This window comes from Pelobates fuscus, chromosome 3, assembly GCF_036172605.1.
Source record: "Pelobates fuscus isolate aPelFus1 chromosome 3, aPelFus1.pri, whole genome shotgun sequence".
Taxonomy (NCBI): domain Eukaryota; kingdom Metazoa; phylum Chordata; class Amphibia; order Anura; family Pelobatidae; genus Pelobates; species Pelobates fuscus.
Window position 1 is genome coordinate 100,515,991 of NC_086319.1, and position 72,089 is coordinate 100,588,079.

The 72,089-nt window shown below is 43.1% G+C and overlaps 1 protein-coding gene across 1 annotated transcript; it reads left to right on the forward strand.

Annotated features, from left to right (window-relative positions):
* The first annotated feature begins 42,270 nt into the window (after positions 1-42,270).
* LOC134601645 (protein kinase C delta type-like) lies at positions 42,271-49,338 on the forward strand. Its single transcript, XM_063446163.1, has 8 exons — positions 42,271-42,657; positions 46,269-46,427; positions 46,594-46,685; positions 47,472-47,534; positions 47,761-47,899; positions 48,370-48,552; positions 48,765-48,893; positions 49,110-49,338. Exons 1-8 carry the CDS (start codon positions 42,271-42,273, stop codon positions 49,251-49,253), a joined length of 1,296 nt encoding a protein of 431 aa, XP_063302233.1. The 3' UTR covers positions 49,254-49,338.
* Positions 49,339-72,089: the final 22,751 nt, after the last annotated feature.

The window sequence follows — 72,089 nt, forward strand, 5'->3', positions numbered from 1 at the left end:
CGATTTATAAGTATAAGGCTCTAGATCAGGGAGAACCAATGCAGGAAGATGAGTGTTAAAAGATTCACATCATAACATAAGTCTGGTCTGGTTCAAGGTAACTTGCGGTGTATGCAAACTAAGGTTAAGTGATGCCTCAAGTAATTGTGAAATATCAAGAGGCATCAAAGGGGGGAATGTGGTGGAATCTCGGTAAAAATAAATTTAGTAGGCCGAGATTACCACGTGGCATGTGTACGTGCATATGCTGACGTATCGATCAGTTGGTTGCACGAGGCAAGATACGATCAGTAGTGTACGGAGCATGTGCAAGAATACAGGATGTAGTATTCCCCTCCTCCATTGTGCTGGACAAGCCATGCGGTCAAACAGGAAGTTAATTCTTATTTGTGTTGATTGGTCAAGAGAATGTGCGGGTGGAGCTTAATATGGGAGGAGTTATGTGCCTATATAAGGAGCCTGCACTATTGTCCGGGGCTCAGAACTTGTGGTATTTTGGTGACGCTAGTCCCTCTGAGTCCCGATCGGTGATCCAATAAAGAATCTCTTCCTTCCTGAAGAAACCTGTGTCCATCTCTCTGTGCTTCGCTTCCGTCAGTTTCTCCGGTATCACATACACTGACACACACACTTGTACACTGGCAGACATGCAGAAATAGAGATACATACACTGACACACACACACTTGTACACTGGCAGACATGCAGAAATAGAGATACATAGACTGACACACACACTTGTACACTGGCAGACATGCAGAAATAGAGATACATACACTGACACACACACTTGTACACTGGCAGACATGCAGAAATAGAGATACATACACTGACACACACACTTGTACACTGGCAGACATGCAGAAATAGAGATACATACACTGACACACACACACTTGTACACTGGCAGACATGCAGAAATAGAGATACATACACTGACACACACACTTGTACACTGGCAGACATGCAGAAATAGAGATACATACACTGACACACACACTTGTACACTGGCAGACATGCAGAAATAGAGATACATACACTGACACACACACTTGTACACTGGCAGACATGCAGAAATAGAGATACATACACTGACACACACACTTGTACACTGGCAGACATGCAGAAATAGAGATACATACACTGACACACACACTTGTACACTGGCAGACATGCAGAAATAGAGATACATACACTGACACACACACTTGTACACTGGCAGACATGCAGAAATAGAGATACATACACTGACACACACACTTGTACACTGGCAGACATGCAGAAATAGAGATACATACACTTCCAAAAAGACACAAGTCATAATAAAAATTAAAAATCACTTACTCTAAGTTGAAGTACAAGATTAGTCTTCAGTTCTTGTCTCCAGTCGAAATCGCCGTTCGCCTCTGTATCTTGATCCGCCGCAAAGTAATCCGCATAGAAGTTGATGTAAAACGGCCATAAAGTACGCTGCAAAAAGTGTTCACTTCGTTCGCAATTCGAATGTAAGAAGAAAATGTATTGCTGTTTCTTCATTCGTTAAAAAAAAAACAACCGAATGAAGGAATAGCAATTTAAAACGAACGCGGAACAAATATTGGGTGGGGGGGGGCTTGGGACCCCTAGTCACCTTGATTGGGGGGGTTCATTCAGGGCCCCCACCCACCGCCCAGGGACAGTAGGTCCCCCCCTTATTGTTTCATTTAGGGCCCCCACCCACCGCACAGGGGTGGGGGCTGGGGGGAGGACAGTAGGTCCCCCCCCCTTATTGTTTTCATTTAGGGCCAGGGGGGGAGGACAGTAGGTTCCCCCCCTCCCCCATCTTTATTTAGGGCCCCCACGGGCAGGACACCAGCCGCGCAGGGTGGGGTTATTGTTTTTTTTTTTTTTATAGTGAGCAGCCACAGGCTGCTCACTGCTTACTAGACATGCCCCTACTCGCGGTATAGCGAGTAGGGGCATATAATTTACTAATACTAAGTAATCTTTACTTAGTATTAGTAAATTTGGCTGAAAGACCAATTCAGGTCTTTCAGCCTTTTAGTAGATAGCTCCCTGATACCGTGGGAATTAGGGAGTTATCTACTAAGCGGCTGCAAGATGCAGCCGCGGCAATGAATAGGATCGGAGTTTCATTCATTAGAATGAAATTCCGATACGAACAAAGTGCCGAATTGCGTTCTAAAAGAAACGAACATACTGTTCTCATTCAGTTAGAACGCAATTCGGCAGTTTCGTCAAAAATGACAGGAAGCATCGCGAGATCACAGAGGGAAGCTAGGGATCATGGGAAAATTTCTCTGACCAGCGGAAATGAAGCACACTTTGCTCCTCCGCTGGTCAGAGCTGGTCAAGCGGAGGAATCCACCATAAGACAGAGTCCCTACTTTGTCTTATGATTTAAAAGAAAACTAAAGAAGATAGGAAGAAAAGAAGAACAGATCCCGAGAGAGGGGGAGAAGAGGAAGAGATTGAGGAAAGGTAAGTTCGGCATGACAGTGCCGCTTTAAGCTATTGTAAAAACAGATATGAGGTGTGGCACTGGGCAAGTGGGCACATTATCCACTGTGAACCTCACTCAGAAGCTGGCAGGCAGGCAACTGCTCTTCTATTACAGTGATTTTTTTTTTAATCTAAAGCTTAAGCTATTGTAAAAACAGATATGAGTGGTGGCACTGGGCAAGTGGGCACAGTATCCACTGTGAACCTCACACAGAAGCTGGCAGGCAGGCAACTGCTCTTCTATTACAGTGGAAAAAAAGATTTCTTTTTAAATCTAAAGCTTAAGCTATTGTAAAAACAGATATGAGTGGTGGCACTGGGCAAGTGGGCACAGTATCCACTGTGAACCTCACACAGAAGCTGGCAGGCAGGCACCTGCAATTACATTACACAGAAGAAAAAAAAGCAGCCTGATGTTCTAGCCTTAAAAAGGGCTTTTTGGGGTGCTGTCCTTACAGCAGAGATCAGATGAGTCCTTCAGGATTGTAGTGGACACTGAATACCCTAGCCTAGCTATCAATTTCCCTATCTAATCAGCAGCAGCTAAACTTTCCCTCCTCTCACTAAGCATGCAGCTTCAGAATGAATCTAAAATGGATGCTGGGAGGGAGGTTGGAGGGTGTGGAAGGGAGGGAGTGCTGCTGATTGGCTGGAATGTGCCTGCTGACCGAGAGGCACAGGGTCAAAGTTTGGCCAATGATGACGAATAGGGGGCGGATCGAACCGCCCATGTGTTCGCCCGCGGTGGCGAACACAAACACGCTAAGTTCGCCGGGAACTGTTCGCCGGCGGACAGTTCGTACATCACTACCCATCACACAAGTAATCAAGGAATGGAGTCCTGTAAGGGAAACAGGAAAAGCAAACACTAGTGCAATATTGCCTGAAAATGAAGATGAAGTAAAATAGAAGTGAATTCCGAGTTTGTATAGTGACTGCAGAGTGTGTGCATAGTGGATGTATAGTGTGTGCAGTGTATGTTTTTGTGTAGGCATGTAGTGTGTGTATAGTGACTGCAGAGTGTGTATAGTGACTCTAGTGTGTGTATAGTGACTGCAGAGTGCGTGTAGTGAATGTAGCATGTGTGTATGTGTTGTGTGAGTGTATGTGTTTTACGGCTACATGGAGATAAAAACGTAGTTGAAAATTTTAAATTTTATTACCACCTCCCTGCTTTTTACCTGTCTCATGGTGGGGGGGGGGGGGGGGGAGGGGAGGGAGAGATGGTGGTCCAGTGGCATGGTTGAGGGGACCCAGCAACGCTTTCTTAACCTTCCAGCATCTCCTCTGACACTCGTGAGACAGCCTGCGTGCCGTGTGGAGCTTTGCAGACAGAGGAGCTGCTGGGTAGTGAAGACTGACTGTGCTGGCCCCCCTCTGCCGTAAACAGGTAGTCGGGGGCCCTCAGTGCACAAATATATAGCTAGAATCGCTATATATAAGTGCACTAAAAGGATCAATCCACACCCAAAAGCACTTCAGCTTGTTGAAGAGCTTTATGGGTGAGGAGTAGCATAGTTTATAAATTTTATTTTGGAGTTCTTTTGGAAATCAGCAATTTTATAAATTTGCTAGGAAACACCCCCCTGGCTGTCAATCAAACAGCCAGGGAGGATTCCTTCCTACTTCCATTAGTTCCCGATAGCTAACGGAAGTGGCAGGCATGCTCTGCATGAGAGTGCCTGTCTCCCCACTCACCAGCTCTTCAGCTTCAGACAAGACGTTCGCGCACGCATGCATCTGTGCACTCATGTGCATGAGCTGGCACATGCACATGTAGCTGTGTGCACCAATTCAGAGGCTTCTCAATGAGGCAGTGGAGTGGAGTGCTCCTTTAAGGAATGTGGGGTTGGGGACTCCCAGAGCAGTCTGGGCAACCCAGGACCACCGGGCCCATGACAACCATCATTATGTGTGAAAAGTGTGTCCTCTTTTTTTCATTTAGCAAAAATGCAGATTTCAATAGAAATTTACACTTTTATAAATTAACCTTGTTACACCCCTTGGCTTTCGATCAGACAACAGGTCCTGGTTTGGTTAGCTCAGTGGAGCTAAACTCAAGAAGCAGCAATTGCTCAGAGCACCTGCTTTGCAAAGACCTCTCATTGAGCTGAATTGGAAAGACTGTGATTGGACAGCCACAGAATGTCTGGGTGTGGTTAGAAGGGGTGGGCTTGCAAAGGCTGCAGACAAGAGAACTGAAGGTTTCGTAAACTATTTTTTAGAGAAAAACCCCAAATAAAAAATGCATAATAAAATAAATGCATGTTTTCATTTGGGTATATCTACTAAACGGTGATTAAAAAAAACCAAAAAACTTTTGTATCTGTGCAGTGGAATATCTTTTTTAATGTCTGAAAACATAAATCAGTTTGGATTCACATTCTGATGATTCCTAGTGGACAAAAAATTCCATCATGCCCAATCACTGTCTGGCTAGAGTTTGGGGGGATCTCACATTACATGCATCTGCTGAATGTATTTTTTGGATTACAATTCAGGTCAAGGTCAGTCAGTAGTTGGCTTAACTTGAATGGAGTTTTAGTCTAATATCAAATGCAGAGTATGTGTATATCACAGGGCTCTCTATACTGGTCACATGGACAGTATGTACAGTATTTGTATTTGAAAGGCAAGCATAGAGACTGTGTGTGTGAGGGGGAGAGTGTATGTGTTTATGTGTGTCTGCATATATATATATATATATATATATATATATATGTTTGTATATAGTGTGTAAGAGAGTGTGAGCGCTTGTGCAAGAATGAGTGCAAGTACAAATTAAAAACCCGCACAGACAATCACACTCAGCAAACACACACTCAGCCACCATATACAATTACACTCTGTCTCACCACACACAACCACCACTCAGCCAACCACACACACAGCACAATCAGCACATATCACAATTAATCATACTCACTCAGATGTGCTCTGTGATAAACCCATGCACTATGCACATATGGCTGTGGAGCTCTGAGATACACTTTAAAGGTTTGCATTATTGTTAGTTGTGTTGCTAAGGAGTTTGATGATGTAGTCCTGCACGCTGCACATAACTGTGAACGTTATTGCTTTGGAACTCTGCAAGATACTCAAACATACTGCTCATTGCTGTGAGTTTTATTAAAATTTATCATATTATTAAAAGACGGTAGGCAGGATTTGGGAAGTTACTTTACTTAGTGTTTAGCAGCTTACTTTCACATTATCTTTGTATATACACCTCGCAAATATTGTTTTATATACTAGCGCTGGTACCTGTTCCCCTTTCTTTTGTACTATAACATAAAAGAAAATAAGTGGTTGGAACAATTCTGCATATCAGCAACAGGCCTGCCAAGGTTCTCTCTTCTTGGCTGAAGTAGCGATATAGAGTAGCAGTGGGGTGGTCGTTGCGCTTTGGATAAGTGAACATGTATAACAAAAAACAGAAATCGTCCAATGGTGGAGTATATTTGATTATCTGGACTGGAATAAAAGTAGAAAGGAACTCACATATAATAGAGCTGCATTGATTAAATGATGGCATGGGAGACTGGCCTTGGATGTAGCCTTGAGGGAAAGGTATCACATTTTGATATGAGCTAATCAGCTCCGGAAGGTTTCACAAATTAGCAACTCCCCTGCATGCTGCTATTAATTCATTCACAGCCTGATTTACAGTGAACAGTGATTTCCTGCGCTGCTGACTGGGCATGTTGTGGCTGTGGGTTGAGTAATCTACATGACTGCTGACCAGAGGCGGCTCTCTAATTAGGCGGTTTAGGCGGCCGCCTAAGGCCTCGCGCTGGCGGGGGCCTCGCGGCCGCCTAAACCGCCTGTTGGCAGAGTGTGTCAGGTCCTCGGTCAGTGACCGAGGACCTGACACCAGGAGGGGGCCCGGCGGCTTGCCGGGATGCCGCCGGGTGCGAGGCCCCTCCTGGCTGCCCGGCCAGCCACCGCAGACACTGGTCTGCAGCTCCGCAGTGTGCAGAGCTGCAGACCATGTGACTCGCGAGAATTGGCCAATCAGAGCGTTGCCGCGGGTTACCACGGCAACGCTCTGAAATCTCGCGAGATTACACGGTCTGCAGCTCTGCGGAGCTGCAGACCGGGAGCAGTGACCACCGGACCACCAGGGAGCCCACTGGACCACCAGGGAAAGGTAGGCTCTCCCTCCCCATCACCCCCCACCACACTCAGGCTCACCCCCAGCTTCACCACCCACCACCACCATCACCCCTCACCACCCTCAGCCTCACCCCCGACCACCATCACCCCCCACCACCCTCAGCCTCACCCCCTCCATCACCCTCCACCACCCTCAGCCTCACCTCCCACCACCCTCAGCATCACCCCTCACCACCCTCAGCTTCACCACCCACCACCACCCTCAACATCACCACCCTCAGCATCACTCCCCCCACCACCCTCAGCATCACCCCCCTCACCCCCTCAGCATCACCCCCCTCAGCCTCACCCCCCACCACCCTCAGCCTCACCACCCTCAGCATTACCCCTCACCACCCTCAGCATTACCCCCCACCACCCTCAGCATCACTACCCTCAGCATAACCCTCCGTCACCACCCTCAGCCTCCCCCACTCACCATCACCCCCTCCTTCTCACATCACCCCCCTCTCACTCTTACATTACCCCCTCTCACTCTCACATCACCCCCTCTCACTCTCACATTACTCACTCTCACATTAGCCCCCCCACTCTCACATTAGCCCCCCACTCTCACATTACCCCCCTCTCACTCTCACATTATCCCCCTCTCACTCTCACATTACATTACCCCCTCTCAATCTCACATTACTCACTCTCACATTACCCCCTCTCATTCTCACATTAACCCCCTCTCACTCTCACATTACTCACTCTCACATTAGCCCCCCACTCTCACATTAGCCCCCCCACTCTCACATTAGCCCCCCACTCTCACATTAGCCCCCCACTCTCACATTAGCCCCCCACTCTCACATTAGCCCCTCTCACTCACATTACCCCCTCTCACTCACATTACCCCCCTCTCACTCACATTACCCCCCTCTCAATCTCACATTACTCACTCTCACATTACCCCCTCTCATTCTCACATTAACCCCCCTCACTCTCACATTACCATCACCCCCCACTCCCTCTCACATTACCATCCCCCCCGCTCCCTCTCACATTACCATCAACCCCCCGCTCCCTTTCACCATCACACCCCCCGTTCCCTCTCACCATCACACCCCCCGCTCCCTTTCACCATCACACCCCCCGCTCCCTCTCACCATCACACCCCCCGCTCCTTCTCACCATCAGCTACCCCATACACATAGGGTCTCAGACAAAAACGCAAACATGCTCACAGAGACATACATTCGCACACACAAGGATACTCTCTGTCAGACACACTCTCAGGCACATACACAGGTAGACAGTGAATCAATGTGTATATGTGACACTTTTTTGTTAGTGGGGCCTCATGTTTGCATTTCGCCTAAGGCCTCATAAAGTCTAGAGCCGCCTCTGCTGCTGACCCATGTAAACCTCCCATTCCCCAATAAATACACAACACCGGTATAGTGTATGAGGGCAACGGCCACAGCTTTATTGAACTTTTGAACCAGTATTAACTTCCAACTGTCAGCTGATGGGGGTGAGCCTTCAGCCCAAGCAGGCGGCGACTCCCCAATCCGAATTGGCACTTGCCTTCACATGCGCTGGACAGGTATCCCGCTGTGACAAAAACAAAACAGAGACAACAACACACAGAAGATCACCACAACCACCACCAACAATAAGCAACGCACATTGCAATATCACAGGGAGGGCGGGAAAGAGCTCCTGTCAATTACACTCCTTCCTTTAAAGTGGTAAGCACCCTCCCCCAGACTCTCTTTTATCTGTACCCATTTTTGCTAATTGTTTTCCCTTGATCCAGCTTCCCTTCCTTGGTATACCCTCTTAAACAGGGGAGGGAGGGATATCCATGCAGGTACCATACCCATATGTTGGACACAGGTTGGATGACAAAGAGTGAAGTGAATAATTAATTTCAGTGCAGGGAGTATACTTATTGCTGCTATAGCAACATGATCATTTTATTGGAGTAGGGCACACTCAGAGCCTGCAGTCCTGTCATTTATTTTGTTCTAACTATTCTACAAAAAGATAACTTGGTGGAAGGAAGAGCAAGCAGGAGTAGGGGCTTGTAACAGTGATATTGAAAATGTTAGATGCATATTGAGGTTTGGATGTATGGGTGCCTGAGGGGGGAACATTTGATATGGGAGACCTCAAGGTAAACCCACAGTGGGGGAACATTTTTAACAGAGGTGTTTAATGTAATTAACATGTTTAATGAACTATGCTCTACTTTTACATTTTGAGGAAGTGATTGATATTTATTGCTTATGCTTAGCGGTTGTGTTTGTTTTGGCTTATCACTCACAGACATCGAGAACAGTTTAAGAACAAGTTTAAATTTAGATTCTGTGCATGTGATTAAGAACTAGCTTACATTTTCCAATTTTTATCCAATGAAATGTAAACATGGTGTTTTTTTTTTTTTTTTTTTTTTTTTATTCTTTATTTATTCCGAGACAGGGTAACAAAAATAATGCGTACAAAACAAGATAACAGTGCGTACCATCATAACTTTGTACAATCATGATTTCCATGTTCATTTACATATTGCCAGCAAAATTACAGCCAGTAACATTGTAACAATAGAGATCTTGAAAAGCGTTAGCGACCGTGTATCGTGAAGTAGAGCACGGATTCGTATAGTAGCATATATCCCGTCTCGGGGTTTTGTTTAAATAAAAAGGAAAGAAGTTCCTATACCACCATACACACAGTTGTCAGAGAACATCGAGATGTTATATGGTCCGTAAGTACGTCCCGTTTAGAAATGCCCTACAGTAGTATTGTATCTGCAAGCGTTCACACGTGGTCTCTGCAGTTCGTTAGCGACCATAAGTCGTAGATTTGTAAGTGATAAAAGGGAGAGAGAAGATGAGAGTAAGAAGAGAGATAGAACAGGATGTCCCTCAAATAACAAAGAGGGCATAGAGTGGGGTAAGAGGGGGAGAATATAGGAGGGCACTCGGGGCGGGGGGGGGGGGCATCCATAAATATTGTTTGTGATAGGTGAAAACAGTGTGGTATTATATTTATTCATGCTTTGGGGCATTTCAGGTCTCTAGCATATTCCAGGGGGATCCCCCAGGTCTCTAAGCAGAAGATGACATGCATGCGGCTATGGGTCGTTAACGAAAGTGAGATGGTCGGTGCGCTCGGGGGACCTAGCCCAGCTCGCGCCTCATTTAGTCGCTCGCTGTGCTAGCCAGCCAGGGGTCCCAAATCTTTTCTAACTTTCTGCTTGTCCCGCGGACCTGTGTTGTTAATTTGCCCATTAGGAATGTATCTTTAATTTTTTGTATCACCATAGAGATATTTGGAGTCTCTCTCTGTAGCCAAACCTGTGCTAGTGCTCTTCTAGCAGCTAGGTCCACCCTGTGTAGAAGGCTTTGTTCCGCTTTTGTCCAATCTTCTACAGATCGTGCCAATAGGAACACCCATGGGTCCAATTTGACCTCTCTATCGAAACTATCGCGGAGTAATACCTCAACCCGTTTCCAAAAGGCTTGCGCCCCTGGGCATTCCCACCACATGTGGATAAAGGTACCCTTTTGACCACATCTTCTCCAGCATAAGTCAGTTGAGTTTTTATCCATGTGGTGCAGTTTTACCAGGGTAGTGTACCATCTAAATAGGGTCTTATAAGATTGTTCCTGCAAGGAGACACACACAGAGGACGTTGCGGCGGCCTCCCATATCTCCTGCCACTCCACTCCCTCCAGCACTTCACCCAGGTCTGCCTCCCATTTATCTATGTATGTAATCTCTCCCCATTCTAGTGTGCGAGTGCTCAAGTGGGAGTAAAGACACGAAATGAGGCTGCTCAGAAATCGTTCCCTCATGCACATTTTTTCGAAGAATGTTAGCTGCATTAAGGTGGCCTTTTTAACTTGAGGGTCTTGGGCATAATCCCGAAGCTGAATGTAGCGAAAAAAGTCATAGGTGCTAATGGTGCCCTGGTTTTTAATTTGTCAAATGTCACCAGAGAGCCACCGTCAAATAGATGGCACAATCTCTGTAAGCCTGTGTTCTCTATACCACTGAAATCTCGTGCCTGCATTCCAGGGAGAAACTCTCTATTGCTCAGGAGAGGGGTCAACGGGGAGGGGGATGATGCTAGGCCATATTTAAGTGCAGAGACATCCCATAGTTTTATAGAGTTCAGTATGGCTGTGCACGGTATTTGAACGTTCAGTCTGTGTTCCTTAGAGGTCCACATGAGAAACTGAGGCATATCGAGCCCCAAGAGGGAGGACTCCAGATCCGCCCATCTTCTCTCCTCTGGGGGAGAATGCCATAGCGCTACTTGGGCCAGTTGAGCCGCCAAATAATAAAAGTAAAGGTTTGGGAGGCCCAAGCTCCCTCTATCTTTCGCCCTATAGAGCACATTGCGGGAGACTCTATGCCTCTTATTCTGCCAACTAATTTACCTATGGCCTGTTGAAGCAACCCCAAGTTAGCTTTAGTTATTCGTGTGGGGAGGGCCTGAAAGAGAAACAGTATTCTGGGGAGCACATATATTTTAATTGAGTGTATCTGTCCAATTCAGGAGATTGGTTTATCCGCCCATTTCTCCATGTCACTCATTAAGGTCCGTATCAACAGGCATAATTGTGTTGGTATAGTTGAGAGGGGTCTGCCGTCAGCCGTATTCCTAGGTATTTGATATGTTCCTTCGATATGTTTAGATGGTATGTCGTCCCTATACTTGCCACGTCTGCCTCAGTCATACCTATGGGGAGTGCGCTAGATTTGTTTAAGTTTACTTTGTAACCGGACAAATCGCTATAGTTCGTTAAGATGCCTGTCAGTGCCATCATAGAATCTTTTGGGTCCGTTAGTGTCAACAGAACATCATCCGCAAAGCCCGAAACAACATATTTCTGTCCTCCTACTGTGATCCCTTTAATATCCGGGGCGGCCCTAATTTTTTGCAGCAGTGGTTGCAGCGAAAGAACGAATAGCAAAGGCGAGAGAGGGCAACCTGCCTAGTGCCATTACTCAGTATGAATGAGGTAACCTTCGCTCCCGTGATTCGTATTTGTGCTCTGACATTGGTATACATGGCCCGGACAGCAGTAATAAACCTGGCCGGTATACCAAAGTGATACATGGTGGTTTTCTATCCAACCATGCATTTCTATTACCAAAAGAAAGACTCCCTTTCTGAATTTTGTATTGAATTCTCCCCATTGATCACAGGTTTTCTTTTCCGTCTGAAAATCAATAAACCCATTTCTGAATCTGTTATGTTACAGACCGTTTCAGCATAAAAGGGGAAAAATCCGTTTAGGCGATAATCCCCTTTTCACAAAAAGGCACAGCTACTGTAAAAGCACCAAAACTCACGAATTGGATATAGGTGAATGCACCAAACTCCCGAACTGCATACAAGGGAATAAGGTAGCACTCCAAACTACCGAACTGGAACCTCACGAATTGCTGCTAGCAGACGAACAGGAAAAGCTCCCAAGCGGCTTATACTCCTGGCAGTCAGTCCCTATCAGCATACAGTGAATCCCCCCAAGAACGAGACAAGGCTCCGTGTTGAAGGTCAAGCAGTGGTCTGTTTATTCAGGGCTACCTGCCCCTGTATTTATGCAGGTCTCCCACCTGGTGGACACTCCCCTAGGGGACCAGATGGAAGACTGAAACAGCAGACAGACATGTATCATTTTCGAACACACAGCCACAATACTTTCCCACCATGCATCTTGGTTTCCTCCTCCCTGCCCTGGAGATAATTAATGAAGTAATTCAATTATCTCCTAAGACAAAGGCCAGACTCCATTATGCACATGGTGACACAGAAACAGACTATCACTTTAAAATACATACAGACACATTTTATACATAAAACATAGACATGTTACATATCCCCAGATAGCTCAGGTCTGGGTGCACATTATTAGGTGAGTGGCACCCAGACCACCCGAATACAGTTTAATTGCCATGGAGCTAAAGTCTTTAATTATACGAACAGGCTCCATGGCAGGCTATCTGGGTTACTACAGTTCACATAAAACAAACTACCGAATTTCCCTGCATTCACCAAATTCATACAAATGAGAACCAGGGGCTGGAGGTTCAGCGGAGCCTGCACGGAAAAGTGTCCGATTTTGGTGCATGAAAGCCGGGCAGAAAAGTGCTGGCTGCCCGGGGAGCTCCAGAACAGCGCCACCTAGCGGCCGCTAAGTGTAACAGCGGCCACACAGTTAACAGGCAATTAACCGCAGCTTCAGGGAGGTAAATTGGCAGCACACTCCAGCTTCTGGGTGGCCAATTAACAACGCCGGCCGGCTTCCCACGGCTCTGGGGATGTTGGTGAACGGCTGTTTGTTCGGTAGATGGAATCTACCGAACTGCTGTGCAGAAAGGGAGAAATAAATCCTTCTGCACAGTAAAATTAACCCTTTAGCTGCCGGTCCATAGTCCAGAGGCAGCAGGCGGGCAACCAGGCTCCTCCAATACAATGTGGCGAGATTGGTTTCGTCACATGTTACTCTGACTTTGTGGCTTACTGGAAGTGAAAGAATGCTAACAGCATTTTTACAAAAATGGCTGCAGTCATATGCCAAATTGCGCAGGTAGACAGAGATTCACTTCGACGATGCAAAGTTCCTATGGTATTTAGTGTAACCTTTTAAGACTGTTCTCAACTACAGAACATAGACAGCTTATCTCACCTAAAATACCAGCTGATCTTGCAGGCTGTGTTACTTTTCCCAGAGACAGAAACAAATTGGTTCTGCTGACATGATATGACAATGCAGCTGGAGTTCTTCAAACAGTTGGTTTTAGCAATAATTAGGGAACTGAGCTCTTGAATTGCAGTCAGCAAGACCCGAGATTTCCCCGGTTACCTCAGTTAAGCATCTGTCAGAGTACAGCCGTGTTTTGTGTTGATGTGAGAAAAATGGAATAGGCCCAGAACTATAGTTTCCTGCCTACAAACACTGTGTGTTCTTTGTGTAAAATAAGTAAAAGTCGAATTTCCATGGTAACACAAGGCTGCCATTAAACAATTTGCTGTAAAGAAATATTTTGCCTACAGCTTTGGCAGCAAAATAGTTGATGATTTTTCTGTAAAGAGCAGCTCTATTGACAAGTACCTCAGAGGGGCACCATTAATGGATTTATAATACCCTGAAAACTAGCATTTATATTTAGGACAATTTTAGGAATATTTAACTAAATTTATTGCAGAGAGGAAAGCTTTACTTGTGGTTACACTGTTGCAATATTTATATTATGCAGATATTTTCGCATGTGTGGATATTACTTGTCTTTAAAGCGGCACTGTCATGCCGAACTTACCTTTCCTCAATCTCTTCCTCTTCTCCCCCTCTCTCGGGATCTGTTATTCTTTTCTTATTGTCTTCTTTAGTTTTCTTTAAAATCATAAGACAAAGTAGGGACTCTGTCTTATGGAGGATTCCTCCGCTTGACCAGCTCTGACCAGCGGAGGAGCAAAGTGTGCTTCATTTCCGCTGGTCAGAGCAATTTTCCCATGATCCCTAGCTTTCCTCCCAGTTCCCACAATGCTTCCTGTCAGTATTGCCGAACGTCCTGTCACTTAGACAGAACGCCGGCAAAACTGCCGAATTGCATCCTAACAGAATGAGCACTGTTTCTCCATTGGTGTTAGGATGCAATTCGGTACTTTGTTCGGATCGGAATTTCATTCAAATGAATGAAACTCCGATCCTATTCATTGCTGTGGCTGCATCTTGCAGCCGCTTAGTAGATAACTCCCTAATTCCCACGGTATCAGGGAGCTATCTACTAAAAGGCTGAAAGACCTAAATTGGTCTTTCAGCCAAATTTACTAACACTAAGTAAAAATGACTTGGTATTAGTAAATAATATGCCCCTACTCGCTATACCGCGAGTAGGGGCATGTCTAGTAAGCAGTGAGCAGCCTGTGGCTGCTCACTGTAAAAATAAAAAAAATATTGCCCCCCACCCCTAAACGACGGGTGGGGGCTGTAAAGTAAAATAAGGGAGGGAGACCTATTGTCCCCCCCCCCCGGCCCCCACCCCTGAGCGGTGGGTGGGGGCCATAAAGATAATGAGGGGGGACCTACTGTCCTCCCCCCCGGCCCCCACCCCTGGGCGGCGGGTGGGGGCCATAATGGTAATAAAGGAGGGGGGGGACCTACTGTCCTCCCCCCGGCCCCCACCCCTGGGCGGCGGGTGGGGGCCATGATAGTAGTAGGGAGGGGGGGGGACCTACTGTCCTCCCCCCCGGCCCCCACCCCTGGCCGGCGGGTGGGGGCCATAATGGTAATAAGAGGGGGGGGGACCCACTGTCCTCCCCCCCCGGCCCCCACCCCTGGGCGGCGGGTGGGGGCCATAATGGTAATAAGAGAGGGGGGACCTACTGTCCTCCCCCCCGGCCCCCACCCCTGGGCGGCGGGTGGGGGCCATAATAGTAGTGGGGGGGGAACCTACTGTCCTCCCCCCCGGCCCCCACCCCTGGCCGGCAGGTGGGGGCCATAATGGTAATAAGGGGGGGACCTACTGTCCTCCCCCCCCCCGGCCCCCACCCCTGGGGGGCGGGTGGGGGCCATAATAGTAGTAGGGGGGGGGGACGACCTACTGTCCTCCCCCCCGGCCCCCACCCCTGGCCGGCGGGTGGGGACCATAATGGTAATAAGAGGGGGGGGGGACCTACTGTCCTCCCCCCCCCGGCCCCCACCCCTGGGCGGCGGGTGGGGGCCATCATAGTAATAAGGAGGGGGGGACCTACTGCCCCCCCCACCCCTGGGCGGCGGGTGGGGGCACTAAGTAAATTCCCCCCCCCCCCCATCAAGGTGACTAGGGGTGCCCAAGCCCCTAGTCACCCACCCCCCACCCAAATAAAAAAATCCCCTACCTACCCCCCTCACCCTAAAAAATAGTGAGGGGGGAATAAAATTGCTAACCTGTAAAGTAAAATTAAACTTACCATTCGACGTCTTCTTTTTTCTAAAATCTTCATTTTTCAGCCCCAAAAAAGGCCAAATAAAAAACCATCATAGCCGTCGAACTAAAAATAAAATAAAAAACCCGAGCGCAAAAAAAAAAAACCCGACGAAAAAGAAAAAACCCGATGGCACATAAAAATAATCCATCTTCACCCATGGAGGGCTCCGCGCAGACTGAGCTCCGCAGGGCGGGGCAAGGCTAATAAAGCCTTGCCCCGCCCTGCAATTAGCCTAAGAACACTCTGATTGGTGGGTTTAAGCCAATCAGTGTGCTCTTTGTCATTTTACAAGCGTGGGAAAGTTCTTTGGACTTTTCCCACGCTTGTGAAATGACACAGAGCACTGTGGTTGGATGGCTTGAAATCCATCCAATCACAGTGCTCTGTGTCATTTTACAAGCGTGGGAAAGTTCTTTGGAATTTTCCCACGCTTGTAAAATGACACAGAGCACTGTGATTGGGTGGCTTGAAATCCATCCAATCACAGTGCTCTGTGTCATTTTACAAGCGTGGGAAAGTTCTTTGGAATTTTCCCACGCTTGTAAAATGACACAACGCACTGTGATTGGATGGCTTGAAATCCATCCAATCACAGTGCTCTGTGTCATTTTACAAGCGTGGGAAAGTTCTTTGGAATTTTCCCACGCTTGTAAAATAACACAGAGCACTGTGATTGGATGGCTTGAAATCCATCCAATCACAGTGCTCTGTGTCATTTTACAAGCGTGGGAAAATTCCAAAGAACTTTCCCACGCTTGTAAAATGACACAGAGCACTGTGATTGGGTGGCTTGAAATCCATCCAATCACAGTGCTCTGTGTCATTTTACAAGCGTGGGAAAGTTCTTTGGAATTTTCCCACGCTTGTAAAATGACACAACGCACTGTGATTGGATGGCTTGAAATCCATCCAATCACAGTGCTCTGTGTCATTTTACAAGCGTGGGAAAGTTCTTTGGAATTTTCCCACGCTTGTAAAATAACACAGAGCACTGTGATTGGATGGCTTGAAATCCATCCAATCACAGTGCTCTGTGTCATTTTACAAGCGTGGGAAAATTCCAAAGAACTTTCCCACGCTTGTAAAATGACACAGAGCACTGTGATTGGATGGATTTCAAGCCATCCAATCACAGTGCTCTGTGTCATTTTACAAGCGTGGGAAAATTCCAAAGAACTTTCCCACGCTTGTAAAATGACACAGAGCACTGTGATTGGATGGATTTCAAGCCATCTAATCACAGTGCTCTGTGTCATTTTACAAGCGTGGGAAAATTCCAAAGAACTTTCCCACGCTTGTAAAATGACAAAGAGCACTCTGATTGGCTTAAACCCACCAATCAGTGTTCTTAGGCTAATTGCAGGGCGGGGCAAGGCTTTATTAGCCTTGCCCCGCCCTGCGGAGCTCAGTCTGCGCGGAGCCCTCCATGGGTGAAGATGGATTATTTTTATGTGCGCTCGGGTTTTTTCTTTTTCGTCGGGTTTTTTTTTTGCGCTCGGGTTTTTTATTTTATTTTTAGTTCGACGGCTATGATGGTTTTTTATTTGCCCTTTTTTGGGGCTGAAAATGAAGATTTTAGAAAAAAGAAGACGTCGAATGGTAAGTTTAATTTTACTTTACAGGTTAGCAATTTTATTCCCCCCTCACTATTTTTTAGGGTGAGGGGGGTAGGTAGGGGCATTTTTTATTTGGGTGGGGGGTGGGTGACTAGGGGCTTGGGCACCCCTAGTCACCTTGATGGGGGGGGGGGGATTTACTTAGTGCCCCCACCCGCCGCCCAGGGGTGGGGGCGGGGGGAGGACAGTAGGTCCCCCCCCCATTATCGTTATGGCCCCCACCCGCCGCCCAGGGGTGGGGGCCGGGGGGAGGACAGTAGGTCCCCCCCCCTTTTACCATTAGGGCCCCCACCCGCCGCCCAGGGGTGGGGGTCGGGGACTGGAGGACAGTAGGTCCCCCCCCCTTATTACTATTATGGCCCCCACCCGCCGCCCAGGGGTGGGGACCGGGGGGGAGAACAGTAGGTCCCCCCCCTATTACTATTATGGCCCCCACCCGCCGCCCAGGGGTGGGGGCCGGGGGGTGGAGGACAGTAGGTCCCCCCCCTTATTACTATTATGGCCCCCACCCGCCGCCCAGGGGTGGGGGCGGGGGGGGGGGACAGTAGGTCCCCCCTATTACTATTATGGCCCCCACCCGCCGCCCAGGGGTGGGGGCCGGGGGGTGGAGGACAGTAGGTCCCCCCCCCTTATTACTATTATGGCCCCCACCCGCCGCCCAGGGGTGGGGGCCTGAGTGGAGGACAGTAGGTCCCCCCTCATTCCCATTATGGCCCCCACCCGCCATCCAGGGGTGGGGGCCGGCGGGGGAGGACAGTAGGTCCCCCGTCCCCCCCTTATTACCCTTTTTTTTTTTTTTTACAGTGAGCAGTTTAGTGGACATGCCCCTACTCGCAATATAGCGAGTAGGGGCATTGGGGAGATTTTAATCTCCCTTGTGCTATTATGGGGGTCATATTGACCCCCATAGAGTGAGGAGGGGACCTGGGGGGCTTATGAAGTGGTGGGGAGCACTGCTCCCTGCCGCTTCTGTCTTTACATATTGCAAGGAGGGAGCTGCGTGCCGGTAGCTCCCTCTTTGTAATAAACTGAGCAAACAAACGAACACTGATACACAGTGTTAGTTTGTTCGTCTGATTTTTTCTATTCATTCATTCGTCTGTCTGATGAATGAATGAATAGGTGAAATTCCCGTTCGCATGTCCAGATGTTTCACTGGGCATGTGCGGGAATCTCAGGGCTATCTAGTGTGGGCAGATGACGTGTCCCACAGGGACTTCACCTAACCACACAAAGATGGCGGCGCCCTGAATATAGATCGGGGCAGAAAATAAAGAATAAAAAATAGGTAATGTGGGGGGCATAGGGGCATTTGGGGGTGACTAGGGAGTCGATTGGATGTAGTTGAGGCGGGAGGGGGGTTAAAAAAAAAACGGAATTCGGCATGACAATGCCGCTTTAATGGTCAAATGCAAAAGGCTCCATTATAATGATCATTTATTTATATTGCACCAACAAGGTTCGTATCTCTGGAAACAAAAATAAAAGGGATTAAGTCTTAGGGAAGGGTTGGCCTGAATATAAATTCCCAGTTTTACAGCAAAACTACAACTACCTTAATGCTTTATCAGTCTTATAGCTGATGAAGCAACATAGAAGTCTACGATAGCTAGTGATATGATATGGTGCGAGAAGGATTTGAGTAACACCCCACCTATTATTTTGTCAATTTTTTTTTTTCCAGGCAATTTGAAGGAAAAAAACTCCATTCCGTGTATCCAAAGCTTGGTATGAGTTCTACTTTCTATTTTTTCATCAAAAATATTTGCACATGATATGTACATTCATCTGCACCAGGCTATGGAGTCTGTTTTAGTTTTTTTGTCAATCTAAATTTGTATTGAGGCAGTATGTTTAGAAACACAGTTGTACAGTTGTGACTAAGAATAATTGCAGGTATTCTTACAATAATGATACAGAGAAAAAAACAGTGTATCTAACATCATGAGGGAGAATGATATGTCACTCACAGTTTGCAGGCACCTCATTTTTAAATTAAAGAAAATGATATTGGGGCGGGGCCTGACAGCCAAGATGGCCGGTCACACACTCCAAGAGCTCTCTCAACACAGAGCATAAGAACGCTGATATTGATCGACACAAAAGCCTTGGCGGTCCACGGTGACCGGAAATAGATACAGCACAACCAGACAAACAAAATGATACCTGTCCGACACCGGCAGGACACCGAAAAGCCTACAACGGCCATGCGGCCTAAGCAGGAGCGGAGCCTGAGGCCCGGGGGAAGCGGCCGATCCCCTGGCGCGGGATGCGCTCACAAACAAGACCTCAGCCCTGCTACCCCCCCCCCCTTTGGACCGGCGGGGGACATCCCGGTCCTCGCAGGAGACAGTCATCCCCACACAGCTGTCAGACCAAGCGATACAACCCGCAACTAAGCGAGACCGACTAGGCCTCACTGAGATGGAGGTACGGACGCAACCCAAGGCCAAACATACAATTATTAAGCCACCCAGGGACACCCTGGAGTTCTTCAATCAGCTATGCACACACCTGTGGAGGGGGCACAATACCCAGAGACAGCCCTACAAACGAGTGATAAGAGAGATGGCGGCCTGGATCCGCCCGGCTACCAGGCGCTGCATATGGGAGATCCGCCCACGAGAAGCAAAGGCGGCCTCCAAGTGGAAACGCAGCCAAGAATCAACTGGGACCAAGGGTGCATCCGAGTTCGCCGGACTCCGGCACTCACACCCCCACGCCCCAGAATAACTCCCGCCAGTGTGCCCGGCCTGTTTGCTGCCCGACGGCGCCAGCAACCCTTGACAGAGCGGGAACTAAAACCTCACCGCAACGCCGAACAGGACACAGCGAGATTGCTGGCTAGCGGGATGCACAACATAATCGAGGTACAGTGGGGAACCCTACCAGCGAAAGCCCATACCTGGCGATCCTCAATAATCGGGGGCAGCGGGCAGCGCCCACCTTGGCTTCGGGACTCTACACACCCTCAGACGGGCATAGGATGAAAATGCCTGAACCGCAAGGACTTAATGACCGTCCACCTTACCCACAAAAAAGGGGGATTTGGCATACAGTCCACATACAAACCGGACGCTTTCCTGCTTCTTATTCCCCCTGACTTTCGATGTGAAACATATTTCCAGTATACCCAACAGCCATGAGTACACCTCTCTCAAGTTACCTATTGTGCCTCCTATTGCATGCTCTCTATGTCCCACCCGTGTGATAAGCAATACCTGTATGTATACTGTTATTGCCTTGATAATTACGTAGCTTCAGTTTTATTTTTATTCTAACCACACGAGTATTCTGATGTTCAAGCTTAATTTTATAAACAGTGCAGGGAAGCAGATGTATAATGCACGCTACTAGTTGACAATCCCTGTTACCAAACGCATAACTCTCTACTTGTCGTAAACCACCACTTGGATACACGCCAGCCTGAGCTGACCTTACACACCCAGGGACACCTTGTCTCTGATTATTCAAGGTCCACATACACATAGACTCAGAGCACCCATTGCAGTTACATATTGCTTGTATTTAATCATATAATTTTGCTTAACTTAATTTTTAAGCTTACACTCAACGCTGCAGTCAGCGCACCTGTTGAATGTATTGTTTGACTTTAATCTAACTTGATCTAACTTAAATGTCAGCTATCACAGCACTCTCAAGCTTGTAACCCGAGTTAAATTACACTGCCATAGCGTAACAGCCTTGCTTTTCGTAATAATATTTTAAAAATGTGCCGTTATCTCAAAGCCACATATGTGACCTTCTGTGTTATTGCTATACCTATTAATGCTGTTGTGGCAACATAAGATGTTCTGTTATTCCATGCACGCAGAAAATAAAGAATTAAAAAAAAAAAATTAAAAAAAATGATATTGCAAGAGGAACATATAAAGTGCGTTAGGATTTTTACAAGTTAGTTATATATAAAAGGAAGCATGTCTTATGCACTGGTAGCTCTAAAGATATGGTAGATTGCGTTGGTGATTATTATAAAACATGTTGCAAGTTTAAACCACTGGGGCCTTTTTGCGTGGTGGGTGGCCTCTAGACTAGCATATGTGCCTTAATAGCTGTATCAGGCAGCAAAAAAAGGTTTCCAGGCACTCAAAGTGTGATTTATTGTAACAAAACAGACAGCAACATTTCGACCTACCAAGAGGTCTTTGTTACAATAAATCTGCCTGCGGCTTTCACACTTTGAGTGCCTGGAAATCTTTTTTTGCTGCCTTAATGTGTTGGGATTGCTGGTCCTGCTCCGGAGCACATGTAGCCGCTGGGGGTGAGTGCGGCTCCTGTGACCAATTTTGCTTAATAGCTGTATCAATGAGCTTAGCCATAGTGGTATAGTAGTGTCATATTGTAACAAAAGAAAGTAAGATAAGAGGGCAGCAGGCTGAAAGAAACCATGACATTTATAGTAGATGATATTCGCAGTTGATACTGGATCTCAGCCAGTTGGTGCGACGTCCTTCCGAGGTGGCTTGGCTTTCAGCCTATACCCCGGAGTGGGAGTCCCTTCAGGCCCTAAGATAGTCCATGCCATGGCAGGAATGGTGCCTCTGCTCTCACCCCTCCAGTGTCCAAGTCTGTTAGGCCTATGGACGAGTTCACGCTGCCAGGGTGTGGGTTCGCGGGACCTCTGCAACGTGTGTCTTCGGCCCAAGGCCTTGGTGGGAAACCAATTGATTACTTTAAACCATTGATCCCTTCATCAGGATCGTAGGCCAATGGACGGCGCTGGGGGGATACCTCCAGTTGGGCCCCGGCTTGGAAGAAGAGTGGGCGAAAGTCCAGCCTTACCACCCCTTTGTGCTGCATGGGGTGTGGGAATGTGCGAGCAGTGCTTCCGGCAGACTTTAGGCTGATTTGAGGGAGTGGTTCCCAGCATCTGATTGTTAGGCTTTGAGGTGGTAGGAGGTGATATCACCCGTGGTCAATTAGCCAGACATTGACAAAACCTCTGGCAGACAGCTTCGAATCTGTCATTGAAAGCGTCCAGCCACTCTTTAGCCCCCTAGCTCAGTCGTGAGGCAGTGTTTCATGGTCGGCAGCAATTTTAATTTTGTCTCGTGGTCCTTGATTACGTGCGCAGTGTGCTGCTCGAGGGTCTGCAAGCCCCTGTGGGGCCCGGGATAACCCCCACCGGTCCAGGGGGGAGGGGAAAAACAGGAGTTGTGGCAAGTCCCACCTGGTGCTGCACCGCAGGGTCCGGGCGATCGGCCACCTCACATGACTGTCTGCTATGCTGGGCCGCAGCGGAATCTCCGCCAAGAATTCCCTCAGAAAGGTCGGTCCGGTATCAAGAGCTCCCAGGCCTTCTGTGGGTCAGACGCAGTTGAGTGCTGTGACTTTTGTGGGCTGGCTCCCTCTCACGATGTGTAGCCAGCCGCCATGGCGCCCAGGCCCCGCCAAGCCAGTTTTAGTTTGACAAAATGTTTTAATGTACTAGACTAGACCATAATTTGGGAATAAGTGTGGGGGGGAGGAGAGGGGAATCTAATTCGCACCTACTTCATTTTTATTTCAAGTTTCATTCATTAATTTAGAATGCAAGACATACTTTACATCATAGATCACTATGGGATTTCTTTACTAAGCACAGTAGTAAGAAATCTGAAGTTCAAAGTTATGCAAAACAATAGTCAATTTGTAAAAAAAAAATAACCTTAGCTAAAGTCGCAGTTTTTTTTAGATATAGAGATACCATCAGCAGAGTGATATCTGCTGTGAAAGCCTTGAGAGCTCTTTTTCATATGATAAGGGTTTGAGCATTTTTTTTTAACATTGGTTTTATTTTTAAGAAAACGTGTGAAAATATACAATAATGAGCAAATAAATAATTATTAAAACTATGCAATGAAAATAGTTATTTAAAAATAAAAATTGAGATAACTATGACATACAAATATTTTTAAGTTATGAAAAAAGCTTTTTTTTGTGATAGAATCCACTATTATAAGGTTCTTAATACTTTTTTACTTTTCATTAGTTTTAAATTCAAAGTGTAAAAGTTGTAGAAATTCACTTTCATCAATAAACCTCTCCTTTAAAGGGTTACTCCAACCATCATGACTATTTCAGTAATTTGAAGTGGTCATGGTGATAAGAGTCAGTATGTGCAGTCTTTCACTCCACCTACACTGCACCTACTGAGGTATTTGTAATTATATGCTTGGGGCTAGTTGCACCCCCAGCACACGTAACATTGGCAGAACTCTGTTCCTGAACTGCAAATGTTACGTGTGCTGGGGGTGCAACCATGGGCGTAGGAACCCAAAAAAATCTGGGGGGGATAGCATTTTTACTCGCCGGGTATATTCTAAAACTAGGAGTTGTTTATCCCATTGTACAGCGCTACGGAATTTGCAGTCGCTATATAAATGATTAAATAATAACATTAAAGGGTCACTACAAGGAAGGGGTTTTACTTACCCAGATACAGCGCCGGGATCTTCCTGATTAGAACCACCCCTACCCTTCCCATGAATATTAGAACCACCCCTACCCCTTCCATGCACAAAAGAACCCCACCTACCCCTTCCACGCATATTAACCCCCTACCCCTTCCATGCATATTAGTACCCCCTAACCACTTCCATGCATATTAGTACCCCCTATCCCCTTCCATGCATATTAGAAACCACCCTACCTCTTCCATTCATCTTAGTACTCCCCTAACCCCTTCCAATAATTTTTCTACCTCCCCCCTCCTCCCATCCATATTAGTAGCCCCCCTAAACCCTTCCAATTATTTTTCTACCTACCCCTCTCCCCCTATCCTTATTAGTAGCCCCCCTAACCCTTTCCAATTATTTTTCTGCCATGTTAACTAACGCCAGTGCTGGAGTGCCGCCGTGTTTACATTAAAAGGCCTGCAGGGACAGGCTATAGACACCAGAACCACTACATTAAGCTGCAGTGGTTCTGGGGACTATAGTGTTTCTTTAATGTGAGGTAAATTAGAGATTAGTGCCACAAATAATATACTAGATTGCCTACTTACAACCAGATGAGGATGGTGATGGGCTCTAGCTGCCGTCTGGCTCCACTGGTCTGGTGTAGAACAGGCTCTCTGGAGGCTGTTTGTAACTGGTCCCAAAAATCAATGTTCTGTGAGAACGGGAAGCAGCTCCATTTTTGGGGGGCCCTTTACACAGCTCAAGGTCTGGGTCCCAGGGTCCACCTTCACGTTCCACCAATGAGTTTGTTCACAGGGGGTGGAGTGTGTAGGGGATGTCCTGATATGTGTGTAAGGAATGCATTGTGTGAATCTGTGTTTGTATGTGTAAGGGCTGCAAGGTGTGATTCTGTGTATGTACGGGATGCAGTGTGTGCGTCTGTAAGGGGTGCATTGAGTGTGTGTACGGGGTGCATTGAGTGTGTGTAAGGAATGCATTGTGTGTTTCTGTGTGTGTAAGGATTGCATGATTGTGTGATTGTGTGTGTGTGTACACGGGGTGCATCGAGTGTGTGTAAGGATGAATTGTGTGTTTCTGTGTGTGTAAGGGTGGCATGATTGTGTGTCAATCTCTCTCCCTCGTCACTCTCTTTCTCCCCCTCCCTCCCTCGTCACTCTTTCTCCCCCTCCCTTGTCACTCTTTCTCCCCCCTCCCTGTTTCTTTCCCCCCTCCCTGTTTCTTCCCCCCTCCCTGTTTCTTTCCCCACCCCCTCCCTTTTTCTTCCCCCCCTCCCTCCCTGTTTCTTTATCCCCCCTCCCTCCCTGTTTCTTTACCCCCTCCTCCCTCCCTGTTTCTTTACCCCCTCCTCCCTCCCTGTTTCTTTACCCCCTCCTCCCTCCCTGTTTCTTTACCCCCTCCTCCCTGTTTCTTTATCCCCCCTCCCTGTTTCTTTATCCCCCCTCCTCCCTGTTTCTTTCTTCCCCCCCTCCCTCCCTGTTTCTTTCTTCCCCCCCTCCCTCCCTGTTTCTTTATCCCCCTCCTCCCTCCATGTTTCTTTATCCCCCCTCCCTGTTTCTTTATCCCCCCTCCCTGTTTCTTTATCCCCTCTCCCTGTTTCTTTATCCCCCCTCCCTGTTTCTTTATCCCCCCCTCCCTGTTTCTTTCTTCCCCCCTCCCTCCCTGTTTCTTTATCCCCCACTCCCTCCCTGTTTCTTTATCCCCCCTCCCTCCCTGTTTCTTTATCACCCCCCTCCCTGTTGCTTTCCCCCCCTCTCCCTGTTTCTTTATCCCCCCTCCCTCCCTGTTTCTTTATCCCCCCTCCCTGTTTCTTTACCCCTCCTCCCTGTTTCTTTATCCCCCCTCCATGTTTCTTTATCCCCCTCCCTCCCTGTTTCTTTATCCCCTCTCCCTCCCTGTTTCTTTATCCCTCCTCCCTCCCTCCCTGTTTCTTTATCCTCCCCCTCATTCCCTGTTTCTTTCTCCCCCCTCCCTGTTTCTTTCTTCCCCCCTCCCTCCCTGTTTCTTTCTTTCCCCCTCCCTGTTTCTTTATCCCCCCCTCCCTGTTTCTTTACCCCCCCCTCCCTCCCTGTTTCTTTACCCCCCCTCCCTCCATGTTTCTTTATCCCCCCTCCCTCCCTGTTTCTTTATCCCCCCTCCCTCCCTGTTTCTTTATCCCCCCCTGTTTCTTTACCCCCCTCCCTCCCTGTTTCTTTCTTCCCCCCTCCTTCTTTATCCTCCCCCCCTCCCTGTTTCTTTATCCCCCCTCCCTGTTCTTTATCCCCCCTCCCTCCCTGTTTCTTTATCCCCCCCCTCCCTCCCTGTTTCTTTATCCCCCCCCTCCCTCCCTGTTTCTTTATCCCCCCCCTCCCTCCCTGTTTCTTTATCCCCCCCTCCCTCCCTGTTTCTTTATCCCCCCCCCTCCCTCCCTGTTTCTTTCTTCCCCCCCTCCCTGCTTCTTTATCCTCTCCCCTCCCTCCCTGCTTCTTTATCCTCTCCCCTCCCTCCCTGCTTCTTTATCCTCTCCCCTCCCTCCCTGCTTCTTTATCCTCTCCCCTCCCTCCCTGTTTCTTTATCTCCCCCCCCCCTCCCCTACCTGTGTTGTAGCGTGGCCGAGCTGTGTACTGTCCGCGGGTACAGGGAGCTTTTGTTTCCTGTATCCGGCGGACTAACAGGAAGTGCACACTCAGTTTTCACTTCCTTTTAGTCCGGCCGGGTACAGGAGACAGATGCTCCCTGTACCGGCGGACTATACCGCGCTCGGCCACGCTACATTGAGGGAGTGACAGGAGGGAGCGCTGAGCGCTTCCCTCCTGTCAGCCCCTCTCCTCTGGCTGCGCCCGGGCGGTGAGCCCTCATGGACGCACCAGCCCGGGCAGAGCTGCAGCCGCCTGAGGCTCTCTGCAGAGCGCTCGGGCGGCTGCAGCAAAAGGGGGGCCGGCGGAGCTGGGGGGATTTCCCCATTACCTGTCCCCCCCGCATGATTTGCTGGGGGGGATACGTCCCCCCCATCCCCCCCGGTTCCTACGCCCATGGGTGCAACTAGCCCTAAAGTGCCAATGTCAATTCTGTACATATATTGCCTCTATCACCAGCGCACACTGCACAATGTCATCAGCCAGGGCGTGCACATGAAGCTCTTCAACAAGCTGAAATGATTTAGAACTCTGGAGTGTCTCTTTAAGTCCAGAAATGAGCCCTCATATCTTGAGAAGAATGTAATCGCATATAATTTTGTATGAAAGGGTTACTCTAAGCATCTTAGCCACTACAGCCACTATAGCCATGTTCCTTGGTAATGGAGCACCGGGCACCAAGCCTCCTGTTCTGTCGATTGACATGCATACAGCTTCAGCAGAGCTGTAGAACTGGATGATGATCCTGCCAGCCATTCACTGGCTGCGATTATCCGCTAAGTGCTCTCAGCCAATTAATGACCCTCTGTGCGCAGAACTATGCTCATAAACTGGCCATCCCAAAATTTGGTTCTGTGCTGGCCAATAAGACCCAGTGACGCTGCTGGAGGTGGAGTTAAACCTCTGGCAGCAAAGGAAACGCTGCAGATACAGACTCCAAACACCATGACCACTTCAAAATTGGACGTGATCATGGTGCTTGAAGTAACCCTTTAAAGCAACACTCCATGTACCATAACCACCACACCACTGTATGCCAATTTACACCACTTGGCTACATAGATATGTACATATATGTATTAAACATGTTGGTGGTTAAGGCTGAATAAATAGTGTGGTAAAGTCGGCAGCTGCTTCATGTCTCCTTAGTGTATTCTGAATATATTAGTGGGTAATCAGTCCTTGCAGTGGGGCACAGTGTATATGTAATCATTAAAATCTAATTTCAATAAAACAATGCCAGGTTGTTATTTGAGTCAGTAGATATACAATAAAGAAGCCCCTTGTGAGCCATACTTGACTATAATCCCCTGGGCCTTGCACTTCTCAAAGCCCGTTTGGTTCTATTGGCACAACACACGGGGCTTGACAAAGTACAAAAATCAATGTCTTTTATTTAGCTTACTACATACTAAAATGTTCAGTATTGTTTGTATATAGTTTAACATAACAAAAGAAATAGGGCATAAATATATGCCTGGTGAGCCCTATGATAAATCTTGATGTGATTGAATACATGCTTATGCACATCTTAGAGATTGAGACTGAATGTTGGCAACCACAGTGGCTGGTATACATCTAAAATATACTGAGGCTGCCTACCCACCTTATTCAATCAATGCACAGTCCATAGAAGAAAAGTTGAAAGGCTTTTTAATCTAGATGGGTATTAGTTTGGCTTGCCACTAGTAGGTACATCATTTTTATCTTTAGTCTGTGGAGTTCACTAGGGGCAGAAAACTAATTTAATAACCTATAAAGTGCCATGGAGGCAAGAAACTCATCACTTTACAATAGCTGACTTGCTTCGTTGGTAATTCACAGGCTAATTGCTTCAAAGAGCATTGTTTAAAACATCTTCTGTTTTTTGCCCAACGGTTTTATCATAAATGTGGCATAAATACAGTGTTACTTGGTCTCTGTTGACTATTTCAACATAAATGTGACAGCCCAGGAATTATTAAAGCACTACCTGCGTTCTGCTGATGTCTTGTTTGGTGGTACTTAATTTCCTAATTACTTCCCAGAGACAGAGAAGTAATGATGAACAGGTAAAGGGGGAACTGTTTTGTAACAAGAATAGTGATTAAATAACACAGTATACAGGCAATTTCAGCGACAACTAAAACATTGCTTTATTGCTTCCTAATTGGATACTTGTGGAAAACATTCTCAGAACATTTAGAAACCTCTCTTAAAAATGCTAAAGAAAGTATGTGTGTGTGTGTGTGCATATATACACTGCTCAAAAAAATAAAAGGAACACAAAAATAACACATCCTGAATGAATTAAATATTCTTCTGAAATACTTTGTTCTTTACATAGTTGAATGTGCTGACAACAAAATCACACAAAAATTAAAAAATGGAAATCAAATTGTTCAACCCATGGAGGTCTGGATTTGGAGTCACACTCAAAATTAAAGTGGTAAAACACACTACAGGCTGATCCAACTTTGATGTAATGTCCTTAAAACAAGTCAAAATGAGGCTCAGTAGTGTGTCGGGCCTCCACGTGCATGTGTGACCTCCCTACAATGCCTGTGCATGCTCCTGATGAGGTGGCGGATGGTCTCCTGAGGGATCTCCTCCCAGACCTTGACTAAAGCATCTGCCAACTCCTGGACAGTCTGTGGTGCAACGTGACGTTGGTGGATGGAGTGAGACATGATGTCCCAGATGTGCTCAATTAGATTCAGGTCTGGGGAACGGACGGGCCAGTCCATATCATCAATGCCTTCGTCTTGCAGGAACTGCTGACACACTCCAGCCACATGAGGTCTAGCATTGTCTTGCATTAGGAGGAACCCAGGGCCAACCGTACCAGCATATGGTCTCATAAGGGGTCTGAGGATCTCATCTCGGTACCTAATGGCAGTCAGGCTACCTCTGGCGAGCACATGGAGGGCTGTGCGGCCCCCCAAAGAAATGCCATCCCACACCATTACTGACCCATTGCCAAACCGGTCATGCTGGAGGATGTTGCTGGCAGCAGAACGTTCTCCTCTGCGTCTCCAGACTCTATCACGTCTGTCACATATGCTCAGTGTGAACCTGCTTTTATCTGTGAAGAGCACAGGGCGCCAGTGCCGAATTTGCCAATCTTGGTGTTCTCTGGCAAATGCCAAACGTTCTGCACGGTGTTGGGCTGTAAGCACAACCCCCACCTGTGGATGTCGGGCCCTCATACCACCCTCATGGGGTCTGTTTCTGACTGTTTGAGCAGACACATGCACATTTGTGGCCTACTGGAGATCATTCTGCAGGGCTCTGGCAGTGCTCCTCCTTGCACAAAGGCTGAGGTAGCGGTCCTGCTGCTGGGTTGTTGCCCTCCTACGGCCTCCTCCACGTCTCCTGATGTACTGGCCTGTCTCCTGGTAGCGCCTCCATGCTCTGGACACTACGCTGACAGACACAGTAAACCTTCTTGCCACAGCTCGCATTGATGTGGCATCCTGGATGAGATGCACTACCTGAGCCACTTGTGTGGGTTGTAGACTCCGTCTCATGCTACCACTAGAGTGAAAGCACCGCCAGCATTCAAAAGTGACCAAAACATCAGCCAGGAAGCATAGGAACTGAGAAGTGGTCTGTGGTCACCACCTGCAGAACCACTCCTTTATTGGGGGTGTCTTGCTAATTGCCTATAATTTCCACCTGTTGTCTATCCCATTTGCACAACAGCATGTGAAATTGATTGTCACTCAGTTTTGCTCCCTAAGTGGACAGTTTGATTTCACAGAAGTGTGATTGACTTGGAGTTACATTGTGTTGTTTAAGTGTTCCCTTTATTTTTTTGAGTAGTGTATCTCTCTCTCTCTCTCTCTCTCTCTCTCTCTCATAGAATGTGTTTTTTATATATATATATATTTCCATTTTTTCATTTTTTATTTAGTTACATGCATAGAAATAGTTACGTTACGCGTCATGGCGTGAGTTACAAATGCCTGCAGGTTTTATAATAAGTGTGACATACAAAAACAACTTAGAGGGACAGTTTAGGCTCCTTAACAATTTCATCAAAAGTTGTTATTATGCTGACTTTCCATAAGGGATTAAACCATTCTCGGGGGCGGGGCCTGACCGGGGAGCTGAGCAGACACGCTTTCTGCGAGCTCCCGAGCCTGGGCCCGATTTTCGGCGACAAACTGAGGAAACCTTACCCAAATCAGACCTTCCAACGCAGCAACCGGCACTATGCAAGCTGGGGAACAGACTGACACCTTACAAGCTGGTGAACAAGCTGAGAATCCGGGCCTGGAACTTGGGGCCTACAACGCATGGTGGACGGGAGAGACGGCCGCTCTCCCGACCCGCCAAAACAAGTGCCACCCGCAGCATCGGGCCCTTCAACCCCCCCCCACCAGGGGGTTATCCTGGTCCACACAAGCATGTACCCGAAGCCTAAATTAAGCGCAAGGGGTAAGAACAGCAGAGAGCAGGACTCGAGCACTCATGATTGGGAGCAGCAAGGAGAAGTCGGACGAAGCGTGTCCAAGATGGCCGCCCGCCATGACTCCCAGAGGGGAATCACGAGCAAGGGAGCGCAACCCTCCTCTCTAGAGGCCCTCGACAAGCTCTGCTCGGCCTTCTACAAGATACAGTGCAGCATGGGCATGTCCAGTCTTCAAGCGGCACGGGCGGTGGCCATGTGGATTCGACCGCTGACCCGCCGACGCTATTATGGCGCTCCACTGCAGGTACTCCAAGCGAGCGTTCGCCCACACAAGCACAGACAAGCGACTAAGACAGAGACAGCTCACCCCAACTTGGGCACCCAAACTTACTTACATGCCTGCGGTAAGGTGCAAGCCGTACCACCCAAAAGCCCCGAGCGCTCCTCCTACCAACTGACCAACAGGCGGCTATCTGGGACAGGAGCGGCACAACAAACTCCGCCGGCATCATCCACCCGCCACACAGCCACTACCGCTGAAACAGACCCGCAGGGAAGAGGCGCTCAGTCACCAACCATACACCTAACTAGCATCCACCTCATACCACTGCAAGGACCGACGCTGCCACAGCGGATCAACACCTCCCCAGCACGAAGCCACTCTCCCTGGCTATCCGGAAACTTCACGTCGGGCATAGGATGAACTGTCTCCGCTACCGGCCAACCACATGGACTAGAGCCATATACGCTCTCCAGTTCCTTACCACCAGTGGTATTCTTTTATAATTTTCCCATATGATTGCCTTTTTTCCCTATGTTTTTTCTTTGAATCTCATAATGCCTATTTTACCATAATATTGTTGCCTGAACTACGCTTACTTACACAGTATAGTCAGCCAGCCGGTCCGGGCTAAAAGAGAACGATCTCCTTCTTCACAATGCAATGTTTTATACATTTCTGGCCCATCATGTTTTACGATAAGGCACCGATGTCAAACATAGCGTTTCATATATTATTAGGTATTTCTTTCTATAAGCCTGTTTTAGAAACCTGTTTTGGACGCCTGTTACATAGGCCTGTTTCCTCTCAGCATGAACCTAATTGCATAGCTTTGCTAAAAATAAGATTGCATGTGTCTTGTCTGTACCCTCAGTCACGCATCTACATACTCTATCCTGACAAGTGCACATAGGTTACCTTAATCTACTAATGTCTACTAATGTCCCTGATATGTATCTTTAATGACGCACTAACAGATTAACCAGACCAAATGCACCACAGTTAGGTTATACTACAGTTATTATATACATACTGGCATGTCTATAAATCGAATGTAGCCTATAGTCTTAATTTTGCCCTGTCTCCCGCTACTTAGCAGATACAGTTCCTACTTAGTGGCAGCTAGGAGAGCATATTGTCAGCTAATCGCATATTGTCATGTCTCTGCTCAGGTGACACTGATGTAGACAAGCTAGTATAGCCTATTGGCATTTTCCTTAACTATAATCGGCAAGGAACTCACGCAATATGATGTTTTACCCGCTCCTCATGTTATACACACCAGACTAACTGAGCTTACTACTATATGATAAGTGCTTACTGAGCTACCATTAACGTTACCACAATGCAAGCCACTCTGCTGATATTCTGATACACTCTTGGGCCCGGACAGCTATCCTCATGTTGACCCTTGAGTTATTCTTGTTATTAAGCCTGGCGCAGATTCCCAGCGTGTTTTTACCCATGCTTTACTATCATAATTACTTGCCTGTTACTGCTAAGAATCCGCGCTGTTAAGCCATGTATAGCATCCATAATGTCCATCACCTTGACTTATTTACTTTATTTTGTACCTTCTGAGTTAAGCTTGTTTATATAATTTAAAATGAGGCTGTTAATCCTAGGAGATAATGCAATTTGTTATGATGTCATTAACCTGTATAACCCCTGCAAGTCTCCCTCTCTTTATTCTGTACCACCATAATCACATGCCTCAATAAAAGAAAGATTGACAAAAAAAAAAAAAAAAAAAAAAAAACCATTCTCAAACCTCAAAGTCTGTGTTCCAGCACCAAATCTCCCCTTTCTGCCGTTTTATAAAAATCTTTAAAATGCCTCTCTGCCCTTCCGTTTTCTAAAATCTTTAAAACGGAAGGCTCTTACAGAATCGGGCAGTGGTGCTGCAGATTCGCTGAGAGAGGTCAGCTGAGGCTCTTAGCCAATCAGAGACTCCACATTCATAAGACTGGCTTGAACAGAAACGTACCTTTCTAAAACCAGTTTTATGAATGGGGAATCACTGATTGGCTTAGAGCGTCAACTGACTGCTCTCAGCTAAATAGTGGCGTTGTTGCCCGATTCTGCAAGAGCCTTCTGTTTTAGAGACTTTTAGAAAATGGAAGGGCAGATAAGCAGTGAGACTCAGAGCTGGAATACAGACTTTGGGGTTCAAGAACGGTTTAATCCCTTAAACGTTTTCAAATGGTTAACCCCTTAAGATAAGCCAGGGACCTCCTGGCACCATAACATCTTCATTTCAATAAAGTGTTCCTTTAACATACAACTTGTGCTTCTCAGTCAAGTTTTTTCCTGAATTTTCTTAGTATGCTCAATGTAACATAAAGGTTGGTCATGCCTAGTTAAGCTAAACACAATTGTCTCTGCAACATTTGTGGTCTTGTTCCTACCTCTCAGCAGTTGTCTCTCCACTCCACCACGAAGCAAGAGAACTGCCTCTTTCTTATTATGTTATGTAACCACATCACAACATGCCATTCTATTTTTTGTATACCACCCCCTTTACCTTCCCATACCACTTAAAGTTGCATGTTTGGTGCAATGTGTAAAGATTTTACAGTTGCAGAACAATTACTGTGACAGGGGTCCTTGATGAGTATGAACATTTAGCTGCATTCAACCAATATATCAGAACAGATAATAAAAAACTAAATTTTCTCGAAAACAAGACAAACGAAAATGGGGTGAAAATGATCCAATTAGTGTATCACAAAATAGAAACATAGTATAAATATATTTTCATGCCATTTGTTTCACAGATCAGGTGAGAAGTGCCAATGGTGGGTGGGCAGAGGACCAGCGGAATTGTGATCGCTATATTGCTGCCATGGTCCCCAGGCCTTATAAAATGTTTTCCTGGCCTGTGCTGTCAACTTGTCCATGAGATACGTATTCTTAATTTTGGAGATGACCTGTGCTAGCTGTGGGACCTAAGGTATTTGCCACAACTGAGCTATCGCTCTACATGCTGCTAGAGTTTCCCTCTGACCATGTCAAATTTTTCTCAAATTTCTTAATAAAAGAGGGGGGGGGGGAATAAACCTTTGCTTACAAATCTATTAATATGGAGAGAGGATCCAGATTGATTTGCTGTAAGTGATTTAAAGGTTTCTCATTTCTCACAGAGGCCTGCTCAGTGAGAAAGAAAGAAAGACAAAAAGCTGCTGCATAAGCTGATTTGGGTACCACTACTCTAGATTTTATCAGTTACATATACCGTGTTTCTCCGAAAATAAGACCGGGTCTTATATTAATTTTAGTCACAAAAAACACACTAGGGCTTATTTTCAGGGTAGGGCTTATTTATTTACGGTACCGGTAGGAACATTGAACCCCCCCTTTAATAAATCCACCCCCCCTTTAATAAATCTACCCCCTCTAATTAATCCACCCCTCCTTTAATAAATCCACCCCCTCTAATTAATCCACCCCCCTCTAATTAATCCACCCCTCCTTTAATAAATCCACCCCCTCTAATTAATCCACCCCCTCTAATTAATCCATCCCCCTCTAATTAATCCACCCCCCTAATTAATCCACCCCCCTCTAATTAATCCACCACCCCCTCTTTAATTAATCCACCACCCCCTCTTTAATTAATCCACCACCCCCTCTTTAATTAATCCACCCCCTCTTTAATTAATCCACCCCTCCTTTAATAAATCCACCCCTCCTTTAATTAATCCACCCCCTCTAATTAATCCACCCCCTCTAATTAATCCACCCCCTCTAATAAATCCACCCCCTTTAATAAATCCACCCCCTCTAATTAATCCACCCCCTTTAATAAATCCACCCCCTCTAATTAATCCACCCCCTTTAATAAATCCACCCCCTCTAATTAATCCACCCCCCTCTAATTAATCCACCACCCCTTTAATTAATCCACCCCCTCTTTAATTATTCCACCCCCTCTAATTAATCCACCCCCCTTTAATTAACCCTCCCCCCCTTTAATTAATTCACCCCCCTTTAATTAATTCACCCCCCCCCCTTTAATTAATTAAGTCCCAGACATAAAATACCGGTATCTACTCACAGTTCAAAGAGTCCGACCACTGGGTGCCTCACCGCCCGGAATGGATCCTTCCGCTGAAGATCCGTGAAGGCAGACTGACGGCGCTGCGCACGTCGTCATCACACTGCGCACGTCGTCATCACGCTGCGCGATGCCGCGGCCCGCAACGCTCCTCCCCCTCCTCCTCATAGAAGAAGGAAGTCCCGCAAAGGTAAAATGCCTAGGTCTTATTTTCGGGGTAGGGCTTATATTGCAGCCCACCCCGAAAATTCAGCTAGGGCTTATTTTCAGGGTAGGTCTTATTTTCGGGGAAACACGGTATGTAGATGTAGACCAAAGACAGATAGTTAAATACATAGGAACCCTAGCCCCGTTCATTCCCTACTCAGCTGCTGCTCACCCTGTGTGTTATTTAATACTTACTGCAAAGTAAGACTGTGTGTACCCTACCCTATTTTGTTTGGTTTCCTAATGCTATGTTATTTGTCTGTGTTAAATGCCCGGTTCCAACATCTCAATATCCCTTTGGTGGGTGTTTTCTATTATTTGGCATCTGAATCGTTCCTTGTTCTTCTGCTCAGGGCTTTTGAAGCAGGACTGAAATTTATGATGTTCAGTTTTCATTCTTTAAATCCAAATTATGCTACAACTCAATGAAATCTGTGAGATTAAATGTGTCCCCACTGTCCAGTTTATGGATTCGATCTACCATGTCCACATGACTTGTAGTAGTGGCTCTCATGTGAGAATGATCTTGTGCTAGCTCTAATTGGTCAACATCCTAAATAGTTATTTCTCCATTTTTTTTTATTCTTTGTGGTGTTATATGTGTCTTACCCTTCTCTAGTTTAGTATGGCTTTGTAGTTCTTACCTTCATACCTTCATTTTACTCAGGTCCAGATAGGTCAAGTTTGTGTATCCAAAAGTATGGCAATTCCACAGAATGTTCTGAAAAGGCTGGGTATCCATCAGTAAATGGATTGATAGTCTTCAAAAACATTTTTTTAATTTCCAGAAGATCAGCATGGAAGGCGACTGGTCCATTTATTAAATAATGCATATCAATATTGTCATATAGATATAAAAGGTTATTTACTAAAGTCCAAATGACCCCTTAATGAATGGGGCAACAACATCTAGCTGCAGACTGTAAAACCCAGACATTGTTGATGGAAATTAGCAATGCCAAAATTGTTTATATCAGCCTTAAAATATTTGATTCCAATATTGCTACATGGGTTGGTCAGTAGCTGAGTGACAGGCAACAGAGGGTGATGATCAGGAGGGATAAGCCAAATGGTAAATTATTTGGATAAACTAGAAAAATGGTCTGTGGCAACTGATATTTAATGTGTATAAGTGCAAGATCTCGGGTGTAAAAATCCAATATTTGATACACTACTATCCTCAACATCTGAGGAAAGGGGATTTATGAGTAATTATGTCAGATGACTTTTATTAAAGGTAGGAATACAATGTAAAATAGCAGCAGGAAATGCTAGCAGAATGCTTGGTTGTATAGGGAGAGGTAGTAGCAGTAGCTCATGCCATTATACTTAAACACTGGTGAGACCTCACTTGGAGTATTGTACGCAGTACTGGAGATTGGATCTCCAGAAGGATATTGATACTTTAGAATGAGTTCAGAGAAGGGCTACTACACTGGTTCATGGATTTCAGGATAAAACTTACCAGGAAAGATTAACCCCTTAAGGACTGGACTGTTTTTGCGATGTTGTACATTTGCGACCAGGCCTCTTTTTACACTTTTGTGGTGTTTGTGTTTAGCTGTAATTTTCCGCTCTCTCATTTACTGTTCCTATACAAATTATATGTTGTTTTTTTTTTCAGAACAAAAAAAGGCTTTCTTTACATACCATTAGTTATATAATCTCATGTAATTTAATTTAAAAAAAATAAAAAAATATGATGAAAAAAATGAAAAAAATACATGTTTTTTGACTTTTACTTGAGAAATCTTTTACTCATCTACAAAAGCGAATAAAAAAAAACTGCTAAATAGATTCGAAATGTTGTCCTGAGTTTTAAAATATCCAGTGTTTACATGCTTTTTTGCTTTTTTTTTTGCAAGTTATAGGGCTATAGGTACAAGTAGGATATTGTGGTTTCAAAACATATTTTTTTTTCAAATTTATCAATAGTGACATTGTAACACTATTATCTGTCAAAATTCTCTGAATAACACCCCACATTTACATATTTTTTTTTAAAGTAGACAACCCAGGGTATTCAATATGGGGTATGTCCAGTCTTTTTTAGTAGCCACCTAGTCGCAAACACTGGCCAAAGTTAGCGTTCATATTTGTTTGTGCGTGAAAAAGTAAAAAACTAAATTGAACGCTAATTTCGGCCAGTGTGTGTGACTAAGTTGCTACTAAAAAAGACTGGACATACCCCATTTGCAATACCTTGGGTTGTCTTCTTTTGCAAATGGTATGCCATCATGGGCGTAATTCTCATTCCTGGGCTACCATACGCTCTCAAAGGCAACGTAACCAACCTGGCCATTTTCAATGTAAAAATATTTGACCCATATTAAATTCAGGAGACTTTGCTGAACACAAATATTAGTGTTTCAAAACAGGAAAACGTATCACAACAATTATAACATCAGTAAAAGTGCTGTTTTTGTGTGAAAAATTTGAAAAAAAGTCACTTTCACTGACAATATCATCGCTGTGATAGCTTTTACTGTTTGGAATCACTAATATTTGTGTTCAGCAAAGTCTCCCGAGTAAAACGGTACCCCCCATGTACAGCTTTTAGGGTGTCATAGAAAGTTACAGGGTAAGATACAGTGCTAGCAAATTAAATTCCCTGCAATTTCGGCCTGGGTTGGCAGGCAGGTCCCTCAAATTGTAATTAATAAAATTATTTAATTATGTAAAAATATTACATAAATACGCACGTAGAATTTAAATATATATGCACATTTATATATTTGAAGTCTACGTGTATATTTATATAATTATTTATGTAATTTTGTATTTAAACAAATGTATGTTTCGTATTATTTTTATTTATTTATATATACATAGATATATATACAATTTTATTCTAAGTGTATTTTGATATAAATGTATATATTTTAATATCAAAATACAGTTAGAATAAAATTTCATATAGATATATAATTTTTTTTATTTTTGTATTATTATTTTCAAAAAAATTTATTTAATTTAATTTACTTATTATTTGTATTTTATAATAATATATATATATACAATATATATAGTTATTATATATATTATATATATATGTGTGTAATTTAATTATAAGTGTATTTTTATATTAATATATATACATATTAATATAAAAATACACTTAGCATGACATTATATATATGATATATAGACATATATTATATAGATATAATATATGTCTATATATCATATATATACAGATATATAATTATTATTAATTTTATTTTTATGATTTTACAGTTGCCGGGAGACTGCCTGTCAGCACAGACAGTCCCCCTGCAGGCAGAAACATGGACACCTATTGTGACCATGTGGTCGCCCTATTGAGCGATCACATGGCCCAAGGGGTCCTAATTCGCCATGGGGAGACTGTCTGGGCTGCAGGCAGTCTCCCCACAACGGGAGCACCGCCGATTGCCGCCGGGGGAACGACGGCGATCGGGTAAGTACATCTTAAAGTTAGGACGGTTCAGGACCGTCATCGGTCGGCAACGCAAAAATGCCGATGATGGTCCTGAACCGTCCTAAGTCCTTAAGGGGTTAAAGGATCTTAACATGTATAGCTTGGAGGAAAGACGAGACAGGGGGGATATGATAGAAACATTTAAATACATAAAGGGAATCAACACAGTAAAGGAGGAGACTATATTTAAAAGAAGAAAAACTACTACAACAAGAGGTCTTAAATTAGACGGGCAAAGGTTTAAAAATAACACCAGGAAGTATTTCTTTACTGATAGGGTAGTTGATGCATGGAATAGCCTTCCAGCTGAAGTGGTAGAGGTTAACACAGTGAAGGAGTTTAAGCATGCATGGAATAGGCAGAAGGCTATTCTAGATATAAGATAAGGCCAGGGACTAATGAGAGTATTTATAAAAATGGGCAGACTAGATGGGCCGAATGGTTCCTATCTGCCGTCATATTCTATGTTTCTAAATGGACTTGAATTTGGTCTGGATTTCAACCGTACTGAACTCCAGACCATTTCGATTTTGCCCATATATATAAAGTGGACAAGCAGCATTTGCAAAACCCTTACTTATGTGTGTCTGTAATATGAACATAGACCATTTATAAAATCCTATTCTGTGTGTATATTTAGACCAATAAAAAGATTAGTGGGAAATTAGTCTGCTTTTTCTATGTTGTATGACTCTCAATCTCAGAAACAGAAAATGCAGCTGTTCTAAAACAAACACATTAAATTACAGTGCAACTTACTTGTTAACAGGATGTACTAACTATTGTTTGATGTGGGTGTTATCTTTCATAAACTAACCACCCCATATAATAACATATAGAATTAAGGAGATTGGAAAACTAGACTTACAAGGCCTGTGTGAAGCCATCTCTCTGTACTTTATAGACATATAGAGAGGACCATCTCAACGTGTATATGTTCAGACAGTGTATATACAATATATACCAGACTATGTTTGTATATTGTGTGTTCCAGTATGTTTGATTGTGGTGTAAATGTATGAATTTGTTTGGTTTTCTGAGTGAAACCATGTGCACATTCTGTGTAAATATATTTTCGTCTGTGTTTGTGAATTGGGTATTAAAAAGTTGAAAATGATGTCTAGAAACACACTGGACATTACAGCCCAAGCAATATACATACTAACAAGAGGAATTAATTAAAGTGTTAGTATAATGTTTATTACAAATTCTCTTCTTTAGTTCAAAATGGCCTCCGGACTTTTATTTCTTTCCAACTTTGATTTGTTATAATGTCATTATTCACTTATCCTACTCTTCTCTTTCTTGACAAGTCGAGATCCACCTGGAGTGAACCTGTATCATAGAGCAAATCATCATTTGCCCTTTTCTGATGCTCTATTTAATGCACAAGACTCTCTGTATCTGAAATGTAATGTATAAAAAAAAGTCATATATATATATATATATATTTTCTACTGTCCTTTCAAGCACATGTATATAAGTGAAATTTTAAACAGAAAACCTATTGTGTTTTATTTTCTTGCCAAAGGTTAACTAAAAGTAGATGCTTTTCTTTGTTGGTTTTCTTAGATCTTAGGTAAATTCTACTTCTGTGGGGTGGGCAAGAGAAATGGCATTAACACACCTTTGATCTTAATATTATTTTTAAAGCTTCTATACACTGAAAAAAAAAAATCTAGAACCTTACTGCTATTGGCTATTTACTACTCTTGGTATGTCTCAAGTTGGCTATTAGAGCCGTGGGTTTAATCCTAAATGTTAGTGAAAGTGTTGTTCTTTTTTGCTGATTTAATTTTATAAGCTTGTACCAAGGTTTTATGCTAGGTATGTATATTATATGGATGTAATTTTGTATCTGGTAAGCTCAGAGTTAATGATACTCAATTAACAATTTTGTTAAAACTGAAATAAACAGTGGTTAAAAATGAAAAAAAAAAAAAAAAAAAAGTTGAAAATGTATTCTCTATATTCCACAAGACAAGTGCCGTTTATGGCACAAATACACAACCCAATTACACTTGTTTTGTTTACATAAATGTATATGTGAAGGAATTCCACTGTTTGGCGTTGGGGTGACAGTTTGTATTCCCTTGTTTCATGTTGGCAGTTGACTCCTTGAGCCTGATTTTTCAAATATTGTCAGTTGACTCCCTGGTTTTCCTTTCAACTTGTCAATAAATCTTCAGTTCATCTTTGTACCCTTCTTCTGTCTACGTATGCTGTTTGGGAGTTCATGTGTCTTACTGAGGGAATTATACAGGGACACTATTTAAATTACACAGGGATTCGTCTACCATTACTACCGAACGGAGGGCTATGTTCACTAGGCTCTGGTGGTCCGGGAGGAAACTACCGATTGAGGTTTAAATACACTTGGTTTCCTTACAGTATATAACTGCATATTTTGTTATTTTACTCTGGTGTGCTGGATCAGGTTGCAAATCAAAACCGTCCAAGCAGATCCAGAATCTAAATCCAGGACCTACTGTGTTGGGTATAGATTTGGATGTTGTAAAAATAGTTGCCTTTGGTATGTTTGATGTGTCTTGTCTGAAATGGTGAGAAATAACATACCCACCTATATAACAACAACTAAAGCTGTTAGAGACTGTTTTATTTGCCCCATCCAAATGCTGAGCAATGCATATAGTCATTATTCCTCCATTAAAGAAACACTGTAATGTTATGGCTATATTTATTTATAATGGTAAAGTGTTCCTATTTTTTTTAGGATTATTGGGCCCCCTGTAAAAGATAAAAATGCAGGTAGATCCACATTTCATCCAGCATCATCTCAGTCTCTGGCTGCCAAATTCAAATATTACCATTTCACTTAAATGACAATGTTTACGTTTGTGAGACTGCAGTGAAAGGTTATATGCACCAAAACTACTAAAGTAAGATGTAGTGATTTTTGCTACCTAGAGTGTTCCTTTGAATAGGGCTTGTTAGAGAGGTTGAAAATATGTGGTCAATATGAGGCAATATCTGTTATAGTTATTAATAATGATAAAATAATAACATATTCTGCAACACTGTACAATGTGTAATAATAAATCTGAACAATAAATGTAACCCCTTAAGGAAACATGACATGTGTGACATGAAGTTTGGTCCTTAAGGGGATAAACGAGAATGGTTTCAGATAAGTATATCATTAAATTGGAATAACATATGAATAATTGAAAATAATACATAGAGGGCAATGTTCAATGGCTGAAAATGCCAGTAAATAGTGCTTTTATGTATAGGAAGGCCTAAAGACAGCTTCGATCAAAATTTAGAATCAAAAATGGTGTTTCCAGTTTTGCAGTACAATTGATTAGCATTGGGTTTTTAACTTTTTTGTTGAATAACATAAACAGTGATGTACAGAAGCTTGAACTTGGTGAAGTTTACTATGTTTAATATTAAGTTAGAAGGTTTATTAGCATCTCACTCTTCTCTCCTGGTTAAGTATATTCATGACATCACAATATGTTGCTAGCGTTAGCCAGGCAGTTGGTGTATGGAAACATTCCAAAGCAGTTGAGATCTTTATGGTCCTAGCTACGTGCGAGTCGTATTTTATAGACTGTGTGTATTTAACTTAAAAAAAAACCATGATTATAACATTTGTGATACTTATGTCATATTTGGGTAAAATATTCTCACCTAAGAAAAAGGAGTATGAAGAAGGAGAAAGTGATCCACCTATTTCTCAGGAGAAAAAGAGGAGGATGAAAAGAGGTTATGAAACAGTGTACCAGAGCATTCAATTTAGCAGTGACTGTGAGGAGCAGGAAAAAAGACCAAAACATGTATCATCAATAAAACAATTAAAGAATAGGCAAGAGAAAGCTTATATATGTGCAAAACGGAAAGAGGAAAATGAATATAAAGAAGGAGTGAGAAAGAGAGCAAGATGGGAGGAAAGTACGGTTCAGAAGTCAACAAGATGGAGTCAGCAGAGCTCACTGACCCCATTAGACTTCACGTTCCTCTATGAACTAGGAAGCGGTGCTTTTGGGAAGGTGAGTCACACGTGGTGTGATGTGGTGGAAATGTTAGAAAAGCACAGAGAATATTGCAAAATAATGTCATAGGAAGAGATTTTCACAGGTAGCAATTACAATGTACAAATTCCACATCCTTGCCATGCCACTGCAAATGTTTGTGTGCTTACTCTTTATCCCTGCTTATATATTACAGGGGGTATTTGATCTCCCATTGAACTTGATTCCATTGCTTATATATCTGATAATTTCTGATACATTTTTTTTTCTTTTTTTTTTTTTGGTTTTAAAATAATTTTATTAAGTTTTGTATGCAATACAATATAGATAAAAAGATAAAGACATAAAGATACATTTGGTAGTACAGATCAGAGATGTGAAATTGTTTTACAAGTTGTAACCACATGTGAATATGCGTTTGACAAATCGTATCAACAAATGCTTACATACAAACATAAAATTTAATATGAAAACTCGGATTTGACACTGTCAGGTTGTGTGTACCGTGAAGAGAATATTTACAAGGTTGAGTTATATTGTTAAGATATGGTTATTGTTTTACCAAATTTTAAAAGCTATATCTGGTATGCGAATAGATATTTGATATTTAAAATATAGAAAGATAATTTGTATATGTCGAGTTGAGGTTGGAACGTGGTGATTGTGAAAATCGTGCCTGTCAAAAGGGTGTGATCGTTAGGTTTTTCTTGGTATGTTCCTAACAGTGAAGGAATCCTTCGGCTGAGAATATTTTCCATTTTTCCCAAATTTGTGTGTGTGTTGCCATGTTTTTGGTGTAAGCAGAGGAAATCTCCTCCATCTGTCTAGTATTTTCTACTTTTTGAATCCACTCTCTGATGGTTGGGGTCTCAGCTTGTTTCCAGTGGATAGGGATTATGAGATTTGCTGCTATCAATAAGCGTGTGAGTAAAGCAAGATTTTGGTTCCTTTTGTCGTTTGGAAGGGGGAGAAGGAATAACATGTATTCTGGGGCAAAGGGATAGTGTACGTCCGTTATGGTTTGTGTGAGTGAGTGGATGCGCTTCCAAAATTTAGAAATGATGGGGCACGACCACCACATATGTGATGAGTGAGCTTTGGGGGTCTTACAGTGCCAGCAATTGTCTTCGAGATCCTTGTGTATATGGCTAAGTTTGGTTGGAGTATAGTGCCATCTGGACAGTCTTTTATAATTGCTTTCTTGTGTAGCTAGGTTTGGAGATGTAGAGTGTATCCTATTAATGATTTGTTGCCATTGTGCTGAGGAAAGTGAGATTGGCAGTTCTTCAGACCATTTGTCTATGTAGGTTGGGATTGTATTAGTTTGATGTGACTGGAGCAGTTTATACATTGTTGATAGTGTTTTTTTCTTTAGGGGGTGAGTTGTACATAATTTTTCATATGGTGTGAGATTTCTCGCTCCTCTGGGGAGTAAAGAGAGATGTCTGACAAAGTGGCATATTTGGTTGTAGAACAGGTGGTGGGTGCCAGTATGGGGGGATTCTGGGAATAGATCCTTCAAATTCTTGATCTTACCCTCTTGAGTGATATCTCTTAGCGAGAGGTATGAAGGTGTCTCGGTTGCTTGTGGCATCCGTCGAGGTGTGTCTATTGGTAAGAGTGGATTGTGTGTTATTGGATATAGTGGTGAAGGAAATGTAGCCACTCCATGAGAGGCATCCGCAGTGCCGCTCTTGTCTGTAGTTGCTGTTCCCTGCTGGGGAGATTCTCACCTCGCCAATGCTGTAGATCCTCCAGAGCTCCGCCCCACAGCTCTTGTCTGGCAGTCTCTCTGTAAGTGATGTCACGGTTGCCCCAGGCTGGCTGAGGGTTGGACCATAGATGGATGCTCCTAGTGCTTTCCAAGGACCATCAGCACCGCACCAGACACCATAACCACCGCTGACCCCATGAACCGCCGCAGCTTGGTTGGGGTCTCGCTGTCTCCTACCCACCCTGGACCTACAACAAGGCTCCAGGTTCCAGTGGGTGAACCTCTCTTTCCCCAGAGAGTGAAGCAGGAACAAGCTCTTACAAGAGTTTAGTGCTTATTCAAGGGAGTATGAAGAGCATAGCTGTAATGCTTACTTGAGATTTATATGGAACACAACTGCAGATAACTGAGGATTTAGTTTAATGACTAGGATACTAGAGAATAGTACAGGTACTGTACCTTTAATTAAGTGGAGGTTTGTTAACTGGAATAAGCAGCTTCAGATTTGCATGCAGTATAGCAGAAAGGAAATTGCTAGTCCATGGAGTCAGAGCAAAATAAGAGTGGTAAGTTGCAGCAGGTAATAGTTAGTTTGGAGTTATAGGAAGTAAACAGACTTGCAAGCAGGCAGAATCCAATTACGGATGATATTACTACTTAGCTTTACAATGGGGAAGTCCAGGGTTGCCTAAGTTCTTCTCCGAGGAGGAGAGAGCATTTAGCAGAGAAGGTCCTTTTTACAATCCGTGGTCAAGGTGAGGAGAGAGTGGGTCAACGGGTTCCAGTCCGGGTTCGGTACTCATAAGGGGTAGAAGATTCTTGATAGCCGGTTTTGAGTTTCGCGGTAAAGCTGTTCAATAATCCAGCGTTTTGAATCTGGCACAGTCTCCCTATGTAGCGTGGGGAGACCGCGTCAGAGAAGGGGGTGTGGCCGAGCTCCGTCTACCCGGAAGTGTCAAGGTAGCGGTAATGCCGGCAGTTAGGACATGACAATAGCAATCCCTGTAGTGATTATAGCTGTCTCCCCCAAACATGAGACGAGGCTGCGAGTTGAGGGTCAAGTAGAACTGAAGTTTTAATGGTACAGCTGCTTCTTTTATACAGTTTTTTCCCACAAGGTTACTGCCCAGGTGGACCTTGTAGGGCACAGGACATGAAATGCACAATCCAATAAAAACAGAGTTTTACATTTGAACACTCCCAGTTACTGTACACAAACCCTCCCTTCTGCCTTTGATACAATTAACAAAGACAATGGACTAACTCAATTAACCACAGGCAGAAAACACATTTTTACCCAAAGTCCAGAAACACCCCAAAACTCCAACATATTCCCATAATATTTTGTATAAGATCCAGATTCAAAAGCATTGATTTTAATCTGGACATCGACTGCATCCAGGTGATTGCTGCAGATTTGCTCGTGTTGTCCAAATTCTGACTATATTTGACTTTAGTAAATATGAGAATTGCCATTGCTGTCGGAATTCTGTCATATACAAAATTCGGTGAATATCCCCAAAAGTAAGAAAAACCTCTCACAATCACTTGCTGGACACAGACATGGGAAACATAAAGTATGATTAAATTATAAAGATATCAGTTTTATTATTTACAGCCATGTTAAGCCACTCAGATTTCAATATAAAGTTAATACATGATATAGCCCACTGCTCCTACAGACAACAATGGTAGGACCAGCATTGTTGTGGAAAGAGCAGAAGCAACACAACATTTTTTTCAGGCAAATGGGCAATGAGAGATGTGTACATTTTGGAGTTTATCTTTAGCACATTATGTGTTATGTAGCATGATGGTGTCTGAAAGCTGATCTGTTTCAATACAATGGCAATTATTGACAGATAATGATGATTAAGTTAGTCTGACACTGGAATCATATCTTCTCTATCTGTAGGTAATGATGGCGTCATGGAGGAGCAGAAAACCTGTGGCAGTCAAGATAATGAGGAAAGATGCAATCAGGGCAGACATCATACTCCGGGAGCGACGTGTCCTTGAGATTGCCAGAAACTGCCCCTTCCTGTGCGAGGGTTTAGCCGCCTTTCAGACTAAGGTAAAGAATTTCTTGTCAATAGATTCACAACTTTGTCCAATCTTCTAACCAGCTGAAAGGTTTGCCTTGAAACTCTGCTGTAATCTATTTTGTTCATACCACATATCTGTCTACTTTATGGTGTTAGTCTACATGTGCCTTTAATACTTTATGTTTCCTGTATCAGATGCACACCTTCTTTGTCATGCCCTACATGTTTGGTGGCAGCCTGGATTGGTATCTTACGATAAAGCGATCCCTCCCGACCTACGAGGCAATGTGAGTGAGGGAATGATGGATATTGGTCTTGAGATATTTATTGAAGGAAGTACAATTTGGGTTACCGAGTCCTCTTTCTTTTTTAGAGATTCATTCATTGACACCTTATTCCTTAGCAAATTATAGCACTCAGGGCCTTATTGAGTACACTGAGAATTACGTCCAATTGGCATTTGCCGAGTTTTATGCCAAATGTAGAAATTCTCAAAAGCGTGTATTGAATCTTGCTTAGGTATTTTTTCATCTCTGCTAATATGGCCTAAAATGTGCAGTTCTCATGTCACGTCTCCACAATTTATGGTTTTGTGAAAAACAGCAAACTCATGTTTTTCTTTTTTTTCATGTCTCATTTTTATTAAAGTTTTATCATGACATACATCGCATTTCAGATTGGTACAAAGTTCAAGTACATGTTTAATCTCCATCAGCATACACTTAGATAATTGGTGAGATATATATCATGAGATGTGCGTGACATCCTTAGGAAATGACTGAAACTATACAAAACGTATAATCTATATTAGTAATCAAAACAGAGAACAGTGCTCTTCATGCATAGTTGTACAAAGGCAAGGCACGCAAGTACATTTCATAAATTGAGTGTATGGTAGCTACAATGTAGTTGTGGTATGTTCGATATGGTGTAGTTTATTATTAACTGCGATGTGGTTGGTTATAGGTTGGCCTCCCAGTGAATCGAAGTAAACGCTTGTCTTACACATAACTAACTTCTTCTTATAAGTCTATTTAATTCTCTGTTCATCTCTTTCTACTTTTTTAAATTAGGTTTTATGCTGCAGAAATAACATGCGGCCTTCAATTCTTACATAAGCGAGGCATCGTTCACCGGTTAGTCCATTAGATTTTCTTCTTCTCTCTGTTTTAGTCTGCTTTGTTCTATCTGAACAACATTTTATCCCAATGTTGCATATTTTCTCTCTTAATCAGCTATACTGCTTCAACCCCCAGGCTGCATCTTCTGTATGTCTTCATATGATCTACTCCCTTTGTTTTTGTACTTTATAAACATTTGACATGAGCAACACATTAAACAGTGATGGGCCCTTTTCCTTAGGGATATTAAGCCGGATAACATCATGCTTGATGAAGAGGGCCATGCCAGAATATGTGATTTTGGACTGGTGGCAGAAAACATCACAGGAGGAGTCCTGGCCCAGGGTAGCACTGGGACTACAACCCACATGGCACCAGAGGTTAGGATCTTTTCTGTATTTACTTCTCATATTTTTATAGGATGTAGAAAGCTGTTTTGTTTTTTTTCAAAATTATACTATATTTTTTAAAGATAAAACTAATTCTGAAGTTCTTCAGTGGAGTTTTGTTAAAAAAAAAAAAAAGAAGCAGCTGTTACAGCTGGATTCTCATAGCACAGTAAGAAATTCCTCTGCTTACTGCAGATCAATTCATCCATTGAAACGATTGGAAAAGTCCTATTTAGTAAGTAGAGTCAATTCTTACTGTTCTAAGAAAAACTAGCCTTCAGAAGTGCTGGAAAGTTGCCCAGATGGTATCGAGATACATCGTATCATATTAACAGTTGCACATTCTATTTGTAGTTTATCACAATTCCTTATACAGTGATTAAACCCCATATGTATCGCACTGATTAGACAATAAGAGAAGCTATTTTATATTTCATTAATATATTTAATTTTTTTTAAAGGTGGCTGCAGAGAGGAGATATGGTGCGTCAGCCGACTGGTGGTCACTGGGAGTTACCTTACATCAAATGTTGACCGGACATCTCCCCATTTACATAAAATTACCTGGGCACAGGTGCTCATGCTCCAAGCAGCTGCGCTTCTCTCCCCACCTGAGTAAAGAAAGCAAAGATGTCATGTCTAAAGTGAGTCTTTTAAAACTGTCTGAGCAGATTGCAACAGCTGTTGTATTGGGTATATGCGGCAAACTAATGCAGTTATGTATTAGGGTTCTTATAGCACTGCCAGGTCATCTTTTTCAGAAAACTCTTGATAACAGTAAAATGCATACTTAGGATGCTGGAAAGTTGTCCACATAGCAGTGAGATGTGTTGCCTTTATCTTTATCACAATGCAGCTTCTAGAGGAAAGCCCCAGACTGAGGCTTGGAGTACGAAGCAACATCAGGCTTCACCCATTTTTTGGAGCTATAAATTGGAGGCATTTGGAAGCCAAGGCCATTCCACCCCCATACAAGCCACAGAGGGTAAGCACACTCAGGACAACTACAGTTTAATCAAAGTCACGTGGGACAGAAGCACTATAAGTTGACTGATTGCTCAGAGGTTTGATCATGTCCTTTCACTGGCTCTAATTTGATATGCAAATCTTTTGGAATGCTGGTTGGTATCGGTTGCCTCAGTTCTTCTCTCCACGGTAGATGCGTTGATGTGTTAATAATATAAAGTTTCTGTGCTTACAGGGGCCAGCTGAGAACCCCCTTTGGAATGTCCGGAAGAAGCATTTCTCTTTTATGGAGCCCATGAAGTATCGCACCTTTTCAGGAGACAGCTGGTTTATACCGAACTTGTCTTTCACAAGCTCCAAATTGAGAGACTATTGCTAGGCTCCATATTTAATACCAGGGTAGGGAAGGAGGGTCGGAGTCAGAACACGTACTCCCGGAATATATAGTAAGCACAATCTTAATTAATCGCTATCGATACGTTCCGTTTCTACATGAAGATGGAGATTCAATATTTCTATACAATCAATTGTAGAATTGTAGAATGCAATCATTGTTACAAATCCAGCTATTTAATGGAAGTCTGTCCATTTTTTAATAAACTCTTCTTACATTGAAAAACAGTTTTCAGTTTTACTCTTTCATATATACATTAATATATAAAATGAAGCTTTGTGCTCAAACTCCCACTACTCCTGTGGAGCACCAAGGACCATAGTACGCATCAGTCCCAATACCTAGAAAAAAAAAAAGTTACCTGCACATTTTAAAAACTGGAGGTTTTTAGTATCACTGCAATGGTCATTAAAGTGTAAGCTCACCTGCCACATTATTGCAAACCTTCTACACTAAGAAGTCACCTTTCTTCCTTGAGCTAAAGGCAAAATCTCTAATGAGACAGAGAGGGGAATTTTTCTAAACCCCCACTCACTCATTAATAGGGAATACATGGGGTGGACGGCTGTATTGTAACATGGCTGTGTAATAAAAAAGCAAATACAAAGATACAAAATGAAGCCCTGCACTTAAACTCCCACTACTCCTGGTCAGCAGCAATGACTATTGTACACATCAGCCCGAATACATAAAACAACAAAAAAAATAACTGACATGCAGTATTGGTCCAGTTATATAGACACAAAATAATGACGTATCGCAGTTTGTAATGACAAGCTTTTTGGAGTTTCTCCCTTTATCAAGTCTAAAACATTTGCAACTACAGTAAAAAAGCAAACTAAGATAGCTGTAATGCAAAGGGTTAAAGCAACAAAAAAAGAAATAAAAAATAATATATATATATATTCCAAGGTGCCCTAAATCTGCATTGGGATGGGGGAATTGGGAAAAGAAAACAAGAGCTAAATGAAGAGATAGCAAGTTAAGGAGTGGGGAGATAGATAACTGCCAGAAACAATGGTATAAATACACAGACATTGTGATAGTAGTGTAAACAGTATATACTAGCTTGATGTGAAGGAGCAAAGTACTCATATAAAACAGATGTGTTGAAGGTACCATTGGAGAAAGTCACAGTAGTGTCCAAAAAAGTGCATGGAGAGCTTTTAGATTTGACCAAAAATTCATAAACCAGGAAACCCTGGCAGACCTATACAAGTCCTGGACACATTTACTGATATACCGTCGTATTGGTTCCCCTGAATAACAAATTATATATACTTGACTTTTTCTTTTCTTTATGGTTACAAATGCTTTCTGTATATATGAAAGATCATCAAATCCCATTGCAATTAAATTGTTTATATGTGATATTCTTATATAAACAAAGACAATTTCTCTCACAGAAGAGAGAAATGTTAAATATGTAGTTCTAATTTCTCTATATTCTGCTTACTCTGCAGAGATCTATTTTAAAATAAGCAATTTTTCTCTGTAATTAAAAGCCATTTAGAAAAAAAAAGTGCATTAGAACGACAGCGTTTTACTGGGTTACGATCCAGCCAACATATCCTAACAGGTACATTGTCACAAACAATCCAGCCAGTTCCAAAACCTTCTTCTCCTTGTGAAACTGCCACCTTCGTCCAAGTTATTCACTAACGTGTGAAATGTCATGTATGCAAAGTTAAGTAACAGTACATTTCCTATTTATGGGCAAAATAACTGAATATAAAAAAAATTCTCTCCCAGGCCAAATTTACACCAGTTCTTTGGTGCTGTTTAATCAGATAAAACCATTGTAGTGTACCTCTATGAATTATTTATTGCTACATAGCCGAAACGTCACATTTTATTTCGAGGAGAATTACCCTCCAATAAAGAAAACCATCACAGACCTCGGAGTGTCGCCTATGTTCCTTGTTGTTGAGCTTAGACTGCATGGGCATGATCTATATACCCAAAACATTTATTAAAGGAAAGTTGTTTTGCTGCCTGTACTATCCCTTTAAGAGAGATCTCAGATATACAACAATATACTTTTTGAGCAGCAGAAAAAACGGTGTCAGAGAACACATTAAAAGGTACCAAAAGACAAGTAAAAATGGCGCTAAAATTAATGTGTACAGTACAATATAAAAATAAAGCAGCACTATATATCGTGAAAAAGCTCCTCTCACATAAAATGCAAAAAACCAAAAATAAAGTGCCTTTAAGACCAATATTAGTGAATAATTCACACAAATATTAAATAACAATAATGACTTTTCAAAGGTTATTTAAAATGCACTGTGCTTAAACACTATAAATCAAATTAAGTGATATGAATATCACATACATATGTGATATCTTAAAAGTGCATTAGTGTCAAAACACATAAGTGCTAATTGAAAAATAAACTCACTTTTAAAAGTTTTGTAGTTGCTTCTGTTGACAATTCAGTGATATACTCAAAGAAAACAGAAAAAAACTCATAGGGCAATATGCATAAAATTTAAAATACTGAAATTATAAATCAAAACACTCACAAGAGTAGAGCAATTTAGTCTGCTCTGAACTGTATAGGCATCTCGGTATATAGAGGCTTGAGGCTGTGATGGTAGTTAAAATCCTTTATTAGACACTCCAATCATTAAAAGTAGTTGTCTGGCTGTATGTCCTTCTCCTCACCGGTGTGATATAGTCCCAAACAATTCCGTCGGTCCTTTTCAGGCTCTCAGGGCTGCTATCTCTCACACTTGTTCCGGGAGGCGGGGCTTACGGCCGTTGGACGTAATGACGTCAGAGCGTGATGACGCGTTTCGCCGACGTGCTCGGCTTCATCAGATCCGCCCACTAATCCATCACAGTCTCTTTTTAAAGCTTTTACACAGGGCGTGTTTACCCAAAACAGTCCGAAAATGCTGTCCTTTGATTGGTTACCCTAACCAACTCATTAGCATCTCTAATAATCAAAGTTTTCGTACATACTCAGTAGAGCAAGGGAATTATTCACTAAATGTCTGAAAAATTATTTTACACATATATACCTTATGAATTATAAAAAACAATATATATATATATATATACTCTTATGCTATACTATCTATTTCCACAGTACCTACTTAAATAGAGGAGGAAAGGAATAAAATTAATCCATTATATAATACCATATTCTGAATCACATTTAAAGTGCTAGATTACATTCTTAAAGTGAAATATACAGCATGCAACATGCAAAAAGTGCAAAAAGTGCAATATTTTCCTATTCTTACTATAAATGTAAATATAGTAAGAATAGGACCATCAAAGGTATAAACAAGTTCAAAAGTAGACATAACCACAATGAATTTGATATTAAAGATTTTATTACCTGTTTTACAAAGAATGCAATCTACTTGCTAATTTGCCCATGTGGATTACAATACGTGGGCCGTACTATACGACCACTCCACAAAAGAATAGGAGAGCATGTAAATAATATCTTGAGGGGAGTTAGTCATCATAGTGTCTCGGCCCATTTTAAAGCAAAGCATAACATGGATCCGAAGGGTTTGATCTTTTTAGGAATTCAAGTAGTAAAGAAATCATGCAGAGGTGGAGATTTTATTTCAAAAGTTGGAAGAGAAGAAATGATGTGGGTACACAAATTGAAAACTTCAGAACCAAGGGGCCTCAATATAGAATTCGACCTTTTTAATTTTTTATAATTCTATATCCAAATTCTGGCAAATATTTTTAAATTTTTAAATAATTTCAAATAAATAATAACTACTTATTTATATTTATATACATAATAGTTTAAGTATTGAGAATATTGCACTTTTTGCATGTTGCATGCTGTATATTTCACTTTAAGACATGTAATCTAGCACTTTAAATGTGATTCAGAATATGGTATTATATAATGGATTAATTTTATTCCTTTCCTCCTCTATTTAAGTAGGTACTGTGGATATAGATAGTATAGCATAAGAGTATATATATATATTGTTTTTATAATTCATAAGGTATATATGTGTAAAATAATTTTTCAGACATTTAGTGAATAATTCCCTTGCTCTACTGAGTATGTACGAAAACGTTTGATTATTAGAGATGCTAATGAGTTGGTTAGGGTAACCAATCAAAGGACAGCATTTTCGGACTGTTTTGGGTAAACACGCCCTGTGTAAAAGCTTTAAAAAGAGACTGTGATGGATTAGTGGGCGGATCTGATGAAGCCGAGCACGTCGGCGAAACGCGTCATCACGCTCTGACGTCATTACGTCCAACGGCCGTAAGCCCCGCCTCCCGGAACAAGTGTGAGAGATAGCAGCCCTGAGTGCCTGAAAAGAACAGACGGAATTGTTTGGGACTATATCACACCGGTGAGGAGAAGGACATACAGCCAGACAACTACTTTTAATGATTGGAGTGTCTAATAAAGGATTTTAACTACCATCACAGCCTCAAGCCTCTATATACCGAGATGCCTATACAGTTCAGAGCAGACTAAATTGCTCTACTCTTGTGAGTGTTTTGATTTATAATTTCAGTATTTTAAATTTTATGCATATTGCCCTATGAGTTTTTTTCTGTTTTCTTTGAGTATATCACTGAATTGTCAACAGAAGCAACTACAAAACTTTTAAAAGTGAGTTTATTTTTCAATTAGCACTTATGTGTTTTGACACTAATGCACTTTTAAGATATCACATATGTATGTGATATTCATATCACTTAATTTGATTTATAGTGTTTAAGCACAGTGCACTTTAATTAACCTTTGAAAAGTCATTATTGTTATTTAATATTTGTGTGAATTATTCACTAATATTGGTCTTAAAGGCACAGCGCACTTTATTTTTGGTTTTTAGAGAACACATTAACCAAATTTGTGCCAATTCCTTTAGTTTACAGAATTGGTTAATATGACAGTTATTAAACAGTTTTAAACAAATATACAAACCAAAATAAAGCAAAAAAATAAAAAATGTAAACTTTGAAAAGTACATAAATAATAAACATTTATAAACTTACTATAAACTTAGTCAGATTGCATTGTTGGGCACTAGGGGAATTGCGTCAGCCTCCACAGTGTGTATGTGTTTCATATGTTTTTTTAGCAGTTTTAACATACATTTAAAAGAGAAGAGATCATCACATGAAAAAGGTTAACACAAATTTAAATCTGTTTAATTTGAAAAAAATGTTTCATCAGAGGGGATATGATAGCAGTGGCGTACATACCGGGGTCGCAGGGGTCGCGGCTGCGACCGGGCCCGGCCCACCAGGGGGCCCGGCCGCCCTGCGACCCAGGTATGTACTCACTGGGCCAGCCTCTTCTCCTGGGGGGCCCAGGAGCCGGCCACCTCCGGGCCCCCCGAGGCTGGCCCTGCTTACACCCGGCGGGCAGTCAGGCTGGCGGGCGCGCGAGGGAGCACTCTCCCCTGAGTGCTTCCTCTTCAGCTCCCTCGCGCACCGCACTGAAACCGGAGCCGGAAGATGACGTCATCTTCCGGCTCCGGCATCAGTACGCGGCGCGCGAGGGAGCTGAAGAGGGAGCACTCAGGGGAGAGTGCTCCCTCGCGCGCCCGCCAGCCTGGCTGCCCGCCGGGTGACACCACTGGACCCCAGGGATTCCCCCCAGCTCTCCCACAGGTAAGGAGGCTGGGGGGATTAAATAGAAAAAAAAAAAAACGTGTGTGTGTGAGAGTGTATGTTAGTGAGTGTATGTTAGTGAGTGTGTGTTAGTGAGTGTGTGTTAGTGAGTGTGTGTTAGTGTGAGTGTATGTTAGTGAGTGTATGTCAGTGAGTGTATGTCAGTGAGTGTATGTTAGTGAGTGTGTGTTTGTGTGAGTGTGTGTTTGTGTGAGTGTGTTAGTGTATTCTAGTTAGTTTGTGTGTGTATGTTAGTGAGTGTATGTTAGTGAATGTATGTTAGTGAGTGTGTGTGAGTGTGTTAGTGTATGTTCGTTAGTGTGAGTGTATGTTAGTGTGAGTGTATGTTAGTGTGAGTGTATGTTAGTGTGAGTGTGAGTGTGTTAGTGTATGTTAGTTAGTGTGTGAGTGTATGTTAGTGTGTGTGTGTGTGTGAGAGTGTATGTTAGTGTGAGTGTATGTTAGTGTGAGTGTATGTTAGTGTGAGTGTGTGTTAGTGAGTGTGTGTTAGTGTGTGTGTGTGTGAGTCTATGTTAGTGAGTGTGTGTGTGTGAGTGTATGTTAGTGAGTGTGTGTGTGTGTGTGTGTGTTCGTGTTAGTGTGTGTGTGTGAGCGTGTGTTAGAGTGTGTGTGTGTAAGTGTTAGAGTGTTTGTCTTAGTGTTAGAGTGTGTGTGTGTTAGTGTGTGTGTTGGAGTGTGCGTGTTAGTGTTAGAGTGTGTGTCTGTGTGTGTCTGTTAGTGAGTGTGTATGTATGTTTGTCACTGAGTGTGTGTCTGTCAGTTAATGTGTGCGTGTGTGTCATAAGCACTTGCCTTTCTCCAGCGCCGGACTCCCTTGGCGCTGGGGATCTCTCCGCCCTGATCCGCCTCTCAGCTCCGAATGCGCATGCGTGGCAAGAGCCACGCGCGCATTCAAACCGCCCATAGGAAAGCATTACTCAATGCTTTCCTATGGGCGTTCAGCGTCTTCTCACTGTGATTTTCACAGTGAGAAACGCAGAAAATCCTCTAGCGGCTGTCAATGAGACAGCCTCTAGAGGCTGGATTAACCCTCAGTGAAACATAGCAGTTTCTCTGAAACTGCTATGTTTTCAGCTGCAGGGTTAAAACTAGAGAGACCTGGCACCCAGACCACTTCATTGAGCTGATGTGATCTGGGTGTCTGTAGTGGTCCTTTGAAGTGTATGTGTGTATGCATGCACAGGCGTACATAACGTGGTCGCAGGGGTCGCAGCCCTGCGACCAGGTGCCCGCCGCCATGTGTTGCGGCCCCAGCCCGCGTAGAGTAAGCGCGCGCGCGGGGGGGAGGCCCACGGATCAGTTTTCGCACCGGGGCCCCATGGGTTGTGTGTACGCCACTGTTGGACCCTGTATACAAAACTGTGGTATCTAGGACAGATCCACCCAGGCTTTTAAAGGTGTATCACTGTGTTTTCATTTAATCACTTTCTATACAAAATTTTTGCAGTGATTTAGTACTTTTAGTTTATTTTGTTTACTTTTTGACTCAATAAAGGTGCATACCATTTATATGAAATTTTAACTTTAGGAGGTTTCTTTGAGTGTGAGTGGGTTTCACCTACCTCGAGTGAGTGGTTTTTCCACCCCATTCTTTCGTAATTTTCATATAATGCAAAATTAATGATGTATTCAAATAATGAAAACAAACTATTATTTTTATATTGTAGGAGCATCGGGACAGAAATAAATGTTTCTACTGATTTGATTTCAGTAAGGTATAATGTCTTCGTGAGTGGAAACAATCTCGAAATAAAGGCTCAACATTTGAGCATGCTTTTCAACTCTGTCATAATAATATTAAGAGATTCCATCATGCAAATAGTTCTTACTCACTGAAGCTACTTCTAAACCATAGAGGCGCATTACTGTCAGAAGAGAGAGGGAGCTTTATGAAAGATATTTGACAAAGAATAGGATTCTCTTCTAAGTCAATCTAACACCATAGGGAGCTGCACTTTACATTATATTAAATATGATCCTCTTGCAGGCTCAGTCCGGCCGGCATGGCAGTCAGGCCCCGCCCCAACCTGTTAACTTTGGTACAGCTATCACTTTGTGACATTAATTGGGCTAATAACAAATAACAAAATTTAAATTAAAAGCTGCATTTTATAAAAAAAAAAAAAGAAGTGTAAATCTGCTTTCGTACCCGCATTTTCTAATTTGTTGCAGGGCTATTCATTATCTTCTAAAAATATAGCCATTTGATGTTAAGTAAATATCCAGCAATTTCAGCCAATTTGCACGTCAGCCTTTGAAGAATCTGGGTTTTCTGTTCACAACCCATTGGGCTAGAAAACTGAATGTATGAATGAATGAATTAATTAATTGATTTAAGGCAGCTTGCAGGAAATGGTGTCGACATGCACAGACTAAAAAAGTATTCAGCAAATAAATAAAAAATAATAAAAGGGGGCGGAGCCTGGCAGCTGAGCTACACAGACGTGTGCTGCATGAGCTCCCGTGGCCAGTGCTTTAAACTCGACGAATACTCAAGCCACTTGTTTACCGGGCCGTAAGGCTACATCAAACCTTGTTCCTGACATGCCGGCGGTTCCGGGGATACCTCGTGCAGGACTCTCCTCCACTGGCAAATACACCTTGAGGCTTTGCGGCCTACCAGCAATCGGACCGAGGTGAGACGGCCGCTCTCCTACGGCCCCAACTGGCGGTGACAAGCGACTACAGCTATCCCCCCCCCCTATGGACCGGTGGGGGTTATCCCGGTCCTCCCTGGCAAGCGGGACACAACCGGGCAACCGGGGCCTGCCACAAGCAACCAACATCCACAAGATACATGGGCATCTAAAATGGCGGACAAGGGCAACTCACTCACCTCACCGTACTCCACGGAGGGGATGCTCCAACGCCTGGACGACTTGTTTGCCCGATTCTGGGCCAAGCTAGAAAAACGGGCGACAGTTACCAGCGCGCAGCGTGAGCTGCAAAGAGGAGTCCAGAGGGGCGCAGATCAAAGCATGAAAGGCCCACAAAGCGTCGCAAAACGCACCCGGCACGCCGTCAAACCCAAGCCCCACTCGTACAGAACAGGGGCCTCAGGAGCACCCAACCCGCAGCGCACACAGCATAGACGGAGAATAGCCCGCCGCAGGCGGCATCCAAGCACCAGGATCCTCCACCGCCCACACGGCGGACGGGACTCAGACTCCCCAGGTACTAAGGCTAGAGGCTCAACGAAAATGGTCCCTAAGCAAGCCCGAGACCAAACGGACGAGAGATGCAGCCCCCAAAACTCAGCAACCCGAGAGACGCTGTCAGCCCTCAGTGAGCATATACCCAGGATACACATGCACGCATCCAGCCTGCTTACAACTGGGCTGGGCGTGGGCTGAGAGGACTGCCTCCACCCGGTTCGAGACTTTATACAGGCCACGCACTTATATTTTCTGCCTCACAGTTTACCATTGTTTTACTTTATCCTACACGCTTGACTCTTACAACCCTGGCTAACCATCGTTCCGACCACAGAACTCTTGCACAGATGACCTGGCGGAGAATAGCCTGACTACACGGAACATAATGTACTCAAATAGCTAAGGTTCACTGTTTAGCATTTCACCCCAATTGGATAAGGGTCTCCCATAAACCTGTATGTGCTTTAGCTCGGGGTCCATTGAAAGCAGATCTTGCTAACTCCTCCCAACTAGTCTGACCTGTATCTAACAACTCACAGGCCATCATCATACTCTTCTTTAAATCTGTGTCCTAGTTCAACCTGACAATCACTCTGCCGGGCTGTAGCGGGGCTCACTCAATTAACAAAATTTTTGGCGCCTGGGTAGGCTCAGTTCCCTTAGTTTGCCAGAGTAACCTAACATGTGGCTGTCTTCAGCATGACATGTATGCCTTACATATAAGCGACCCCGGCACATTAGTTCTGCCTAAAATATGAGTGCTTTTAACATGATTTGCCTGCATAGCATTTGACAGCTTTTAACATGTTATGCCTGCCTAGCATATGACTGTTTTCTCCATGTAACTGTTCTCACCAGGATATATCTGCCTAGCATATAACTGTTTATACCAGGCTGTGTCTGCCTAGCATATAACTGTGTACATCAAGAAATGTCTGCCTAGCATATAACTGTTTATATCAGCACGTATCAGCCTAGCATATAACTGTGTACATCAGGATCTTTTTGCCTAGCATATAACTGCTCTTAGCGTGATCTATCACTCTAGCATAACTATTTTAAGCTGGAAAAGCCGGCCTAACAATTAACTGCTTGCCACACGACATGTTCCTTAGCATTTAGTTATCTCTTGTAACAATCTACGACCACCAAACTATTAAGGTTTCAACTCATGTTAACTTGTTTTAAACAATATGTACAGTTTTACTGTTACCCTTCTTTACTACAATTGACTATACCTACTCTTGTATTCACTTAAAAAAAAAAAAGGTGCAACGAAACTTGAATCTGTCGCCAAAACGCGCACGATTACCAAATAATGTAACACCCATTGACAGCAATGTAACTTGTTATCTTCACTGCACCTTCAAAAATAAAGAATTAAAAAAAAAACAAAATAATAATAAAACATAACAAAAAACACATAATCATCTCCTAGGAACTATTCCGGATTCTTGGACTGGACATCACCATTACACTTTACTTACTACTTTTAGTGCCAAGAGCATAGGCACGGCCTTGGTAGTTCACCATGGGGCTAGCACTGCATTTATTCTCTTCATTGATAAGCCTATCCTACTTTATTCTCTAAATCAGGCTGGCAGATGTGAATTCTGGGTATTACATGTGTTGCGCACACTCAACTGCTCTCAACAGCACTCAGTAATCATTGGTTCTTTAGTAATAAACTAATTTGATAATGGTGTTACAAAGCATACTTTGTATTATTACAAATAATTGCAAATTGAGGACACCAGGAGGTGGAGGGTAAAACTGGGATGTGGGGAGAGGATGACACTTGGGTGTAGGAGAAAAAGTACCATTGGGGATGGGAAGGAAATGCTGAAAAGCAGTTACTCTAAGAGAGACCTCATTGTGGCAGTTTAGGGTCACAACTAATTGTGGCAGTTTAGGGTCACAAGTATGTATGGGTTAATGTGGGCCATGGGGAAGCAGTCATTGAATATTATTGTAGGATATTGCATTCAAGAATTACTTTCTGTAATATCAAACTCAATAAAATGTATTTTGAGTTGAACTAGACACTCCTCTGAATTCAAAGTTTTCTGAATTCTATAGCTCAGGTTCTCATAGAGTTACTAAATAAACTCTTTCAATTGTGTCCAGTTCATCACCCATACATTTCTTTCATGCTGTCTGGAATTTAAACTACATGTCAATTGCTGCTGTCTCCAGGTAACATCCGTTGCTCTGCCAGTGAGACCAGACTGCCTCTGATGTGCAATTTAAGCTCTTCATGCTGAGAAGAAAAGAAATCACGCACTGTATTAAATGTCCCTGCTGTCACACATTATATCACCAACTTTTTCATCTAGCTGGGAATATATATATATATCATAACTATGCATCTAATCCAAAATCTAACTACAAAAGGAAAAAGTGGCATCAGCCAGCCCAACGTTCACAGTTAGGATATTTTAAACCAAAGTAGATCCAACTTCACTGCTTCAAGGGCAATCTGTTCCACCGTGGTTTAGTGATCTGACATTGCTAATTGGCTTTAGCAGTCTATTCGTTAGGATTTGATTGGTACAGCTTTTATGTGATATTTATATTCAACTATAATTAATATTCTCACTTTCACAAAGTATAGAGCTAATATTGTAAGCATTTAATACAGTAAAAGTCAGACATAGAAACTTTTCTTTAAGTCTCCTCAATAACCCTGCCTGTAAATAAAAGATGCCCTTATCCACAAGAAAGGATGGAGAACTCAATTGCAATTTAATAAAAAAACAAAACGTATTTAAAAAAAGAAGTAGATAATAACAAAGAACAATATAGATAATGTTACGTCAAAGGCGGATACATAGACAAAACGCCATAAGTTAAGCACACAAATCCAATTGCTAAATATGGTCCCATGTTGAAGAATGTCTTCTAAAATGTAGCACCCACTTATTAAGCTTCTGTTGTATCTCATGAGCTAAATATATAATTAAGGTGGACCACTTCGCAATATATATATATATATATATATATATATATATATATATATATATATATATTTGTGTTCAAGGCATAGATGCCGTAATGACAGTATAAAACGTATACAACATAAACCAGATAGAAAATATAAACAGTCGGTTTTGGTGTGCCGAAACCGACGATGTGGTAGGCCTGTAAAGATCTAAAAAAAATTTTTTTTTTAGAAATTGTTCAAACTGTGTGTAGACGATCGGAAGATATCTGCTGTTTAATTTTAAAACCTTAATTTTTGAAGCTACCATTTATAAAATGTCAGCCTGAATTAATAGTATGTTGAACCGTGTTAAGCAGGCAGTTATCCAGAGTAAAAAGCAATGCACAAGGAACTGGAAAATGTATGATGACATTGAGAAATAGCTAGTTTGTCATCATTATAATTTTTCTTGCATAAAATGAATCAATCTATAAATGCGACATGTTTCAGTCATTGTGGCATTCACTGCTGACTAGACAGGGAATGCAGTCTTCTGAAGTTTGGTCCACCAAACAGAGTAACATAGTACAAGGTCTCCCACATCTGACTTAATCAAGGCCGTTTAGGAAGTGAGTGAATGGGTCGGAAACTAGGATCGTCCCTTTTCTTTTATAAGTAGCAAAGGCAAGGCCTTGATTTAATGATTTAATCGCACATGGGAGGCTATTTATAATGCTTTTTATTCTCTCATTTTCTTCACAGTGTTTACTTCAAAAGTGCTGTTCCTTTTTCATTGTTCACAAGTGCAATGTTCATTTTTTATAAGCCAAGTTTGCTATATATGGGATTGGATTTACTGCCTAAAGTATCATTCACTTGGTATTCATGCGTTTCTTACAAAACCTGAATTTTTTATTTTATTTTCTAAATCAGAATAGACCTTTAAATATGAATTTATTTCAACAACTGTTTGGGAATCTCTACAAATGTACATTTGTTAATTTACACAGCTGATTTTTTTTTTTTATCTGTTATATCATATTATACATAAATATTTCAGGGCATACAATTCTAAAGATTATGTAGTCTGCCTTACCTAGTACTAATATTTCAGACAGAGTATGAAATCCAAGCATAAAAGCAGCCTACATATATGTGGCGGAACCCGCCTCGCCACTGGACATTGGAGGGGCCTGGCTGCCTGCCTCCTACCTGCTGACTATGGCCCCTGGAAACGTGGTACGTTTGGACTATATATGGGCATGTTGTATTTTGTATTGCTGCTACTGGCCCTTTTAAAATCATCCGTGGACATATTGGGACTTTTGGGAATAAGGTCCCTTTAAGACTTTGTAGCAGATTACAGTAATACTGCCTTTAATATTATATATGTATTTATGTGTCAGTTAACCTGGGTTATATGTATGCAGCATTCATCTGATTGTTCGGTAGAATCACTCCATTCATTATATTGAGTGAAACTACCGAACAACCAGACCACCCAGGAATAAGTGTGCCTCCAATTACCGTTTGCAACAATGTTGCAAACGGGTAATTGGCAATCAGTGCAGTGTGGTCTTTGTCCTCTGGGTGGCCGCCATTCGGGAAACGAACACGTGGCGGTGGCCATCTTAATCTCCCGAACAGCGTTGTTTTGCCGTCGAGTGTCTGGAACTAAAATCGGACACTCGACTAGTCAAACACCGCTGAGACCTCCAGACTTCCAGTACTTCGTGGGGAAACCACCGAACGGCCCGGTGTTCGGTAGAAAGAACCCCACGAACTAGGGGATTCATTCGAATCCTTCCCAGGCTTCATAACCCAGGCCATTCATACGTTTTCATTCCCTTGTCTGTGACCGACCGCAGGGCCAAAATGCATGGAACTGTTTTCGGATACTTTACCCATGCGGTCGGTCAAATCTGTGCCTGCCCATAACTCCCGAACCCCTGGTCTGAACTGGGTGATTTTGTAGTATGTTGCTCACCCAGATCAGGGCTATCAGAGGATACCATTTTTAAAGGGGTATCACTATGTTATGGGGTACATCCAGAAACCCAGGGAATTTGTGTCTGGAATAATGGGATTATGTGTCACACTAAGGGGAGGGAATGTGTGGGTTGCAACCGTGATACTATTGGTTATTTTATGCCTCCCCCTGGGTGTGGCCTGTATGTGTACCATTGTAATAAAAGCCAGGCTGGATGTGCCAGTCCTGAGTTCCTGTTTTACCCTCAAAGTGAAGTGTCGTCTCATTATTGGGGGAAGGAGTTATTGCATGCTGTTCCAGTTGAGTGCAAGCCTATTCGTATGGTTCCTATTCAACGGTCTGCAGCATTTCTATGCTTGAGAAGATTCGTATGCTTCTCTGATACGGTGATTGTTGTGTCTGCCAGAGTGCTTGGAGTCCTCAGGAAACGCTAGGAGCATCCATTAACGGAGGTACCCAGTCGGGGTGCCAGACGATCCGTTACAATATACTAATATCAGATGATCTACACCATATATCTTTTTTATTCACAGATTTTTTTTCAAGAAGATTATTAGTTAACTATAATTCCGAGTGCACCACTGTTTGTTTGAATTGTGTATCGCTTTGTGGTGAGTGCTGCTGAATATTACATTTAGTTTTTTATTGATTTTGGAAGTATTTATGCACATATATTGCTTGTGTATCTAAGCGCTTTCCACTTTTTGGTTATTTATTTAGAGTGATAGCAGATGCATTCTAGGTGGTAAAGCAACAAAACTGCAGTCACCAGACCACCACGGTTCCTCTACTATACAAAACGTAGGAAACAAAACGGGCCAGATATATCATGGTGGAGAATTCTTTTTCTTTTTCTTTTTTTGCACCAGGTTCCACAAATACCAGAGGTGGCCTGCCCTTGCCCACCTGACATCCTTTTAATTGTTTATCCTCAGAGATGATAAATATATATGTTAAGGCTGTGGCCTGTAGTCGTGGTAGGGGTTACCCGGCCTATTTAAACACAGGCAACCCTCTTTCCTGGGCAACTGAAGGTCATTTGGCCCACCCACCGCTTCCTATTTATTACATCATTAACCTGGTGGGCCCTTTTTATTTACAGGCCTACTCGTACGTCGGTTTGGGCACACCACAACCCACTTTGCACCATATCATGTCTTTATGCCCCCGACCAAAAATATATATAAACATGGTGGGCATGTCTAGACACGGAGGAAGATGGCCGCTTGAGCCCTTAGCTCCCCACAAGATCGGCAGAATGGTGTCTAAGTGTATTCCCAGACTGGTAAACTTGATAAATAACAGCGATGTCACATGCTAAAGCACGCAGGAACCAGGAGAAGGCAGAAAAACTTAATTTCTTCCCCCAGAAGCGGACAACACAGTATGCTGCAGAATCGGGCATACAAGATGGCACCGACCACTCTGGAGGGAGCAGTCTTCAGTCTGACACAGACACGCAATGTGAAGCAAAAATTATCGACCTCAAAGATCGGTCCAGACGCAGCAATATACGCCTGAGGGGGATCCATGAGATATTCCAGGTGACAGACTTATCTGCATTCGTGAACAGCTTCTTTAACCCCTTAAGGACCAAACTTCTGGAATAAAAGGGAATCATGACATGTCACACATGTCATGTGTCCTTAAGGGGTTAAGCTCATTGTCCCTAAAATGTCATTGGACACGCTACATTTTGGACCTCCTACACAGAGTCCCAAAACCCCAACATACTGTGGCCTCGCTGCCTCGAGATGTACTCCTGAAAGCACATTATTTCCATGTGAAGGAGCTCATCATGCAAAAAAGCAGAACATTGAAATATCTTCCAGCCGAATTCACATGATTTTGGATCTTTTCAGACTTCTCAGCAGCCATGCTGCGCCAACGCAAGGCACACTAAAGGATCACAGAAACCCTACGCGAGAACCGTATTCAGATGGGGCTTTCCAATTCATCTGATCATCTCTAGGAATGGGACTACCTCTGTTGTGCACTCAGCGGAAGAAGGTACCCATCTCCTAAAACAATGGAAACTACAACCATCCGGTGAAACAACAACCTCCCAGTCCCAGTCACCCAAGAAAATCACTAAGGATTGGTATCCGACATGATCATATCATTACGGCTCTCACAAGTATACTCTGCTTCGACAGAATCGAGATAGCTGTGACTATGATAGTCGCTTAGAATGTGACATGTTACCCTGTTTTTTTTCCGCATTGTTAGCATTATAAAAAAATTACCTATACCCTGGGAAATACACCCTATAAAGATTTGGTGCCATAGTTGATGTTCCAATAAGTTTCTAACACTATGTTTATATGCATAGTTCACTGCTATGTCCCTTATTGTGCACATGACACTATGACACTTAAAGCCGGCTCAGGCCACCTGCAATAACACCACTTCCAATTTCATGCCTCTCAGAGTACAAGTTTGTTGTACCATATACCATACTCGGGCCCTGTTGTTTATACTTTAGTTTAAGATTTTGTTCCCCCTTTTGATTTTACTCCAATGCCCTCCCTTTTTAACCCTCTTGCACACTCCAACCATACACAAATAAGTATAACTGGCCTCACACACAAGTACCTGCCTTCATAATATGCAAGTATAATTCATACCTTTTTATCTTGCACCAGTGCCTTGAGAGCTGTGCCCCTATGACTCACAGAATATTATCTTTGTATGTCAGCATTCCTGATTAGCCTCCACACTAAAAAATATACTCCTATAAGGTACATAAGCTGAATATGCCCCACAAACGGCATATGATCCTACAGAAAGCACACAAAAGCGCAGCAGCCTTTTTATGCCTCCAGGAGACGCATTTCCCTAAATCCAAAATCCACCAATACGGCATGATACACTTTCCTATCCAATTTCACTCTGCCCATATATCAAAATCGAGAGGTGTTTCTATTTATGTACACAAATCTGTTGCATTTGAATAGTTACAAAGAATATCTGATACGGAAGGCAGGTACCTGATTATTGTATGTTTAATGAACAATGTTATGTACACCTTGGTCAATGTATATGCGCCCAATGAAAACCAGAGGAACTTCCTACATAAGGTATTAACTAAGGTGGCAGCTGCACAAAGGGGATCCACCGTTATCTGTTGGGATATCAACCATGTCATAGACCCCAACTAAGACACTTCCATACTGAAGAACACTTCCAGGCACAGGCAACTCAAACCCCAATGTAAAGCGTTCAACCTATATGATTGCTGGCAGACACTACACCCCTCAGATAGGAGCTACCAATTACCCACAAACACACAAAATGTACTCTAGAATGGATGTTATACACCCTGTTCCAAATTATTATGCAAATTCTATTTAAATGTCACAAAGATTAAATATTTAGTTTTTCAGTTTAACTCATGGATGGCATTGTATCTCGGGGCTCTTTTGATCACTGAAAACAATCTCAGACACCTGTGATAATTAGATTGCCAGGTGAGCCCAATTTCAGGAAAAACTACTAAAGGAGGGTGTTCCACATTATTAAGCAGAGCACCATTTTCATGCAATATGGGGAAGAAAAAGGATCTCTCTGCTGCCGAAAAGAGTGAAATAGTTCAATGCCTTGGACGAGGTATGAAAACATTAGATATTTCACGAAAACTTAAGTGTGATCATCGCACTATTAAGAGATTTGTGGCTGATTCAGAGCACAGACGGTTTCATGCAGATAAAGGCACATTGAGGAAGATTTCTGCCAGATCCATGCATCGGATCAAGAGAGCAGCTGCTAAAATACCATTACATAGCAGCAAACAGATATTTGAAGCTGCTGGTGCCTCTGGAGTCCCATGGACCTCAAGGTGTAGAGTCTTCCAGAGTCTTGCAACTGTGCATAAACCTTCTATTCGGCCACCACTAACCAATGCTCACAAGCAGAAATGGCTGCATTGGGCAGAAAAAGACATAAAGACTAATTTTCAAACAGTCCTGTTCGCTGATGAGTGCCTTGCAACCCTGGATGGTCCAGATGGATGGAGTAGTGGATGGTAGGTGGACGGGCACCCTGTTCCAACAAGGCTGCAACGTCAGAAAGGCGGTGGTGGAGTCATGTTTTGAGCCGGAATCATGGGAAGAGAGCTGGTCAGCCCCTTTAGGGTCCCCGAAGGTGTAAAGATGACCTCTGCAAAGTATGTGGAGTTTCTGACTGACCACTTTTTTTCCCTTGTACAATAAAATAAAATCATCTTCATGCATGACAATGCACCATCTCATGCTGCAAAGAATACCTCTGCATCAATAGCTGCTATGGGGATAAAAGGAGAGAAAGTCATGGTGTGGCCTCCATCCTCCCCTGACCTCAATCCTATTGAGAACCTTTGGAGCATCCTCTAGCAAAAGATCTATGAGGGTGGGAGAAAGTTTACTTCCAAACAGCAGCTCTGGGAGGCTATTCTGACATCATGCAAACAATTTCAAGCAGAAACTATCTAAAAACTCACAAGTTCAATGGATGGAATACTTGTGATGCTGCTATCAATAAGGGGTCCTATGTTAAAATGTAATGTGACCTGTTAAAATTTTTAAAAACTGTTATTTACATCAATTATTTAGGTAAATGAGAAAAATATCACTTGCATAATAATTTGGAACAGGGGACCCTTTTAAATCAAATATAGGAGACATCAATATAGGAGACATCATCTGGTCGGACCATGCACAGATCCAGGACTTTAAGTTTCGGGGTTGTAACCCGTGGAGATTGAACACCACTCTGCTACAAAATAATACATTGTGTACAGAAGTCGAATCTGAACTCTCGACCCATTTCACCCTAGACAACTCGCCAGGGATGTCCACTTCCTCGGTTTGGCAGGCCCATAAAGCCGTAATCCGTGGAGTTTTCATCAGAGGAGTATTGTTCCTTAAAAAACAATCCCAGACAAAATTACTTGATCTCCTATGTACATTGAACTTACTGTATCCAGGACCTAAACTCGACCACTAAAAATGCAGAACATATTAAACAAGTCCAAAGGGACTATAACGATGTTAACATAGCTAATACAACACGTGCCCTACACAAATTCAAAACTAAAGAATACGCAAATGGGGGAACAAAGCGGGATCACTGTTAGCAGCTATATTCAGGGAAATACAGGCACAATCCAAAATTGCCCATGTAATATCAAATGCAACACGTTGGCGGATTTTTATAGTAAACATTATAACCTCCAGGAGGACCCGGATGTGCATCAACCTAGTCAGGAAGAAATCTCTGCATTTTTATCGGGCATAACCCTGCCTGGGACTAACAATAGAGCAGAGCAGACTAATGGCAGAAAGGGTATCCCTGGCAGAAGTAGAATGAGTGATTGCAAACTTACCTCTTAACAAATCTCCCAGCCCACATGGGCTTCCCAACGCGTACTATCAAAGGTTCTCCTCCATCCTCTCCCCACAACTGGTGTCACATTTTTGCTCTGCCACCGAAACTGAAACACTACCAGCTGACCTGCTAGCAGCTAACGTGGCCACTTTGACCAAACCTGGCAAACCCCCGACAAAATGCGCCAACTTTAGACCCACCTCCCTATTAAATTCGGACATCAAAATACTAGCTAAGGTCTATACGAACCGACTTATCTCCATCCTCACAACTTTAGTCAACTCTGACCAAGTGGGATTTGTTCACGGAAGACAGGGAGCAGACGGAACACCCAAAGCTCTTGCACACCTACATAGCATGCATAGAAACTCCCCTAACAGCTTATTGCTATCCTTAGATTTCGAAAAGGCCTTTGACCATCTGCATTGGTCATTCCTGCAGACGGTCCTGGAAAAATTCGCATTTCCCAGGCTCTTTATCTCTGTTACCAAGACCCTGTATAGCCAGAGTCTTTAACTCCAGTTTCCAAGAAGACCTCTTTAATATAATGAACAGGACTAAACAGGACTGCCCCTCCTCTCCCTTATTGTACATCATGGCTCTGGAGCCACTGGTAGCTTCTATCCATTCCAACATGGAGATTCAAGGTGTCCATATTAATGAAAGGGAATAAACTGAACCTCTTTGCGGATGATATCCTTCTGACCATTACCAACCTCCAAGTTTCCCTACCAGCATTACACTCTATATTGTGGTCATATAGCCAGTACTCCTATTATAAACTAAACCTCACAAAGACGCAGGCCATGGGGGTGAGGATGGAGGACACCTATCTAAAAGACCTACAAAAAGAATACCCCTACAATTGGAGAACAGACCACCTTACCTTCCTGGGAGTGAAGCTACCTCATACCTTATCTAAACTATACCACGCCAGTGAGATATGAATAGCTTGCTTTGGGGGTGGCCCCACCAAAGGCCCAACACATCACAGGCACCCCCACCTCCTTGACAATGTTAGGAATTTGGGATAAAATCCATGAACTCCTGTGCAGCTGCCACCCGACCTCATTGGCAACACGCCTTAAAGCGCTATCAACTCTGATTCCAGATTTCAATTTTAAAATATGGAACAGATGTGGCGTTGCATATTTAAATGATTTATATACTAATAGTAAATTGTCCACATTTGATCAAAGCCATTACACCCTGCCCAACATAGCACACCACTCCTAATTACAATTGAAATCTTGGTGGAAGGCCCATGTCTCAGCCCCTAAGAAATCGGGATTTTCTCCTCTTACAACCTTCGAGAAATTTTACATGGCACTGTTGCCTGTGAAAAAAAACCATCTCCACCATTTACACACTATTCCTTTCGAATACTGAGATACGCTCCCTAAAATGTGGACAAACCTGGAAAAAAGACCCAGGGCAACAACAATCAGAGGCAACCTGGTTAGCCTCTGTCAATATGCACAAGGGCCTAACCTCATGCGCATTCCAAATGGAATTAATGCTTAAATTATTCTAATCGCTGGTATATAGTTTCCACTCGCTTAGCGTCAATGTGCACACCAAAACCTATGTTGGCGCTGTCATGGCAACAAAGGTGCGTTCTCACATATTTTGTGGAACACAACAATCCAGCTCTGTTGGAAAGATGTAATTGCATTAATAAAATAATCACACCCAGGTAACCATACCCAACTTCCCTGCTTCCCTGTTACTGTTCATCTTTAAAAATACATATCCCAAACCCACCCAATACTTGATATTTCAGATTCTTATGGCAGCCCTCTCTGACGTAGCAAAAAAATGGCTTTCGCAGACAATACCATCTATGCAGGAACTCATAAAACATATCTCATGGGTAGGTAAATACAAATCTAACAAAACCCAAGTGGCATCCTGACATAGCTGGGAATATGAGGTATGGGAAAACTGGGCTTTGAAACACCCTACTTGAATAAGACCATAACCAATCATAGTTACCCCTCCCATTACCTCAGCCTCTTCCCACCACACTAAGCGGAACCTAGAAACTAAAGCAGATGTACCAAAGTACGACTAATCTCCATCCCCAAACTCTAGACTCTCTACCCGAACATTTGAAATCAATACCCGCTTCAGACATGACTGGCTGGAACCTTGTCCCCCTATGCTCTCTGCCCTTCCCCTTTCCCCCTCGCCCTAACCATTTATTTCTACATTCCATCTCTGTCCACAGTTGGACCAAATCACTGACAGATGTATAGCCTCCACCCCCAGTAGCCACGACAGAGGCCCATAAGAATAATGGGCAAGAATCCAAAGCAAAGTGAGGTATATCCTATCACAGACCAGAGGTCGCATCTCAGAAGGTTCACAACCATATATTTCCCTACAAGCATTAGACCCAAATGACCCGACAGGTCAGGAAAACAGCAGATGTGAAATTCACCCATAGTTAACTTACGCACCTAGCAGCCAACAAAGAAGATAGGGACGATGACATGCTGAGTGTCATGTCACGAACATGTCATGCTGTTAGCCACTACATTGTTTCCTTATGGTGATTATTATGATATGTCATAATCCTGGATGAGTTACCTGTTGTAAGCCGATGTTGTTGCATATGAGTGGATTGTGACATGATGTGGACGATATAATGTTGATTCTACGTCATTAGATTTATGTTCCCCTTTCTTTTCTGTACCCCACATGCCTTATATTACTAAAAATTAAAACTGTCAAATTGAAAAAAAAATATATATATAAACATTCCCTTGGTTTCAGTTGTAGTTAAATCAGGTTTTGTGTTTGCGACACTATGACACTTTGTAAGTAAAGCTTATTGTAAAGCTAGCATACTGGCAAGCAGGTAGATGAAATAATTAAGCCTGTTTTATTTCCATTCAAGCCTTTTGTTTTTCATCCAATCATTAGCTGCTCAGCGCATTATCCAAAATCGGAGGTAAATTACTTTCACATATAACCTTAACATAGTCCTAACTTTGTGCAATAAAAATAGATACGTTTTTGCGTACCTGTCTCTGTTACAGGTTTCCCTATATAATTAGAATCTTGAGGCCCGTCTCTCTGACTGCCACACTAGCTCGAGTTAGTATGCAGATATTAGTATGTTAATTCTGATTTAGTGAGAGAACACTGTCCAGAAACAAGGAGAACAAAAACGATTCAATGATTTTGGCAGCGACTAGTGGGAGCTGGGGGAATCCAACATGCTGTCATGATTTCTTAATCTCAAATATTTTAAGCAGTTTCTAATTAAGGATCTTTAAAGCTACAAACAGCACTGCGGGCCCTCAGGCTTCAGTGTACAAATTGTATTTAGGTGCAAAATATTTTCGTAAAACGTGCCAGTGTATTTTAAGCATGCATAATTTAAACGCAGATGCCCTGTGAAAGAGAAGCATTAAGTGTTTCATAGAGTTGCATTATCTGTAGAGAGTTTATTTAAATGTTCAAATGTGATAAGGAATTGCCAAAGCCAGCTAGTTAAATGCAAAATAACAAACTCACCTGGTGAATTACCTACTCATATCTGTTCTCTAAGGTTAAAATTATTTTCTTTCAGCTGGTTGGATCTGCTGTCGATTTATGCACTCTGGTTCAGTCTTGCCTAAGCAATTTCGGTTATATTCTGTACAGTCCTGCTTCGACCATGTATCTTTTGTGTCAGATTAAAGTCGTTTAGTCTGTTTTGTTTAGTTTATTCTCATTGTGTCTAGCCATGCAAGTCA

Excerpts from the sequence above, each read along its gene's own strand:
- LOC134601645 (XM_063446163.1), top strand. The coding sequence starts at position 42,271 with ATGTCATATTTGGGTAAAATATTCTCACCTAAGAAAAAGGAGTATGAA. Across the intron at positions 42,658-46,268 it reads GAAGCGGTGCTTTTGGGAAG|GTAATGATGGCGTCATGGAG; the intron begins GTGAGTCACACG and ends CTCTATCTGTAG. Across the intron at positions 48,894-49,109 it reads CCCCATACAAGCCACAGAGG|GGGCCAGCTGAGAACCCCCT; the intron begins GTAAGCACACTC and ends CTGTGCTTACAG.